Source organism: Henckelia pumila, chromosome 2 (genome assembly GCF_033568475.1).
Source record: "Henckelia pumila isolate YLH828 chromosome 2, ASM3356847v2, whole genome shotgun sequence".
NCBI lineage: Eukaryota > Viridiplantae > Streptophyta > Magnoliopsida > Lamiales > Gesneriaceae > Henckelia > Henckelia pumila.
Genome location: NC_133121.1, coordinates 159,039,765 through 159,111,853, shown reverse-complemented (window position 1 = coordinate 159,111,853; position 72,089 = coordinate 159,039,765). Strand labels below are relative to the sequence as shown.

Here is a 72,089-nt window from a genome sequence, read left to right as displayed (position 1 = left end):
CGAAGAGTTTTGAACATGTAACGACCAGCAGTAACTCTTCCGAATGATCAGGTTAGTACTGAGGCTGAGGTGGTGGATGTCATTGCGACTCCAATGGAGACCTTACTGAAGAGGTTCCAATCTTTTAAGCCGCCAAGCTTGAAGGGTTTTGAGAACGCTATTGACTGCGAGAGTTGGCTGGAGGACATTGATCAGTTGTTCGATTCTCTAGATTATTCTAACGATCGCCGAATCAGGTTAGTGATTCATCAGCTGCAGGGTGTTGCTAAGAGCTGGTGGATTTCGATGAAAAAGGCTATCGAGAATCGAGGTATGGCTGTCACTTGGAGTTTGTTTAAGACTAAATTCTACAAGCGTTTCTTCCCGATGTCTTATAAAAAGGATAAGGGTGCTGAATTTGCCACTCTGAAGCAAGGTAACATGAATATTGAGGAGTATGTGTCTAAATTTGATAGCTTGCTGAAGTTTGCACCGCACTTTGCCAAAAACGAAGAAGCAAAAGCCGACCAATTCATTAATGGCTTGAACCCCGATATCTTTACGTTGGTAAACACGGGTAGGCCTGATAATTTTGCTGATGTTATGAACCAAGCCAGAGGAGCCGAATCAGGGTTGATGAGACAACAAGGAGCTTAGTTTGTGCCTCAGCAACAGAGATAGCATCAGAACCAGACGCCTCAGTTTTAGAATCAGCCACCGAGATCTAAGGGAGGTGGCAGTAGCAACAACAGAAAGGATTACTATCCTCCGAAGGGGAAACAGTTTAAGAAGCCCGAAAGCAGTTCGTCGAGTTCTAGTGGCTCGAATCAGATCAGATCAGGGCAGAGTTCTGGTCAATCAGGTATGTATTGCACCAAATGTGGATGTCGTCATCCCAGCGATCATTGTAGGGGAATTTTTGGGAGTTGTCATATTTGTAACCTAACCGGTCACTATGCCAGAGTTTGTCCCCAACGAGGGTCCGATCAAGCACAGAGTGGAGGCTCTTCAAGATAGTCAGCTCAGCCTGAGAGGCAATCTTCAGCAGTCCACTCTTTCCAGCCTCAGCAGCAGACACGACAAGGAGGTAATCAGAATTCGAATCAGCCTCCTAGACAGCAGGCGAGAGTTTTTGCATTGACTAAGGATCAGACTCAGACAGCATTTGGGGATGTTATAGCAAGTAACTGTTCGATTTTCTGTTATCATGATCATGTTTTGATAGATATGGGTGCTTTTCATTCCTTTATATCTGAGCAATTTGTTCTATTTCATGCTTTATCTACTGAGACTTTGTCTGATGTAGTTTCTGTTACTTCATATTTGGGTGGGGGAATTGTATCTGTGAAATTGGTTCGGAACTGTGAATTGCGGTCTGAAGGGAATTTCATTGAATTAGATTGTATTGTACTTGGGCTATCCAATTTTGACTGTATAGTTGGTATAGATGCTTTAACCAAGTACAGAGCTACAGTCGATTGTTTCCAGAAAGTGGTCAGATTCAGACCAGAGATGGCAGAGGAATGGAAATTATTTGGTAAGGGTTCTCGATCCAGAATCCCTTTAATATATGTATTGTCGATGACTCGTTTATTACAGAAATGAGCAGAGTGATTCTTAATTTATGCTATAGATGTCCTGAAGTCTAGCCCTGAGTTGATTGATATATCAATGGTTAGGGAGTTTGATGATGTTTTTTCGGATGAGATTCTAGGATTGCCGCCTATTCGTGAGGTCGAATTCAGCATTGAGTTGACATCAGGTACGCAACCGATTTTAAAGCTCCTTACCGAATGTCTCCTGTTGAACTGAAGAAACTTAAAGAAAATTTGGAAGATTTGATTGCCAAATGATACATCAGACCTAGTGTATCGCCCTGGGGTGCTCCTGTTCTCTTTGTTTGGAATAAAGATGGATCTATGCAACTCTGCATCAACTACCGCCAATTGAATCAAGCGATGGTAAAGAACCAGTATCTGTTACCTCGAATAGATGACCTTTTCGATCAACTGCAGGGTTCTTGTGTGTACTCAAAGATTGATTTAAGGTCGGGTTATCATCAGCTGAGGGTTCGTGAAGAAGATGTGCCCAAGACTGCTTTCAGAACAAGGTATGGCCATTTTGAGTTTATAGTCATGTCGTTCGGTTTGACTAATGCTCCAGCATTTTTTATGGGTCTGATGAACCGTAACTTTTAGCTTTATTTGGATGAGTTTGTGATTATATTCATTGATGATATCCTTATATATTCGAAGAGCCGCACTGACCATGCAGAGCACTTGAGGATTGTCTTGCAGATTTTGCGAGCTGAACAGTTGTTTGCCAAGCTGTCTAAATGTGAGTTTTGGTTAGAACGAGTCGTCTTTCTCGGTCATATTATTTCTTGATATGGGATTTCTGTTGATCCCAGCAAGATTGAAGCAGTCATGAATTGGCCTAGACCAACATCAGTGCCTGAAATCCGAAGTTTCATGGGTTTAGCGGGTTATTATCATTGATTTATCAAGGGATTTTCATTTATTGAGAAGCCAATTACCCAACTAACTCAGAAATGCGCCTTTTATCTGGAATGAAGAGTGCGAGGCCAGTTTTATTGATCTGAAGAAGAGATTTACCAGTGCCCCGATTCTTTATATTCCGTCAGGTACGGGTGGATTTTCAGTTTATTGCAATGCTTCTCACCGAGGTTTGGGATGTGTTCTTATGCAAAGGAAGCACGTGATAGCGTACGCATAGAGGCAGCTGAAGCCGCGCGAGACTCGATATCTAGTTCATGATCTTGACTGGCAGCGATCGTTTTTTCTTTGAAGATCTGGCGTCACTACCTTTACGGTGAGACTTTCGAAATCTTTACAGATGATAAAAGCTTGAAATATTTGTTTTCGCAGTCCAAATTGAATATGAGACGGAGAAGATGGTTAGATTTGTTGAAGGATTTCGACTGTGAAATCAAGTATTATCTGGGGAAAACAAATGCAGCTGCAGATGCATTAAGCCGAAAGCTTTGTTCTTTATCTCTTTCTACTATCGGTGTTTCTCAACTAATTGACGACTGTTGCACTTCTGGTTTGGAGTTTGAATCGGATAAGATGTCTATCAGAGTTTTTGCTATTAAATCCGAGCCAAAGTTATTTCTAACGATCAAATAAGCACAGAAGTCTGATCCGAGTATTCAAAGTTTGATAGAGAAAGTCAAATCAGGACACCACTCTGAGTTTCAGGTCAGGGATGATGTTATGTTTGTGAATAATCGTATTGTTGTGCCTGATATTTCTGAGTTGAGACAGCGTATTCTTCGAGAGACACATTGAAGTCGATTCAGTATTCATCCAGGTGGCCGCAAAATGTATAACGATTTGAAGAATCAATATTGGTGGAAGCAGATGAAGGGTGATGTCACGAGTTTTGTATCCCGATGTTTGAATTGTCACCAGGTGAAAGTCAAGAGGAAGAGACCGGGTGGTTTACTGCACAGCTTACCTGTTCCTGAATGGAAATGAGATCATATATCGATGGATTTTGTCACGAAACTACCGCGTTCAGTCCGAGGTTATGATGAGATCTGGGTAGTGATTGATCGATTGACAAAATCGACCTATTTTATTCCGTACAGAATGACATATTGTCACGATCAGATGGCTGAGTTATATTTTCAGGGATATTGTTAGATTTCATGGTGTGCCGAGATCGATTGTATCAGACCAAAATCCTCAGTTTACTTCTCACTTCTGGCACAGTCTACAAGAGGCATTGGGTACTCGTTTGCACTTGAGTACAACATATCATTCTCAGACCGACGGTCAGTCAGAGCGGATGATTCAAACTCTTGAGGATATGCTACGAGTCGTAGTTCTTGATTTTGGCACTAGTTGGCAAGATTTGTTGCCTCTTATCGAGTTTTTATACAACAACAGCTTCCAAACGAGTATTGGTATGGCACCTTTCGAAGTGTTGTATGGAAAGAAGTGCAGATCTCCTTTGTACTGGGATGAGATTTCTGAGTCGCCTGATTTGGGACCAGATATGATTCGTGACATGGCTGAGCAGGTGAAGATTATTCGATTGAGAATGAAGACTGCACAGGACATACAGGAAAAATATGCGAATATCAGACGTCGACCTCTGTACTTTGATCAAGGAGACCGAGTATTTCTGAAGATTTCTCCTTTCAAAGGCACTGTTAGATTTGGGTAGAGAGGGAAGTTTTCTCCGAGATTCATCGGTCCGTACGAGATTCTGGAGAAATCAGACGATCTTGCCTACATACTGGCTCTTCATCCATCTTTATCTGGTATTCACGACGTATTTTACGTCTCTATGTTGCGGAAATATCATGCAGATCCTTCTCATATTCTTCATCCTGATGAGGCCGAACTTGATGAAACTCTGAGCTACTTCGAGCGACCGATTCAGATTCTCGACCAAAATGAGAAGCAACTCAGAACCAAATCGATTCTGTTAGTGAAGTTCAGTGGAGTCAACACGGATTCGAAGAAGCGACATGGAAGACAGAGTCGGATATGAGACAACAATTTCCAGAGTTATTCTGATCACGTGAGTTCTTATTTTAGTTCTAGTTCTTTATTTTATCTTATGTGTTTGATTTTATACGATTTCGAGAGCGAAATATATTCTTAGAGAGGGAGAATTGTAATGCCCCAAATTTATCTTAATTTAATTTATTCAAGATATTTGGAGATATAGAATTCGAGGGGCCGAATTGATTTTTGATCAGGGGTCATTTTGAAATTTTCAAAATTTTGGTGACTAAAGTGCAATTTTTGGATTTTTACTTGGTCTTTATATTTAAAGGATGACTAAGCTTATTCTATCTTCTTCCTCCTCCAAGAAAACTAATTCCTCCTCCATTGAAGAACTTCACGCCATCTTCAAGCTTTCAGATTTCCGATTCCCCTCGATCCGTGCGGCAGAATTTTAATCTAAAGTTAGTTTTATGATCCCGACTTCGAGGGCTTCATTCTATTGTAAGTATTTCTCCGATCGGTTATATTTTATTTTTTGGATGTCGTTGGAATTCGATTCTTTTTGGGTATGATATTCTTGAGCTAGCTCTTATCGTTTATTCTCAGTCAGATCATAAATAGAACGTCATTCAGAATTGTTATGAATTTTTGAGTGATTTTCGAAAATATGGGATTTGATATTTGTTGGTTTTGAGTTTATTTTATTGATAATGAATTTGTATTGAGTTGTTTATGATTGATATGTTGAGTTGTGGTTTTTTGGTTGATCGAAATATAGCCGTTATGCCACCGGTTGGAGTTTTGGGATATCGGTTGATTTGAATTGTTTGAGTCGCAGTCCGATCGAGTTTGAATGTCGATATTGATCTATATTGCTTCATTTCAAATTGGTTTGAAGGCCGTTGAGTTGGAGTTGCAGAATTCGGTTCAATATAGAGATTGAAGACGGTATAGATAGATTCCTTATTGACGATTTTTTTGGATTCGAATGAGTTTTGATAAGGGATTATCGTTTTTTATCCAGATTTGGAGCACTTGGAATTATCGAGAAAAGTATAAGACGACATCGACTTGAATGAGACGATTATTTGGATTCGAGTTGATTCGAGTTTCCTAGGGAAATCACATACTTGAATGTTATTTGAATTACTTGAATATGCGATTACTTTTTATATGCATTCATATTGAGCCAAATGAATCATCTTCATTTTGAATTAGACGTTCTGGGGATTATAGTCGAGTGGCATTGGTCGTCGATTTTTACTCCAATGGCCTGATCAGCTCTCTATAGTTGCTCCAGAGTCTAGAGGATTGAAATATACGTCATCAACCTAGGATGGGAGAGTCGGTGTGATCGTGGTAGTATTTTGTCCAATGGATCCCAACCGTTGAATCAAATAACTGAATTAGCTTTTGATTATCCGATTTTGATAATCTCGAATTTAAAGGGCATGCATCTCATTTATAGTTATTCTTGAATTATATGATTGTTATATATATCATGATTGATATATGTTTGATATTGCATGTTCTGTCTCTTTTATTGGGAATATTATTCTCACCGGATTATCCGGCTATTGTCTTGTCTTTGTATGTGTGCTTGGCAACAGGTGGGGCAGGACCGAGTCAAAGATCGCATGGCTAGATGGGGATGTGATGATAGAGTGGGGACTTGGTGTAAAAGTCAAATTATGTATTTGAACTTGTGATGTATTTTGTATTGTAAACTATGAACTGATTGCATGTTCTAAGTTTTGGAACTTTTGTACATCTTTAGAACTATCTTGTACTGTATTATGCGAGTTGTATAAGTTTATGCATGTTGAATTGGTGTTTTTAGAGGTGTTGTTGGAATTTTTTTTTCTGCTGCCTTAGTTATTTTTCAAAAATTTAGCAGGGCACAAACCCCGTGCCTACGTCCGTGTAGGGGTCCGTGTACCCTCGCTTATTTGAGTTTTCAGAATTTGTTCATGCACGGACCCCGGACATGCATCTGTGCATGGGTCCATGTGAACTTGGCTCGAGGCAGTAACTGGATGATTTTGAAAAGTTGGGCACGGACCCGAGCACGGATGGTGCATGGGGTCCGTGCATAAAACAAAGAGTTGAGTTTTTAGTGCAATTGTTTCCCATGGACCTATGCACGGAGGGTGCACGGGGTTCGTGTATTTTTGTAGTCTCTGACCCTTGGCTACAGGTTAAAGCACGGACCCAAGCACGGATGGTGCACGGGGTCCAGGCATGTTCTTTTAAAAAAAATTCTTTACCTTTTTGGTCCGGACTCTCTGTCGATTATTGAATGTTTTATTTCGATTAGATGATTAGAATCAAGGTCCTCACATTATGTTTGCATGTTTTCTGTGGCATTTGTATATGCATTGATATTATGCTTCATGCATGAACACGTTGAGCTTTATGCCTTGATTTACATAGCCGTAGTAGGGGTCGCTCAGCCTCATATTTTCAGTGGATGGATTTCATGGATTTGGGTCCGGATATATCCACAATTTTATGGTATGGGAGCCGCCTCTTGATGCGACGGCCTAGTGTGCTACATACCATGGCACCTTTACTAAGTCTTCTGGATAGAGTACTCGTCATATTTCATGTGCATGCATGTTATATGTATATTCGTACTTCTGTACTGATCTTTTTATTCTCACGTCCATAGTGTTTTGTGTTGGACATCCTATTCTATGGGGCATGGCTCATCATGTTGACTTGTCAAGAAAAATTACTTCCAAGACTTATCCTGACAGCAGAAATTTGAAATCCATATCTCAAAATGCATCTCTAACGTAGTCAGACGATATCTATTCCTTATGAAAGCATTCAACTTGCCAAAATACCCATGTGACTGTTATAGAATTACTAGGCTAAGGTAGCCTCCCTTATAAATTCCCTCCCCCTGAAATACAAAAAGATTTCCAGAGTAATGCCGGCATAGGGTTGCGCTCCTTTTCCATCCAACTAATTCATACAGTCCACAGTGTATGATATAATCTACCTCAAAGGAAACTATCATCTGTAACTCAATAGAATATTCTAGGAAATACATCTAGAACTATTCAGCTGAAAAATGAATAATCTGACCCAATTATACAAATCATTAATCAAATCACTGTAGTTGAATAACTGATAACATTATAATAATCCTAATGATTACAGTACTTGAACCACAAATCCAAGTTCTAAATAATATTTATTACAATCCCAAAACAGAAACACCAAATATAAGTAGATAAATCCAAGTGTTGTTCAATTCTTAATACAATGCAAATCAATTTACATCGAAGGGTGTACAATGATTACATCAAATTTCTAGAATCAAAATACAATGATCCAAATGCTTACAACTGAAATATTGTTTACAATAAATCTTAATACAGTATATAAAACCCAAATATAACGGAAATCTTACAATCTAACTAAATGCAGAAATATTTCATTTCGTCTATTGATCTTGAACATGAGGTTTTTCGTCTGTCACACACAAAAACATCGATACAAGCATGTCAGCAAACTTCCTCCTCGCAAGATCTAAAATATTTTATCCTACTAGAGATGCCCAAAGCTTCATGAGACATTCTCTTGGCAGGATCTTCTAACAATCTCTCCAACTACTAGTGGAGAGTCTTCAGGGGTGGCTTCCTTGGTCGAATCTGAATGGATGACTACATGTCACACATTCCATTCAACCCTGAGAAGTGTTTGGAGTTCATAACTAGATCTTCCAGCTCCATCCTGCTGGGATCCACATAATACGAAACTCTGATGCCAATATTGGCAACGACGATCTTGAAAAAGCCTAAACACCTTGCTATTCCAACTCATGTTATCGTCATTGAATCCAACTTGTAATCTACAAGAATAACCCAAATGTCAATACTGTGTCCCAAAGAATCTTATTGCATGCCACGTTCCAATCGGTCCATATCAGACGTTTCGATCCACATTTTGGACCCTCCGAACTCATGCATGTAGCTATGTGTTCAAGTTTTATTGCCACATGCATGACACTACGTTCGGACGCTCCGATCTCTACTTCGGAGGCTCCAATCGTTTCTTATCTTCCGAACTTTTTCGCTGGCTCCGATCAGTTCGGACCATCCGATCCTCCTAAGGATTGAGTTCGGACCCTCCAAACCACCCGAGCCCAAATAAGACCATTAATCATTTTTCGGACATTTTGGACCCGATTCCTTGGTCCGTTTGATCATATAAAAATCTCTTAATCATGTTTTATTAATTCTAACATGATTAGACAAATTGATCTTGTAAAATGAAATCGGGCTACTACAGAGTATGTGATGTTGAATTTATAATGTTGTTTATGTGTGTGAACTCTATAATGTAACTATTTTCTTGAGCTTTTTAATGTGGTTGTTTGTTTAAAAAATTTGTGTTTAAAAAATGAGTCAAAACAAGACATATTCAATTAAAAAAAATTGAATATTGTTTTGAAAAATCAAAATATAAAGTATATAATTTGAGTAATAATTAAAGTAAATTATGCGGTAGAACAAGTAAATTGCGTATCCGAATTGTTGAGAACATTTTATTACAATGTTCAATTCAAAACTTCAATTTATTGTTTTGTAAAATTAAAGTACAAAAGTATCTAAATTGAGTATTAATTAGAAACATTTGAGCACTAAAACACATAAAATGTATATTCGAATGTACGCAAACATTTGATGTCCAGGTTCTATTCAAGAAATCTAAATATTCTTCATTGGTTTTAAAAAATGGAGCACATGAACACAAAAATTAAGTATTCGAGTGTATAAGGTTAATTATTTGATGTCAATATCCAATTTAAAAAATCTGAGTGTTGAAAAGGTTATTTGATGTCAATGTTAATTATAAGACAATTTCTGAAATTGAATTTTGGAACAAGAACCTCAATGATAGTTGTAGTGACCTGTCTCAAAATCACTAATTAACCAAAACTTAATCATGCAATTAAACTTAAAGGAAATAATCAGAAAATCTAGCGAAAACTTAAATAATTTAACTAAAATTCTCCGAGAGAATACAACAGGTCCAACAACAAAAACTAAAACATTATACAACCTCATCTAAGATAATGCTAAAATCATATAATTAGAAACCTAGTACAGTACAATCCACCTTACTGTAGCTCAACGATCGCTACCACCGGGTCCGTCCAAACTGAGTCATGCCCCGTGGAATGGGGTGTCCAGAACAAAACCTAGGACGTGAGCATAAAAATCTCAATATGAAAGCATTAGTATACAAGTGCTATGAATGCTAATCCAAGTGAAGGGTACCGAGAACCTATATAGAACACTGCTCAGTCAAAGACGTCATGATATGTAGCACGCTGGGCCATCACATCGGAAGGTGGCTACCATACCATAAATCGTAGACATATCCAGATCCAAAACCATGGAATCCATGCACAAATGTAACGGGGTTGAGCGACCCCTCTACTGGTTATAACAATAATAAAGGCTCGACGTGTAATGCATGCAGCATAATATTCGTGACATAATCAATGCACATATACAAGATGCCACATAAAACATGCAAACATATAACACGCATACTCAACCAAGATATCTCGGATAGTACGTCTGTACCTCAAAGTAAGCAACCTAGTGATACAAGTCCTCTAGTCCAAGCCTATAAGCAGAAAATCATTGTATCATTATTTATCATCTAAAAGCCTTGACTAGGCTAATAGATACTCACTTAAACTAATCTGAGTCTAGTAGTATACCTGTGTCCGTCGTTAGTCCACTGATGGCGATGACTCCAAAACTTGGGTACAACTCCGCTACAACCCCGACAGCGCTCCGTCGCCTCCTGGACCTTAAGTAGTACGCCTAAAAGATCCTAAAACCCCTTAGAATCACCTAGGAATGAGGAATAGAGAATTGGAATGATCAAGAAATGAGGGTCTCGGTACCCCTATTTATAGAATAGATCGGATCGTCCGATTCCTTCCAATCAACCCCTACCGAACACGTGTCTTGACAGCTGCCGATACCAGATCAGATAGTCCAATCCTAAATTCGGATCGTCCGATCTCCTGTTCCTATCAAATCAAAGCCCATACTTGTTATCTGAACGCGATCGGATCGTCCGATCTTCTCGGAGCTTCCGAACACCCAATCTAGCTTCCGAACGGTTCTGATGGTCCGATCCCTTAGCATAGCTTAGTTCGGATCGTCCGAACTGTTGAACACTTGGAACTTTCCCAGACCATTTTCGAACATACTGAATCCGATTTTCTACTCCTTAAACTCAAATAGATATTTCTTAATCATGTTTTACCCATTTTTAACATGTTTACATAGTTAATCACTAATTCTGGGAATTGGGTTTACTACAATAGTTATCTCATATCAAATGCACTTTTTCAAAAGTAGAACTTTACAAGCCATTTCATTATTTTACTCAATCATTTAAGTTGATTCTTACTGAAGCATATAATTTTTGTGCATGTGTAAAGAATGAATCTCTCATTCCCAATTGTTTATATTTGTATGCCTAAAATGTCTGATATTGTTCCAAATGTATTTGGATTTATCCCAAATCAAGTATGATTCGAACCTAATTTACTATCACTTGAGTAGGTCAATCATAGTGGTCCAAAATTTTATCCTTTGCAGTAGAACATTATATGCTCAATTAAGCCGCATGTGTACTCTTCTAGCTTATGTTGTGTCATACCCTATGATTACATATGTTCTTTTAATGGTGGAGTTCAAATACATGGGTCATATTACAAATCGGGATAATCGATACCAAAATATCATATTCAATAATTTTTGAAGTTTAGAACTATATTTAATTACACAATTATAAACAATGAGCAATGAATGATATCATCACATGTGATCTCATTGAATAATGAGTCATGCATTCATCTCATACATTTGACAAAGTAGTGCACATGACATAGGATGATCAACACAAATGTAATAGGGTAACAATGCATTGACAATGAAAACTCATCATAAGCATCATAATATGTGTTATGCAGCAAATCATAATATCTTTGTGTGTGTGTAAAAAATAAGCCTCTCATTCTCAATTGTGTATCTTCTCCTGCCACAAATTTTCGAGATTATTCCAAATATATTTGGGATTATTCCAAATTTGGGACAATTCAAGCCTAATTTTTTCTCACTTGGAAACGTAGATATTAGGGTCCCAATTATTTGTCATAAAAAATAGAATAACACATGTTCAATTAGGCTACATGTGTTCTATTATTGTTTATATGTTGTGCCAGATCCCATGATCTCACGTGCTCTTTTAATAGTATATTTCAAATACATGTGCCATCTTATAAATTGAGATAATCGATGAATAAATATCACATTCAATAACTGTTGAAGTTGAGAATTAAAACTAATTATGCAATTCTAAACATTGAGCAATGAATGATATCAACACATGTGGTCTCATTGAATAATGAACAATGCATTCATCTCCTACATTTGACAAAGTAGTACACATGATATTGGATGACCAACACAAATGTAATTGAGCGACAATTCATTGACAATGAAAACTCATCACAAGCATCATAATATATGTTATGCATCAAATCATAACATCTTTGTGCATGTGCAAAGAATGAGTAACTCATTCCCAACTATGTGTCTTCTTTTGCAGCAAATGTCCGAGAATATTCCAAATATATTTCGGATCATTTCATATTCAGGACAACTCGATATAATTTTTTCTCACTTGGCAAGGTAGATCATAGAGGCCCAAAATTTTATTCTGAAAAGTAGAATAACACATGCTCAATTCGGAAAAATTAGTAATTTGGTCATGTATGTTGGTCTGTTTTTGGTTTTGGTCCAGTATATTGTCATATTTTGGAAAATATACAATAACTTGAATATGTTTTTGGTTTTGGTCCTGTATGTTGTCATATTTTGAAAAAAATACAATAACTTTGATATTTTCTTGGATTTCATCCAATGCTACCAGAACTCTCGAGAGCTGTCGAGTTTTGCTTAGTTGACATAAGATTTCACCAACTTGGCACCTATTAATTTTCATGTGGCATAATTTGGATTCAATATGAGCAAAATTAAAATGTAAAAGAAAAATACTTGAATCATTTATCTCAAACAAAATTTCACACAAACAAAATCTAATTAAATGGTCGGCCCCCTTTATCTCAAGAAAAGAGATTTAAATGGATAAATTTTCTATCACATGTCTTGCATATGGATACATTGTCCGCCATTTACCTAGAAGGTAATTTTATTAAAACAAAAACCTAATCAAAATTTATTTTATTTTATTATTTAAGAGGGGTAGAATACGATTTGGACTCGACCGCTTCAATTTAGGTTTTTGTTTGTGTGAAGGTTTTTTTAAGATAAATGATTCACGTATTTTTTATATATATTTTAGGTTTTTTTGTTTTTTTTTAGTTAATTCTGCTTATGTGGAATCCAATTTAAGCCACATAATAATCAATAAGTGTAATGTAGGCAAATATTATGTTAACTAAGCAAAACATGATATCTCTATTGAGTCATGACAACATACATAACCAAAACAAAAAAAAAATATCCAAGTTATTGTACCTTTTTCAAAACATGACAACATATAGGACCAAAACAAAAAAATATACAAGTTACTATACCTTTTCCCAAACATGACAACATACATGATCAAAACCAAAAAAACATCCAAGTTATTGTATCTTTTCTAAAACATGACAACATACAGGACCAAAACCAAAAACAGGCCAACATACAAGACCAAAATGCTAATTTTTCCTGCTCAATTCTGCAGCATGTGTTCTATTGTTGTTCATGTATTGTGTCAGATCCCATGATATCACTTGCTCTTTTAATAGTATATTTCAAATACACGTGTCGTCTTATAAATTAGGATAATCTATGACTAAATATCACATTCAAACAAATGTTGAAGTTGAGAATTAAAACTATGCAACTGTAGACATTAAGCAATGATGATATCAACACATGTGATCTCACTGAATAATAACCAATGTTTTATTTTTCTACATTTGTCAATTAGTGCACATGACATTAGATGAAAAATACTAATGTAATTGGTCGAATACTCTTACGACAATGAAAACGCATAATAATTATCATAATGTGTGTTATGCACCAAACGATAACATCTTGATGTGTGTGCAAAGAATGACTCTCTCATTCAAAATTGCAAATCAGTTTGTACCGTAAATATCAAAGATTGTTCCAAATATATTTGATATTATTCCAAATTGGGGACAATTCGAACCTAAATATATTTTTGTGCCTATATTTTTGAAGACATGACGTTTGTAAATTTCATACACCACATCTTCATACTCGAAAAAAATGTTCAATTTAAAACTTCAAGTTAGTGTTTTGTAAAATTAAGTACAAAAGTATCTAAATTGAGTATTAATTAGAAACATTTGAGTACTGAAGCGTATAAGTTGTGTATTTGAAATGGAAAAATATTTGATGTTTAGGTTCAAATAAGAAAATCTAAATATTCTTTTGTGAAACCAAAATAAAAAAGTATCAAATTCATAATCGATTAGAAAAAATGGTGCACATGAACACATACAATTGGATATTCGAGTATATAAGGTTAATCATTTGATGTTAATGTCCAATTAAAAAAATCTGGGTACTAATAAGATTATTTGATATCAATATTAATTATTAGACAATTTTTGAAATGAATTTTTGGAAAAATAACCTTAATAATATCGATCCCATATCAAATGCACTTTTTTGAAAGTAGAATTTCACAATTTATTCAATAATTTTACTCAATAATTAAGTTGATTTTTACTGAATATTAAGTGCTAAGAAACCTCTCATACATTATTATTTGATGTTCATACCTTGTTGTTTTGCACAATAAGATTAAAAATAGCTCAATTGCAAGGTAAACACTAAAACTTGTCTCCGCTTACTAAATCAAGGTACACATATAATTGTAATAATACATAAATATATAGTAATTCAGCACCATATATATATATATATAAACACAATTTGATGAGTATAAAGATGTGAGTTTATTAGAGAATATACTAGCTACCTCCACCAAATAAGAATAATTCAGTACAATTTACGTGCAAAAATATGAATTAGTGGTATAATTTACATAAAATTTGATATCAAAAAAACATAAACTGGGCATCAATGATGCATGTTGCGTATTTCATGAAACAAAGAAAATGCCGATAATCGGATTCTTGGAGTTACTTATAGGGGTGTATTCAATCCATAGATTTAATGACTATCATTGACTTTTTTTTATGATAGACTTTCGTGGAGTTGATATATTTTTATTGACTTTTAGGAAATCTCACAGAGTTTGTGAAAAGAATTCTATGGAGTTCTATAGACTTTTTTGCCAGACATTTGCAGTGATTTACTGGTTTTTTTTAATAAAAGACTTTCATGGAGTTAATAATATTTTTTATATGTTTATTCGATAAAATTATCTTTTATATATATATATATATATATATATATATATATATATATGTTGTGAATTAATCAGTGTGTGTTGATTTATGTATATATTTTTAAATTTTTAAATATAGTGAAATTATAATTTTAAATTAATTCACAACATATATATATATATATATATATATATATATATAATGTTCAATAAGTACTGAATAAATAAATTAAATTATTAAAATAATTTATTATTACTTTCAACATCTGACAATAAAATCTTATTAAAATTTTATGATTTTTATATGTATAACATGATAATTTTATTAAGGAATTTCATAATTATAATTTGACGCAATAGAATTTCCATATTAGAAGTTATAAATAAATATAATTATATTTAATATATTTTTTAAAAAAATTCTTTCAATTATATAAAAAAATATTAATTTTTATTTTATAAAAAATATCTATAGCAATATTTGTTTTTATTATTATTTTTCATCATTTTGTGGCGTAAAAGTTCTACTGTTTAAAAATTATTTAAATGACTTTGTATAGTTTATTACAATTAATTGTATAAATTATGTATTAAAAAAAACAAATCATCTCCAAAATTTCAACGACCAAAATTTTTTAAAAAATGGATTTTGAAATATTTTACTTTTTGATTTCATATTTGTAAAAAGTTTCATGAAAAAATTGAAGGAGGAAGAAGGAAAAGAAGAGGGAAATGAAATTAGAAATCCATTCAAATCTTTGGGTTCAAGCAAAGATAATTCTAGATATTTTATTATTGTACCTTGAACTTTAAAGTTTGTACTTTAATGACTTTCATGGAGTCATTAAAAGTGTTTTGGAAATTTGAATACCTATGGACTTTTAGGCTACGTTTACTTTGAATGATGAGATTGGACAATGATAGATTAAAGTATGATTATTAATATAATTTGATATGATAGAGAGTGGTTATGAATAAATAATAATATGTTTAGTTGAATGGATTAATTTTGGGATTGAAATTATAATTAAGAACAAATTACGATTTCACCCTTTAGCTATTATAATAATCATATGTTCTTTAAAGAAGGAAAGAAGGTGGAAGATAAAAAGGAATGACATAATTGATTTTTTTTCATTCTCTCACTCCATAATATTTATAATCCCATTAAAAATTTAGGACTAAAAATCATCTCTCAATTCTATCATTAACGGGCCTAAAGATTTATACCATTTTTCAATTTTGCAAGTAAACATAAGATTAGTTGGTAATATCTATGTTATCATTTATTTATCAAGACAAGTAAACGCAGCCTTATAGAGTTTTTAAAAGTCATAGTTGAATACCAAATGACTTTTTAAAACTCCATAGACTTTTATAGGGGTGTATTCAATCCAGAGTTTTAATGACTTTCATTGACTTTTTAAAATGATTGACTTTTGTGGAGTTGATGGATTTTTATTAACTTTTATAGAATTTCACGGATTTACAAACAGATTTGCATGGATTCTTTGTAAACTTTTGAAGGACTTTTATAGAGATTTGTAAACTTTTCATACAATTACATGAATTTGTATCTTTAATATATCTTATTATTTTTCTTTTTTTTTTCCTTTGAAATAATAATTATTTGACATAAATAATAAATTTATTTGAAATATTTTTTTAATTTATTGATGAAAATGAATTTCATTTATTTTAAATGTGTATATATATATATATATATATATATTAACGTAACAAAATTACAAACTAAAAAAATTACGATTGTGTAAAGTTTTTTTTTAAAAAAAAACATATGATAAATTATAAATTATTTTATAAATTATATCATAAAAAATTATTTGTCAATTTTTATTTTTTATCGTGTATGTTATCAACTAATCAAATATTTAAATTAAATCATATTATAATATTTTGAATCATATATTATTATCATTAAATATTATAATTATTGGTATAAATCATAATTTAAAAAGCACAAAATATTTTGAAAATTTCAAATATTTAAATAATATTTTTTATTTTTATTTTAGAAAAAAGAACAAATATATAATTCATTTTGAATATGGGAGATAGTGAGATAGAGAGGAGATTCATTTTGAATATGAGAGAGAGTGAGATAGAGAGGAGTGAGATAGTGAGTGAAGAAATGTGAGAAAGAAAAGGAAATTATGAGTTTTATTATTTTAGAAATCCATCCAAATCTTTGGGTTATACCAAAGACTTTTTTTTACAAAATATAGTTATACCTTAAGTATTAATGTTTGTATGTCCATGATTTTCATGGAGTTATTAAAAGTTAATTGACATTTTGAATAACACTATACTTTTATAGGGTTTTTAAAAGTTCAGGTTGAATACCACTTGACTTTTAAAACTCTATAAAAGTCTATTTTGAATACCACTAGACTTCTATAGAGTATATAAAAGTCATGATTGAATACCTCTAAACTTCTAAAATCCATAAAAGTCAATAATTCTCCGGATGGAATACACCCCCTTATTTTGGATACCACTAGATTTCCATTGAGTTTGTAAAAGTCTAGATTGAATACCTATTGACTTTTAAATTTCACAAGACTCTTTAAATGTCATAATTTCTCCCAATTTGAATACAACGGTGGTGTATTCAATCCAGAATTTTAATGACTTTCAGTGACTTTTTAAAATGATAGACTTTTGTGGAGTTGATGGATTTTTATCAACTTTTATAGAATCTCACGGATTTACAAACAGATTTTCGTGGATTCTTTGTAGACTTTTGCAGGACTTTTATAGAGATTTATAAATTTTTCATACAATTACATGAATTTGTATTTTTAATATATTTTATTATTTTTATTTTTTCTTTGAAATAATAATTATTTGACATAAATAATAAATTTATTTGAAATATTTTTTTAATTTATTGATGAAATGAATTTCATTTATTTTAAATGTATATATATATATATATATATATTAATGTAACAAAATTATAAACTAAAAACTTTGCGATTCTGTAAAGTTATTTTTTTTAAAAAACATATGATAATTTATAAATTATTTTATCAATTATATCATAAAAATTTATTTTTAAATTATTATTTTTTATCATGTTTGTTATTCGCGATTCAAATATTTTAATTAAATCATATATTATTATCATTAAATATTAAAATTATTGGTATAAATCATAAATTAAAAAACACAAAATATTTCAAAAAATTCAAATTTTTTAATAAAATTTTTTATTTTGATTTTAGGAAAAGAACGAATATATATATATATATATTAATTTACTTTGAATACGAGAGAAAGTGAGATAGAGAGGAGTGAGATAGCGAGGAGTGAGGAAATGTGAGAAAAAGATGGAAATTATAAGTTTAGAAATCCATCCAAATCTTTGGGTTAGACTAAAGACTTTTTTTTAAAAAATATAGTTGTACCTTAATCATTAATTTTTGTATATCCATGATTTTCATGGAGTTATTAAAAGTTTATTGACATTTTGAATAACACTAGACTTTTGTAGAGTTTTTAAAAGTCAAAGTTGAATACCACTTTACTTTTAAAACTTTAAAAAAGTCTATTTTGAATACCTCTAGACTCTTATAGAGTATATAAAAGTCATGATTGAATACCACTATACTTCTAAAATCCATAAAAGTCATTAATTTTTCAGATTGAATACACCCCCTAAAAATCTATTGAAAATTTCAAAAAATAAATGGACTTTTCCCACTTATAAACAATTAGCAAAAGAAAGCATAAATCCGACTGTGAGAATAACTAACTGAGAGTTGAGAGAAGTTTTTGAGATTGGACGACAAGAAATTAAGAGAATTGCATAGATTATGGAAATTAATTTATTGAGGAAGATGGAGGTGAATCACGTACATATCATGTGGTCAAGAAAGAGTTATTGAGAAATCTGTGTTTGAGGAGTTAATACTAAGGAATCTTATATATCAAATGAGTGCTAACAAAGATTTCCTGATACTCGGACGGACAACACATTCATGTTTGCAAACCCAATATCAAAATTAATTTATTGAGGAAGATTAATGTGTTTGAGGAGTTAATACTAAGGAATCTTTATATATATAAAGGAGTGGAGTGTTAACAAAGATTTCCTGATACAACACATTAATGTTTGCAAACCCACTATCAAAATTTTCAGTGTGACAAAAAGCCTTCTGGAACATTCTTTTTCCTTTCTATTATTATTATTATTATTATTATTATTATTATTATTACCCAATTTTGATTTCTTTGTTCTGTTTTCTGCACATTACATTACGGATCTCGCTCTATTAGAACAATTTTTTAATTTTTACCGTAGTCCGCTTTCTGAAAAAAATAAAACAAAATAGAATTTAATTGGAACAATCGCTCAGCTCGAAGATTCCCACCGCATCGATCGCAAATCGATTTCCTACTTCGCTATCGGTTCTGGTGACAATTTGGAGGTTATACTCTTGTTATTCAGATAAATTTTGTGTCTATTTAACAAATTGATTCGATTACTGGGGTATGAATGTGTGTGCCTTCGAATCTGAGTATAAGAAATGATAGATTTATTTGATAAAACGCGGATTAATTTTTATGTTGTTTTTTTTCCTTGGTTTTGTTGTCAGGGTTTGATGCTGAGCAGCGTTCATTTATCTGGAGCTCTTTTGCATTACATGAAATAGTTGTATTTTTTTTCTATTGCTTTTTCAACTTTTATTGAGATATTTTTGTGGAGGAGAACGATACCATTGCTTTTGTATCTTTTTACAGATAATGAATGTAATAATTGCAGCTTGTATTATTTATGTGGGCATGATTTTTATTTTTCCTCAAACTTAGAATGCGAAGGCAATCATTCAGAAGTGGTACACAAATTGATGCAAAGAGTACAATGACACTGTTGCTGCCTTTCCTTCGGGTTGCGTGAGAGCATTGTTGCTCTATTGCTTTATCAGACTTAATGTTGTGTGCGCGCATGAGTGTTTTTTGTTCTTTGTATCTACTAGTATTTTGAGCATTGGAAACGATTTGTTGGTATGCTGCCACTCGTTAGTTGCACTCACCCACTTAACTAATGGTGGATGTGTATGCATTTCGATTCATTTCTGTTTATATTTACTTACGGCATGTATTTTTGACTTTCTACCTGGATTTGTGACTGCGAATGTGGGAAATTTTGTAGACTAAGGTTGGATTGGGTGAGTTCGGGTCCTTGATCATCTGGCATTTGCAGGAGGGCGTTTCGGTGTGGCTTAAGTATTTATGGAGAGCTTAGCACAGTTGGAGGTGTTGTGTGAGAGGCTCTACAATTCACAAGATTCAACAGAACGAATTCATGCTGAGAATACGCTGAAATGCTTTTCTACAAATGTTGATTACATTTCACAATGTCAGTATATTCTGGACAATGCTTTGACGCCTTATGCATTGATGCTGGCTAGTTCAAGCTTGTTGAAACAAGTGACTGAGCACAGTCTCTCCTTGCAGCTACGCCTTGATATCCGTAATTCACTATTTATCTCACAGTACTTTTGCACCACCCACAATTCTTGATTGAATCTAATTTGAAGTTCATTAGCATGTTTTCGTGAACAAAATTACGAATCTGTGAGTTTTTTTGGTTTCATTATACTTTGACACCAACAAGTTCAAACTACAACCTTGTTATTATTGAAGTGTTGAGTTGTGTTTGTTGTTTGGTTTTTATAATCTTTGTTGCATCTGAATTCACTGAATTGTACTTCTCTGAAGGAAATTACCTAATAAGCTACCTGGCAAACAGAGGTCCTGAGCTGCAATCCTTTGTGGTCGGATCTTTAGTGCAGCTTTTATGTCGACTCACCAAATTTGGATGGTTTGATGATGATAGATTTAGAGATGTGGCAAAAGAATCAATCAACTTTTTGAGCCAGGTATTTTGTTTCCTCGCATTATGTAGTTATCTTATATTCAACCAAGATTCCTTTTTCTTCATGTCCTGAATTTTTTTATCATCTTGCTATCCATAACTGAATGTGCATATGTACCATCCTAATAGTTAAAGTAAAAACATTCTTTCTTATCTTGTATTATGATACACATAGAAAATGGAGATATGTTGCTTGACTTGTGGAAACATTCTTTCTTATCTTGTATTATGATACACATAGAAAATGGAGATATGTTGCTTGACTTGTGGACTTTGCATATGACAAGTTAATTAGAGAATAGACAAATTGGCATTCCCATTTCCATGTTATACCAATAATAGGTTTAACCGATTAAGGATGAGCTTGGGAATACCCATTCCATTCCCAAATCATCATCACATACCAGTCTAGGGCTTGGTTCCAATTTCCAAACAACTCTTTCCCCCAATTTTTCACAGCTTTTGGCGTACACGTTGCAATAATATTTATATTTTTTGTTTCTAACATAAACAGTTCCGATCCTGTTTGCGGTCCTTAGAGTTTCTTAGATCAGATTTAGTTGCTTGTGGTGAAGTATGTATGTTTAACTTGGGCACATTTTCATTTGTTTATTTCTTAACTATCTAGTTGTTTGAGCATGAATTCTTATGACATTTTCTATTTGCCAGGCAACACCAGATCACTATGCCATTGGTTTAAAGATATTAAATCAGCTTGTTTGTGAGATGAATCAGGTCGGTTTTTACTTACATTTTTTTCATATTCATTCTTATCCTAAGTGACTAGAAACTTTCTATTGTGCTTCCTTAGACATCCTGGTGTCATTGTTTTCCTCTTTTGCTTATATATTAATCAATAACTTGATATTACTTCCTTTTCTCTTTGTTTTGGTTTGTGGAAACTTCAATTATCTCTCTCTCTGTTCCTGTGAAACTTCTTGTTGCCTTACTCTTGTTTTGTGCTTCATGCCATTTTACTTTCAGCCCAACCCAGGAATGCCATCATCACATCATCGGAGGGTGGCCTGTTCCTTCAGAGATCAGAGTCTTTTTCAAATTTTCCAGATATCTCTAACTTCATTACATCAGCTTAAAAATGATGGTATTGTGCTCTATGTTTATACATCTCGGAATGCCATGATACATTTTTTTATTGATCATGTGTAATATGAACAATTGTTATTATTGACACATGCAGCCATCGGTCGCTTGCAAGAATTGGCACTATCATTGTCACTTAAATGTTTATCTTTTGATTTTGTTGGGACATCAATTGACGAAAGCTCTGAGGAATTTGGGACTGTCCAGGTATCTTTTTGGTTTCAGTAAGGGTTCAAATTATATTTTTTCTGGTAGATGAATGTTATGTTTGGTCGAGGATGCTACTCAGCTGATATATATTATGCAGATTCCATCTTCTTGGAAGTCCGTGTTAGAAGATTTTTCCACCATACAAATATTTTTCGACTATTATGCATTCACAAAGCCGCCTATTGCAAAAGAGGTTGGCTCATAACCTCTTATTGTTTTGGGATGTTCCACTAAATAATTCTAGATTTTTTAATTTTCTTGTTTAATATTTCCTTGACCTCTTTGAATTGTATAATGAATGTGAATAGTTCTCTCAAGTTAAAATTAAATTATATTTGATACTTGAATTTCAATTTGGTGTGGGTCAATCACGAGTTTGTTATGGACCCAAATACTATTGGGCCTATATATTGAATAGAAAAGGATCAAGGCCCACATCAGGGCCCATTAGTATAATTCACGTGTAAGTGGAGAAATTGGGAGAATAAAAGAGGAGCATAGGGAGAAGTTAATCATTCAGATATTATTCGAGAGATTTGTCACTAGCATTGCTAGGATCAGGGGAGATTTATCCCTTGTACAGAGTGATTTACTCTGGGTTGTTTTCTTTCAGCAATACATTTATATATATCTTCTTTGTGTTCATCGTGCTTTTGCTTTGTGAAATCCTTATTATTTGGAGATCACAACAGAGTTGATAAAAGAAAATGTGACTGATGTGTAGCTCAAGCTGTTACTTTTGTACTTTTAAAATCTAGTTTACTTTGTGAGAATCACATTTTTGTTATAGTTATAAAAATGTGATTTGATTTTCTGATTCTTTAGTTGGAGTTACTTTCTGCATCAGTTGATATCCCAAGATTCTTACTAAGGCAAGGGTTGTTTCAAATGAATTGGGAAATAAATGTGCCTACTTTGGTGCCATTTGTCTATGTATATAGGTCAAAGCCAAATCACGTGGTTTTTTTATATCCCTTTTTCTCCCTTCACTATTTTATGTGCCATTTCAACATTTTACGCTTTTTATCTCTCTTTTTACTGTTAACAACCTGATTATTAAATTGGTTACCTTGAACAAAAAAATTCTGCCTTTTAAAGTTCTAATATACTCGAGACATTAACTTTTCTCTTTTATTTTTAGTCACTGGAATGCTTGGTGCGATTGGCTTCTGTTAGGCGCTCTCTTTTCACCAATGATGCTGCACGTTCCAAGTTCTTGGACCATCTGATGTCGGGAACCAAAGAAATTTTACGAACAGGGCAAGGTATGTGGGCTATGTCTGCCTTCATCGCTTCTATTTGATATTTTTATTAGTCTTCTGTAATAGTGTTCTTATTTTTGGTGCATTCAGTTGAATATAATGGCTGTAATTATCATTTTTCAATAGCTGTACTGGCTCTGTTGTTTGTTTGGATTGCATCTGCTCCTTTCAAAGTGGACGTCTTTGTTCTGCATTTGTTGTTGGTGATATGTGCCTACAGGAATGCAGATTGATAGTTCCTTGGAGATGTCCATGAGTCCATCCAACTTCTCTTTCCTTTCTTGTTCTCCACGGACCCCTGAGTGGTTGATAGTACTTTGAAACTTATCAGACACAAATTGACGAATTTAATCTACTGATCGACTGTATCTCATTTAAATCTTTTTACCAACTTGATTCTGGATAACTGCTTTATTGTGGAGCTTGTGTTTTCTGTTTCCGCCCCCAAGTCCTATTCGCGTAGGAGTATCTTCAAAGTGGGCACTCTTTATGCAATGCCAGACGTATTGACTGGAGGGTTTCTAATAGAACAGATACGAGCTATTTTTCTAATCCTGCTGCATGCAGTGAGTACCGATTTTCAAATCAAACCAGTTATTTCCCCGTCCTTGTTTCAGACAGGTGGTAGGAAAGGAGAGTATTCTTAAAATTTTTGAACATCAGATTCTCCATGTAGTTAAAGTCTTCGAAATATTATTTAATTTTGTGTTTGTTTGGGTTTAAGTTTGTGCTTTGGCAGGAAAGTATGAGAATATCTTTTGAGATTAGTTGCATGTGTTGACCCTTAGCTCTATGATGGGATAGTCTTTGTTCATTTTTCTTTGTGGGTTACTGTTTCATGGATGGATAATGTACTTGCTGGAATCAGGTCTTGCTGATCATGATAACTACCATGAGTTTTGTCGGCTTCTTGGACGATTCAGAATTAATTATCAGGTAATCAATTTAGAATATATAGATGATGTTTGTCTGTGCCACTTTAAACTAGTTTTATACTTTGCATGTTGTAAACAATTACAAATATTCTCCTACTTATGGTTCACTTTATAGTTTTTTTTTTGTTTTGATGTAAGTTGGATGTTGCTTCTGAATAGCACAAACTTTACAGTTTAACAAGTGAAGATGCAAGTTGAAATTAGTTTCAGATGTAATACTCACTTCTGCTCTTTGATTTACCGATGGTGCACCATGCCATGGCCATAACTTTCTGGGTCCTACCATTAACTTTTCTGCATCACATCCAACCTCCTCTTCTCCCCATTTTTATCTTTTTTCCCAATTCGCTTCAACTTTCCTTGGAGATATCATCAGATGTTAATGATTATGTCAGAAAATCTACTCCTAATCAAGAAAGATTGTGTGCATAATTATAATTATTTAGTCAATGTATATCCCATATTGTGTGGGATTTAGATTAGAGTAAATATTCTCTAGGATTTAATATTTCTAAATTTTAGATCTTAACTATTGTGTATATAAATCATTGTAATCATTATTATCAAGATATAAGAGTTATATTTTTCTCTTTAACTTTTCTACATGGTATCAAAGCTTTAGGTTAAAAATCCAGAATTTTTCTTTAAGCTTCACATCGTCACCATTATATCGTCGATCTCTCCATTCCCCTCAATTCTGTAACCAGTAGGCACACAAATATGTCAGAAGTATCTGATAATAACAGCGCTAAGGTCACTAAAGAGATCCCATCGAATGAAGGCAGCAATTTGACGTCAACCGGGGAGCTGCAAAACATTCACTCAGCATATAGGCTGAATGGGAAGAACTACCTGAAGTGGTCTCAACTGGTTAGAACATTCTTGAAGGGAAAAGACAAATTGAGTCATCTACTTGGTACGGGCCCAAAAGAAGAAGATCCTCGATTTCAAGCATGGGATGAACAAGACTCAATGGTGATGTCTTGGTTCTGGGAGGATTGTTGGGTAGGGCAATTCTCATTTCAGTTTCTGTTTCCTTCACTTTTTCAGATCTCTAGTGCTCATAATAAATCCATTTCTCATTTTCTTTCTAGCGAGTCTCTTTCTTCGTTAAATTCTCTTTCGTGGGATTTGCATCTTCGTCGTAATATTAGGGATGAGGAGCTGGGCGAGTTGTCTAGTTTGTTGGAAGTTTTGGGTAGGGCTAGCTTAGTGGAGGGAGGGGAGGATGTTCGGAGGTGGAAGTGGGTTGATTCAGGAGTCTTCTCTGTTAAATCCTTCTTTGATTCCTTCTTCTCGGATGATTTGTAACCAAAATTCGATCTTTTCCACATAATCTGGAAGGCTCAGATTCCCTCTAAGGTAAAGGTATTCGCATGGACAGCTGCGTTGGGAAGATTGCCGACTTGTGATGTGATTCAAAGGAGGTTTCCGAACGGCTCCTTGAGCCCTTATTGGTGTGTACTGTGCAAACAAGGGGCAGAGAGTCAAGATCATTTGTTGGTTCATTGTACATACACAAGTTCCTCATGGTGGTTGTTGCTGCAGGAAGTGGGTTTGTCATGGGTGGCACCAGGTACCACGAGAGAGTTGTTCGGAGCAGATTTGGGTTGGTCACTGGGAACTATGGGGAAAATTTTGTGGGCTGTTTTAGTGCATTGCGTTTGTTGGATTGTGTGGCTAGAAAGAAACAGAAGGATCTTTGAAGATGAAGAAGACTCGATTGAAGTTAGTTGAGACAAGATTATGTTGAGCGGATCAACTTGGTTACATAATATAAAAGAATTTCAACCTTTTGCTATTTCAGATTTGTATAGGGATTGGAGCTTAGCTTTGAGCTAGATTTACTTGAACCTTTTTTGAGGATTAGTGGATCACTGGTCCACAATTTGTATTTTAATTTTTTTAATTATTAATAATATTTGTGTTTCTGATAAAAAAAAAAAGATTTCATCAACCAAACAAGGAAGTTGGTCAATCACAGAATATTCCAATCTTCTACAAAGTTTGTGGCAAGAGATGGATCACTACCAATGCATACAAATGAAATGCAGTGATGATGCAACACTTCTTAAAATGTTGGTTGAAAAAGATCGAATTTATGACTTCTTGGCTGGATTAAATATTGAATTTGATGCTGTGAGAGTACAAATTCTTGGAAAAGAGGATCTGCCAACACTAAACGAAAAAGTTGCAATTGTTCGAGCTGAAGAAGGAAGAAGATGTGTTATGATCGAACACAATTCAGTGAATAATAGTTCAGCCCTTGCAATCACAAAAGGGAGGAACTTTAGGGCTGAGCAGCCGACAGAGAAGGATAATAAACAGCCTACTTTTTCATCAAAATCAGGCAATAAAAATTCCATGTGGTGCTCTCACTGTCAGAAGGATAACCACACGGAGGACAAATGCTGGAAAATTCATGGCAGGCCACAAAGTTCCAATAAAAATTGGACAGTAAAAGCTGGATATCCAAAAAGACAAGGAGAAAGGCATATGCAGCAGCTAGTGATCAACAGGCTGGAGAAGATAACTCTCAAGGATCACCCATTGAATTCAACAGAGAAGAAATGGAGAAACTAAAGAGTTTCCTGGGATCATTGGAAAAACCCACCACAACAGGTACTTGCGCTTTGGCGTTCTCAGGTATATCTTATTCTTCTCATGCCTTTAATGTCTTGGATACAATCACCACTAGCTCTTGGGTTATTGATTCAGGAGCTACAGATCATATGACCCACTGTCCACAAAAATTTGTCACATATAAGCCTTGCCCAAGCCAAAAAAAGATAACAATGGCTGATGGTTCTGCAACAACAGTAGCAGGACAAGGAGATTGTTATAAACAAAACTCTCACTCTTAAAAATGTCCTTCATGTCCCTAAACTATTTACAAACCTGCTGTCAATCCGAAACTCACAAAAGACTCTAATTGCAATGCTGTTTTCGATGGATCTCATTGTGTTTTTCAGGAACAGGGCACGAGAAGGATGATTGGACATGCTAGAGAAAAGAATGGTCTCTATTATCTTGAAGAATCGAGTGGTCGGGATAGAGTTATGAACCCCTTCCCAGTTTCATTGCTTTCAGAGTCTTCTAAATCCAATAAAAACCAGATTTGGCTCCAACATCTTCGTCTTGGTCACCCATCGTTTAGAGTCCTTAAGATTATGTTTCCTTTATTGTTCAAAGATTTGGATATTGATAATTTTAAGTGTGATGTTTGTGAACTAGCAAAACACAAACGAGTTTCATTCCCAGTAAGCAATAAAAGAACCACAGTTCCATTTAATCTCATTCACAGTGACGTTTGGGGACCGTCCACTATTCCTAACATATCCGGGGCTCGATGGTTTATTTCTTTCATTGATGATTGTACCCGTGTCACTTGGATTTTCCTTATGAAACACAAATCGGAGGTCAACACCATTTTTCCCATCTTTTGTAACATAATCAAGACACAATTTGATAGGGAAATCAAAAGATTGCGATCTGACAATGCTAGGGACTATTTTAATCAAGTTCTTTCACCATATTTCCAAGAAAATGGCATAATACATGAATCTTCTTGCGTTAATACACCCCAACAAAATGGGGTGGCTGAGCGCAAAAATGGCCACATTCTGGCTCTCACTAGAGCCTTCTTGTTTCAAAAAAATGTTCCTAAACAATTTTGGGGGGAGACAATGTTAACATCAGCTCATATCATTAATAGATTACCTACTAAAGTTCTTGATTTTCAAAGTCCCATGCATACCTTGCTGAAATTCTTTCCAGATTTTAATGCTTCTTGCAATCTTGCTCCAAAAATATTTGGTTGTGTTGCTTTTGTCCATATTCACTCTCATAATAGAGGAAAGCTTGATCCTCGGGCTTTTCAATGTGTGTTTCTTGGTTATTCCTCTACTAAAAAAGGGTACAAGTGTTATCATCCTCCCACAAGAAAAGTCTATGTTTTTGCCGATGTCACTTTTAACGAAGACGTTTTTTATTTTTGTAGTCCTTATCTTCAGGGGGAGATCTCACTGACAGAAGATAAGGGAAATGACTTTTTCCCCCTCAATCATGATCCTCCAGCCACTCCCACAGCTCACACACCTACCCAGCTACACACTGAACCTTTAGTGCCTAAATCACCTCAGTATACTGCTCCTCCAGATCTCAGCACTCATCCAGAACCTCCTACAGGTAAAGTCAAGACTCTACTCGACCACTGCAGGTTTATTCAAGAAGGCAGAGACCAATTATCAAACCGGCGCAGGTCCAATCACCCAAATCAGTCCCTGTTCGTGACCCTAATGAGGTAATCCCTGAACCTTGTACTGATAATACTTCGAATGTCCATGATCAAAATAATGATGATGTTCCAATTGCTATTAGAAAAGGAATCCGATCATGCACTAAACACCCCTTAAACCTATTTATGTCTTACAAGAATCTGTCTCCCAATCACCAAGCCTTTCTCACCAGCCTAAACTTAATCCAAATTCCCAATCACCAAGCCTTTCTCACCAATCTAAACTCAATCCAAATTCCCAAAACAGTCCGAGGCATTGAATGATGAGAATTGGAAGAATGCCATGAAGGCTGAAATGAAAGCACTTGAAAAAAATAAGACTTGGGACTTGGTGAAACTGCCAAAGGGAAAGCAAACAGTGGGGTGTAGATGGATATTCACAGTCAAATTTAATTCAGATGGTTCATTGGAAAGATACAAGGCAAGACTTGTCGCCAAAGGTTACACTCAAACGTATGGCAACGATTACCTTGAGACATTTACTCCTGTTGCAAAGATGAACGTGTTGTTGTCTTTGGCTGTTATTCGGGGATGGAAATTACAGCAATTTGATGTCAAAAATGCTTTTTTACATGGAGAAATTGAGGAGGAAGTTTACATGGACGTTCCACCGGGGTTTGACTCAAATACAGGACAGGTATGCAAATGAAGAAAGTCTTTGTATGAATTGAAACAATTACCAAGAGCTTGGTTTGGGAGGTTTACCAAGGCAATGCTCAATGTAGGGTACAAACAGAGCCATGGTGATCATACCCTTTTTGCATACCTGTCCTGTATTTGAGTCAAACCCCGGTGGAACGTCCATGTAAACTTCCTCCTCAATTTCTCCATGTAAAAAAGCATTTTTGACATGTGATCATACCCTTTTTGTTAAACACTCGAGTTCAGGGGGAGCGACTGCATTATTTTTTTTTGATAAGAAACTATAATATTATTGATAATATGAAATTACTTGGAATACAAATAGTGGACCAGTGGTCCTCAAAAGCAAACTAGTTTCCAAAGCAAACAAAGGCAACTATCAATCTAAATCAAAGCCAATTTCTAATTCCTATACAAGTTTAATATCGCCAAAGATTGAAAATTTGAACCCTTGTGAGCCCAAATGGATACTCTCAATTTGATCTTGTCCCAAAGTTCTTTCACCGCTTCTTCACTGCCTTCAAAAATTCTTCTGTTCCTTTCCAGCCATAACGACCAACACACGCAATGAACCACTATTAACCAAAAGACTCTCCCTCTCTCTCCAAGCCGCCCTCCTAAATCAGTAGCATATAAGTCTTTTGTTGAGTTCGGAATTACCCAACATAATCCCAATTCCTTGAGAGCTAGGTTCCACAAGGAACCAGAAAACGTGCAGTGAATATCCATATGATCCTGAGTCTCTCCCCCCCCCTGTTTGCATAACACACACCAGTTCGGGCTATGGGAGATATTCGGGAGCCTCTTTTGAATCAAATCGCAGGTAGGTAATCTTCCCAACGCAGCTGTCCATGAGAAAACCTGAACCTTCGTCGGAATAGGAGCTTTCCAGATTGGGTAAAAAAGAGAGAAGCTAGGGAATCGCTCCTCTGGAAAAAAAGACTCGAAGAAAAACTTTACCGAAAATAAGCCTGAGTTGTCCCACACCCATTTCCTCACATCCTCCGCGCCCTCTACTAAGTTTATCCCCCTCAAAACTTCCAGCAAGTTACTTAGCTGGCCCAATTCATCATCCCTCAGATCGCGTCGAAAATGCAAGTTCCAAGATAGAGAGTTAGAGGAATAAGATGAATCTCGACAAAGGAAAAAAGAAATCTGTCTATTGTGCTCCTTAGAAATCTGAAAAAGATAAGGATTGATCACATCCTTAAAACTAGAATTTCCCACCCAGCAATCTTCCCAAAATCTAAATCTATCCCCCCCTAAAACCACTGCCCTCGCAGAGTGACTGAAAGCCAGATACGTCCTCGATATGAATTTCCACGGACTTCTAAGTGTGTTGTCTAGCCAACCCCGCATCCCAACCGTTATCTTGAACTCCGTATTTGCTCGCTATAAGTCTCTTCCAAAAAGTGTCCCCCCACCGTCGAAAATCGCCACCACCATTTACCTAGCAAAGCCTTGTTCCGAAGGCAAAGATTACCTATTCCCAAGCCTCCTCTATCTTCTGGTCTACAAACTTTATCCCAGTCTACCAGATGACAATGGGTCTCCCCATCCGATCCATCCCACAAAAAGTTCCTCATAATTTTCTCCATGTCCTCTGCAACACCGCGTGGGATCCTAAACATCGACATATAATACAAGAGAAGGGCACTCATGACCGCCGATATCAGCGTGAGTCTGCCTCCTCTCGATAGGAATGCTTTCTTCCAGCTAGGTAGCCTTTTAGACATCTTAAAGATCACTGGTTCCCAAAATGAAACCCTTAGTGGATTCCCTCCCAAGGGTACTCCAAGGTATTGAATGGGCCAAGATTCCACCCCGCAACCGATCTTTTTCACAATTACAGCTCAACAGTGCACTTTTCTCCTTGTTAATCTTTAATCCGGACATATTACAGAAAATGAACTAGATATCCATCAGCAATCTCACATGATTCTCATTTTGCGCAAAAAACAGAGCATCATCAACAAATTGAATGTGAGAGACCTCAATTCTATCCCTCCCTATCTCCCAACCTCTAAAAAGATCTAAAGACTTTGTCTTGTCGATCAGTCTTCCCAAAACATCTGCCACCAAGTTAAACAGGAACGGAGATAAAGGGGTCTCCCTGTCGTAACCCTTTCTCCCCCTTAAATTTACCGGTCGGTCTCCCGTTAACAATTATTGAATAATTTACATTACTGAGACAGCCTTTAATCCAGTTTCTCCATCTATTCCCGAACCCTTTCTTATGAAGAACAAAATCCTGGAATCGCCAATTAACATTGTCATAGGCTTTCTCAAAGTCCGCCTTGAATACCCAACCTCTCTTCTTCTTCAATCTGAATTCTTCCACCGCCTCATTCGCTATCAAGCAACAATCCAAAATTTGACGACCTTCAATGAAAGCGCTCTATGAATGTGCAATGGTGATCGCTAGCACCTTCTTGAGACGCGCCGCTAGCACCTTAGCGATTATCTTGTAAAGACTAGTGACTAGGCTAATCGGTCTAAAGTCCTTAATGCGCAATGAATCTTTCTTTTTTGGTACCAAACAAATATATGTCTCATTCGTTACTCCGTTCACAATACCTCCCTCATAGAATTCCTTAAACACCTTCATAAAATCCTCTTTGATCGTGTGCCAACACTCCTTATATAGACTTCCATTGAGAAACCGTCTGGTCCCGAGGCTTTCGATCCTTCACACTCAAACACTGCTTTTTTAATTTTATCCTCGGAAAAAGGTAGCTCGAGCTGCTTCATAGAATCTCTGTCAATTGCACTCCATTCCACCCCTTTAACACCTCATCCCCCTCTCTCTGGTTCACTGTATAGTTTTGTGAAGAAATCTATAATTGCCGATCTGATAATATCTCTATTGGTGCTTACAGTTCCGTCTTCCAATTCCAGACTCTCTATACATGTCCTGCTTCTCCTTTGGCTAAGTAACGAATGGAAGAATTTTGAATTGCAATCCCATTCCTTTAACCATTTAACCTTCGCCTTCTGAGCTTCCATTTGCAGTTTCCTACATTCCAATTCTTGACCTCCACTTTCGTTCCTTTCAATTTGCTCATAAATTTATAGCCTTCCCAGCCTTGAGGATTTTGACTCGACCACCAGTAGAAGAATTCCTCCTTGAAGTTCTTATGCTTAAGCCATACATTTTCAAATCTAAAAGGTGTAGGCCCCCACTCTTCCTTCGATGTGTTCAAAATCAAAGGAAAATGATTAGAAGTAATTCTCGGTAGCATTGATTGTCTGCAGAACCCGAACGTCACCTTCCATCCTCCCGAGAACAAGAATCTGTCCAACCTGCACTAGATGGGTGAAGACCGCATATTTGACCACGTGAATTTTGCGTTCAACAAAGGAGGGTCATACATCTCTAGCTCATTAATTAAAACATCAAAGCATCTCATGCTGCTGGTTAGAGTGCTGCTATTCAATTTCTCACTCAAAGATCTGACCACATTGAAATCTCCGCCTACACACCATATTGGACCGCAAATCACCTTCAAACCTGCTAATTCATCCCAGAAATTCTGTCGAGCTCTTGGCCCACACGGACCGTAGACTGCCGAAAACCACCCACTGAGTTAGGATCCTTTTCTATTTCAATAGAGACCGAAAACTCCCCAATCAGGTTATCCTTTATTACCACCGTCCGAGAGTTCCACGCCACCAAAATGCCTCCAGATCTGCCCAACGCTGGTAACTCCACCCATTCTATGAATCTAGATTTCCAAAGGCTAGCTATGTACCTCCTATCCACCCGCTACTTTTTAGTTTCCAAAAGGACCACTATATCCGGTTTCTCTCGAAATAAAATCCCTACCTTTTACCAATGTTTCCTTCCCTGCTTCTCGTCCTAGCGTCACTTTTGTTCCGTCCGTCACTACTTGGGCGTATGAGCGCTTTTCATAGTAATCGTAAGCTGCTGGATTGACCGAGACCACTTCAAGTCGCACCATCATAAGGCCTCGAGGTGTCGATATTTGCACAAAACTGTTGATGAATCCTCCTTCTGGCCCTACCACCTTAATTTTAGCGGCAGACAAGTCTCGAAGCAAGATAGTGTCACGGCTAATATCCAGTAAGCCCCCGCACTGCTCCCCCACGCTCCGGAACAGCTCGCTTGACCATAAGTCCCAAGGCAGTCCGAAAATCCTCACCCAGCTATTGCAACAAGCAAACATCTCTACTTCCCTATTGACCTCCGTTCTCCGGCCTTCAAAGAACGTCACCCTTTTTTCGAAATAGCCTTTCTTTAACCCCACAAAATAAGACGCCTCTTCTGCATTGAGAGGCCACCATGCTGCCTTATTGGCCTGAAACGGAAATATCTCTATCCTCCTCTTAACTGCCTTCCTTAAAGCAGAGACCACCGCCTCCCAAGATATGTTGACCCGTGCCTTAGTTATAATGATTGCTTTCTGCCAATCCTTAACTGAACAGGGACGGATATTCTCATTAGCCAATAGATCTCGCTTTTTCATGTTCTCCAAATTCTTGGTACCTCGTTGCTAAGATTTCTCGACCCTCTTTCCATCTCTGACATGAGCCGAAGCATTGACATTTTTTCTTTGTATAAAGAATCGTAGATGATTAACCAGCTTAATCCAGCCACCCTCTGCTCGACCGCTGGGTACGATTATACGCTGCTTGAATCCCCCCTGCGCTAGTTTATAAACTTCCAGAAATAACTTCTGCTCAATTTTGACGTCCTTCGTCGCTCGGGCTGAACTCCGCTCGTAAGGCCCCGACCTGGACAGCCAACTCCCAGCCCACCTCGGCATCCTACTCGAAAGGTCTCGTCGGCTCGAAGCCAAAGTAAAAACTAGGAAAAAGGATAGAAGAAGGATTTTAGAAAGGCAGTCGAGAGAAAGAAGGATCGATCTAGGTTCAGAAAGGGTTAGGGAAGAAAGGAGAGAGAAAAAGAAGTCAAGAAGGAAAGATGAGGTAAAGGCTTAGATCGGTCGGCCCTTATGGCTGGAAATCGGAAGGGAAAAAGGAAAGGAAGGGGCGAGGCGATGGCATCGCGAAGGGAGGGTTTTTTTAGGTTCAAAGTTTTTGGAGTGACAACATTATAAGTCTATGTTGATGACATTATAGTCACAGGTGATGATTGGGAGGAAATGGAGAGTTTGAAGAACTGTTTGATGAAAGAATTTGAAATAAAAGAGCTTGGAAGGCTGAAGTATTTTCTGGGAATTGAGGTAGCGTATTCTCAAGAAGGAATCTTCATATCTCAACAGAAATACACCACTGATTTGTTGATGGAAACTGGTAAGTTGGGTGCCAAACCAGCAGAGACACCCATAGAGTTCAACCACAAGCTTGGTGATAGTGTGGAGGACCCAACCGTGGACAAGAGATCTTATCAGAGACTGGTGGGACGACTCATATATCTATCTCACTTAAGACCTGATATCGCTTATGCGGTTAGTGTGGTTAGTCAATTCATGCACAACCCCAAAGAACCACATCTTAGAGTTGTACATCGGATCCTTCAATACCTTTCTAGGAGGCAATCTCGTGACTTGGAGAAGTAAAAAACAGAACGTTGTGGCAAGATCCAGCGCAGAAGCCGAGTTTAGAGCAATGACTCTTGGTATATGTGAATTATTGTGGCTGAAATTTGTTTTAGAAGACTTGAAGGTTCAATAGAAAGGTCCAATGAAGCTTTATTGTGACAACAAATCAGCTATTAATATTGCTCATAATCCGGTACAACACGATCGTACAAAGCGCGTTGAAGTGGACAGACACTTTATAAAAGAAAAGCTGGAAAGTGGATTGATTTGCATTCCCTTCATTTCTACGAAAGAGCAACTTGCAGACATATTTACCAAAGGATTGGTTGGGGCTGGTTTCCAGAGACTAGTAAGCAAGCTTGGAATGAACGACATTCATTCCCCAGCTTGAGGGGGAGTGTCAGAAAGTCTACTCCTAATCAAGAAAGATTGTGTGCATAATTATAATTATTTAGTCAATGTATATCCCAGATTGTGTGGGATTTAGATTAGAGTAAATATTCTCTAGGATTTAATATTCCTAATTTTGATCTTAACTATTGTGTATATAAATCATTGTAATCATCATTATCAAGATATAACAGTTATATTTTTCTCTTTAACTTTTCTACAGATTATGATATTGATTGTTAGACTCTACCATTTAACTGAAACCCTAATGCGGTGTTTGGCTTCTTTTTCTCTACCTGTTGTTATTTGTATAAAAATCAAAAATAAATTTGGTAATGTCGTTTGTCGATAATCGGCCCTAGCTTTCCCAAAATTCTCGTCTCCTTCCCCAAGGCAGAAAGCTTGTGAACGCATTAAATTGCGTACACGATGTATCTCCCATGAATTCTGTTTGTTCAAATCAGTGTTCTAAATGGCGGTCGCCTAGGCGGCCCTTGACCGCCTCGCCTTGGAATCAAACGGCCTCTTTAAGCGGACCTAAGCTGTCTGGCGAGCGAAGCGGCCAATGGCGGTCAACAATTTTTAAATTCCTGTCATATCTAGTCGAAGTCAACCAATTTAAAAAATTCTAGTTATAAATTATAATAAAAACACAACCCACTTTCTTTTGTTTTCACTTTTGGTTCCAAGTGTTCTCACCATCAACCACTAGGCCCATACGCCTCAAACCGCTAGCCGCCGTCCGCCCCCGCCGGCCGCCGTGGATTGAAACTTTGAATTTTAAACTTAGTTTTGTGGTAAAAGTAATTATATTACTTTGTTAGTATTAATATAATGATGAATCTTTATTAATTATCTAGTTAGTTTGTATTTATATATTTATTTGCACCTTGTCTAGGTGATATTATATTTATTAAGCTTGTTTATGCATAAACATTAATTCATGACACATCTTTCTTACCTAAAAAATTATAACTATTTGTAATTATATTGCATTACTATATATGATTTCCTAAAAAAAATTGCTAAAAAAAATTCAACTGCCTAGGCGCCGCTAATCATATAAAAAATTGCTGAAAAAATGCCTACCACCACTGCCTCCCGCCATTTACAACACTGGTTCAAATTAATTGATGAGAAAAGTATTCATAGTTGTTTCTTGTGAATCAAGTTAAGGATGAGTTGGTATGTGTCTTATATGGAAAAAAGTTGATTCACATCAACCACTATTTTGATTAATTAATAATCATCAAAGTTAAAATGTATAAATGAATTGAAAGATCGAATGATCTGACAACACCATGTGGAAAATCTGAGGGAGGGTGTAATTTTTTTTGCCATACATACACTTACTGTTAGGCTGTCTCAATCTCTCTTCTTAGACATTTGTTTGTCCCGAATTTCAGCAGTTAAATCCTGAGTTTAAGACTAAAAATCTTATCCTTGTAGCCTAGATGTTATTGGTGATAAATTATACACATTGGTTTCTTTTGTGATATCTTCTCCTACTTTCGTAGAAGATATTTCATGAATAATTAATGAAAAAAATCGTATTCACATTTTTTTGCTGGTATCAAAGTCATATTTTTTCAGAGAGAAAATGAAAGCCAAATCTAATCTGCTGTTGCAGCTACTTAATACCACGGCAGAAGCTGATAAAATTGTGCAGCTAAAATTTTTATGTTTCAACAACCAAGCCAACAAACTATTCTTCAACGAAATTTTTTCAATAAAAAATAAATCAGAAAAAAACTGCAATTGAAATATTCTGCTTCAGCCAAACACCGTTTTGGCTATGTCCAGTTTGTGACTTGTGAAAATTCTCCCAAGAAAGGGTAGAAAAATACATTTGCTCTTTCCTTCCAAAGAAAGAAAATTTTATCTTAAAGAAACTAATATTGTTCAATGTGTTGGAGCATTTAGGCTTGCTTGCACCACCATCATATTCCAATAAGAGGTATCTCAGTAGCTCATGTTCTATAGCCATTTTGTCACCTGAATTCACCTTACTGTTTAGCATGAAAGAGCAATTACCAAATGAAAATAGTAGCATGAACATAGTTTTTAACAGCCACATGACAGCATGAGGCACACCAGGTTTTGGTCCGTGTGCTTGTGGATATCTTTGGTGCATTGGCCTTGCATAGGTGTGAGCATAAAGGAATGGGTTTGAACACCTCGTAGCAGGCCTTAGTCCATGCCCATGCATGCCTGGGTCTCGGATTTTTTCCCTTATGGGTGTTATGTTTGCATATAATAAATACAAAAGCCCAACCTACAGCCTTCAACCAAAACCCACTTAGCCATTGGCCAACGGTGGCAGCAATTCCGCCGATCTGTATTTTTTATTTTTGTAGCTTTTTGGGTTGATTTTTGCGCTTATATTTAATATTTTTTATACATTTTACATATATTACATATAACAATAAACACAGCAGCCTAACCAACAGGCTTCAACCCATACCCGCTTTGGTGTCTGTGGCAGCGACTCAACCGATTTCTGTAGTTATTGTTGTAGCACTTTCGGGTGATGTTTGCGCTTCTATTTAATTTTTATACTTTTAAGTAAATCTTTAAAGTTCGGTGTTGACATTGTACTGGCCAGACTTTTGACCACATGAAGGTGGTGCTCGGGAATCTGAATGAATAATGCTTATTTGGGAGTGATTTTATTAGAGAAAAAATTGTCATTTGAATTTTGATCTTTGTCCAAGATTGAGGCATATGATGTTTCAACTTGAGAGGAAGTGTTGAAAAATTAAGTTGATCCGAATTTAGTCAACTAAATCTTGAATTTAAGGACTCAAATCTAGTTGTAGCCTAATATTACTGGTGAGCTAATCTGGAGATTAGTTTCCTTCTTTGTGATATAATCTCGTAATTTATTGGAAGATATATGCCTGTATGTACATGTACAGTAATTTCATAAGCATTTCTTGTATGTATGACATGTAAGGAGTTTGAAAATTTCGAATTAATTTTTCACATCATATCAGCAGCAGGAAGGGTAAAATGCATATTCTTTAAGATTTTGGTGTCCTTTTTTCTCCCATGATTATTGACATGTTTTTCCACTCTGCTTTTTATTTATTTATTTGTTTGACAAATTATTTCTGGTGCTTGTTGCCCTCTCCCTTTCGTTCATGTCTATATTTTTGCCCATTGGTTTGGGCTGTCTACTGCTGGAACAATGATTTTTTTTTTTCCATTTACTAGTATGGTCGATTTCTTGATTTTCATTGTGTGCACATATTTTCCATCAGAGGTTTTCTTAGGAATGACATGTTTTTGTGATTGTCATACTATTTCAGTTGTCTGAACTTGTGACAATGGAAGGATATGGTGATTGGATACGATTGGTTGCTGAGTTCACATCCAAATCTTTGCAGTCCTGGCAGGTGAGTTGTTTCAAAATTGATGTGGCATAAACTATATCTAAATTGGCTTGATATTGTTCTCAGTGAATAATTTCTGCCCTCAAGTAATGGACACAGCGTCATGCTTCTATCGCTAAAATTGTCAATAAAATTAATGGAGTTTGCACCTTCTTGTAGTGGGCCAGTAGCAGCGTGTATTATCTTTTAGGGCTCTGGTCTAGGTTGGTGAGTTCTGTACCCTACCTGAAGGGTGACGCACCTAGCTTGCTCGACGAATTTGTGCCTAAAATCTCTGAAGGATTTATCACTTCAAGATTGGATTCTGCTCAGGTAACAAATTGTTTCTTTTGCATTACATAAAGTTTCTGGTACCAATATATTTGTCATTTCTCCTTGTTTGTAGGGTGGCCTGCCAGATGATGTATCAGAGCATCCTCTGGATAATGTTGACCTTCTTCAAGACCAGCTGGATTGCTTTCCTAACCTCTGCAGATTTCAGGTTACAAACTTGATTAGTTGATTTCGATATCTCTCCATGCACACACACACTCGATTAATTTTCTAATCTCTGTTATTTCTCTCTGCTTGTTTCAGTATGAAAGCAGTAGCTTGTTTATTATCAACATCCTAGAGCCTATTTTACAAATGTACATGGTATGCAGATATTTATTCAAGTTAAACTTTTGTTACGCTGGATTTTCACCTGATCTTCTGACTATACGTGCTTAATATTTTAAAACATTTTGTTCTCTTTGATAGGAAAGAGCGCAGCTTCAGACTGGGGATAATAGTGAACTTTCTGTAGTTGAAGCCAAGCTTGCTTGGATTGTACATATAATTGCTTCTATTTTAAAAATAAAGCAGAGTGTTGGGTGCAGGTGACGTGCATCTTTTTTTAGTCTTAATATCCTACTGTCTTGTTAGTATTTTGGTTCTTTTGGGTGTGATTTTAATATTTTTTGTTTGATTTTTCAAATACAGTGTTGAATCACAAGAGGTACTGGACGCCGAACTTTCAGCTCGTGTTTTGCGACTTGTAAATGTTGCTGATAGTGGATTACACAGCCAGGTAACCCATAAAAAATAGTCATGTTGACTGTTAACTGTTGTATTTCCTTAGACTTTACACTGAAGTAAGTTACATGAAAGTTTCTTGAGTTTATGCTTGATTACACTGACACACTCTTTGGTTTGGAAAATAACAACACACCCCAAGTTGGATAAAAGTTACCCTTACATTCCTGGTGGAACTGTACTAAAAATTCGTGATTGACATCATCAATATTTTTTCCAACTTCCCACTTTTACCTTATTAGTGTTATAATTTGAAATTAAATGTCACTGTAAGTATGTAATGGGCAAGAATTAAGGACAAACTACTGATATCAAGGATGATATGGTGGAAGATTCGAAAATAAGAAATTGATTAGAAGGATTTTATTTAGTTTCCTTATTTAATAATAGTGTGCATGCTAGCCATTAATTGGGGGATTACGTCAGATTTCATGCTACGGAAATTAATTGTCTTCCTTCTATTTAAATGGCTATTGTTGCAAGGAATAAAGACATCCAGAATTCTAAATAATATAGTGAATGTGAGATCACGAGGTTCTCTCAAAACGAGCCTCGAAACCCTATCCAAAATACATTGATCATCCCATTACATGATCCAAACCTGGGACCCTAACAAATTATTTTAAGGGTTAGTTATTTGAAACCTCAAGTTATAATTCTGATACCTCATGTACTGCTTCAGTGATGACCTCTGAGATTAGTCAATGACATAACTTTCTTACAGTTTTAGACTTGAATAAGAACAAGAATTTCCTACGTGTTAAAGCGAGGTTTTCGGTTTAATATTTGCTTTAGTCCACATATTTTGAACTCCTGTGGTGCAATATAATTATTTAAATCTCAATTTTTTTTTGATAAGAAACTAAAATATTATTAATAATGTGAAATGATTTTGAATACAAACATTGAACCAGTGGTCAACAAAAGCGTGCTATTTTGTTCCTGAGTTTTTTAAAACTTCTTGCTTTTGTCTATTGTTGATATGAGTAGGGTCATGACAAGATTTTTTTTGATTGCGGATCACTTGTCCGCCTATTGTACTCAATAGTTTTCCCGTATTTAATATAATATTGTTTCTTATAAATATTTTTTTTAAAACTTCTTTGGGGCATTACCTGGGTGTTATGAAACAAGTACTATCTTTCCTTCTATGCTGAAGAATTCTTGTCATTTTTGCATGTGACAGAGATATGGTGAATTAAGCAAGCAAAGACTCGATCGAGCAATACTTACCTTTTTCCAGAGTTTCAGGAAGTCTTATGTCGGTGACCATGCTATGCATTCATCAAAGGTTACATCACATTTGCACTTAATGAGTATAAGTTTATTTACCCTGGCATCATTTATCAAATGCTTTTTTTCTTGGTGCAGCAGTTGTATGCCCGATTATCTGATCTTATTGGACTTAATGATCATCTTTTGCTGTTGGATTTTTTTATTCGCAAAGTTGCAACGAACCTCAAGTGTTATACGGAGGTGAATGTTTTTTATGTTTGTCTTTCTTGTGATTTTGTTCGATGAACTTTTCTTTGTATCTCAAATTTGTTTTGCTGCAGTGTGAGGAGGTTATTGATCACACATTGAGTTTGTTTTTGGAGCTGGCATCTGGGTTCGATTTTTTCTTTCAATCTATATAAATATTATTGATTTGGTCTTCTTTAGTGTGCTTTTTTAATACCCAGTCCTTGTGTTTTTTCTTTCCTATTTTTGCAGTTATATGACTGGAAAACTACTTCTCAAGTTGGACACTGTCAAGTTCATAGTTGCAAATCACACTGTAAGATATCCCTTATTGATTTTTTGTCTGGTTAAGTGTTGATCTGTTAACTTAAAGTTTGCTGATGTGGACCCCTATCCTTTATAACTGTACTTACTATTTCTCTCTGGATTCCTATATTCAGAGGGAACATTTTCCATTTCTGGAGGAAAATAGATGTTCTCGCAGCCGAACAACGTTCTATTACACTATTGGCTGGTTAATATTCCTGGAGGACAGCGCTCTGGTCTTTAAGTCTTCAATGGATCCTCTGCTGCAGGTATAGTGCTATTCCATTCCCTGCCTCCTCTTCTTCTTCTTTCTGCATTTATCTCTGTAAATTTTTCGGAGACAGTAATATAAATTTTGCTCGTATTTACAACTTAATTTTAAGAGATGAACCTTTTTTCAATAGAAGAGTGTGTCATACTGTATCTGCTGAGTTAGTTTACGCTACTAAATTGAGGATATCAAGTCAGAGAGAAATCTTTAACAAACAAATCCCACTAGTGGGATTTACATGCCTAACCCTCACTTGGTTTTGTGGTTTCTAAATGAATATAAATGAGAAAAGAAAATCGCTGTAGTTTCTACACTCCAAAGAAGAGACTTTATGAAAAGAAGAGAAGGTTTGGTATTTTTGCTCAGTTGTTATTACTCATTGTCATCATCAATTTGATGTGATTCATTTTTCCTTTAATGTTGGAATCAACAAAAGTTTATCGTGTATAATACAGCTTTTCATCAATTTGGAATCAACACCTGACTCTTTGTTTCGAACCGACTCTGTGAAATATGTATTAATTGGGTTGATGAGAGATCTAAGGGGGATTGCAATGGCCACCAACAGGTTAGTGCTAATTGTTATGCATTACGTGGCCTGGTAGCATATTCAATAGCTTGCATCATCTACTACTGTCTTCTTTATTTCCAGTCGCAGAACCTATGGGCTTCTCTTTGATTGGATTTATCCTGCTCACATGCCAATTCTGCTAAGGGGAATCTCACATTGGTCTGATACACCAGAAGTTAGCTCTCTTTCTCAATCGGTTCTTAACTACTACATTATTTAATTTTTATTTTCTTCCTTTTATTACTTTGAAATAAAAAGATCAAAGTGGCTGTATAAGACCTAATTATTTGTTGTTTAAGGTCCAGCATGTCTTGCATAGAATGCTGGATCTTCAGAATTGTAATTGAAAGGACGAAAAATAATGTAACTACTTTTATTCATTCTGCCATAGCAATAACCACTGAAAGGCCATGCATTAGTAGATATTAATTATGAAAAGGTTAACAGCTGTTATCACGGGAAGAAAGATCAGAAAGTCCTGCCACCATAGTGCACTGTTGAAGGTGCAGGTCTATTATGACATAAAGATTTGGGATTTGGTCTCAATTAGGGGTGCAAACGAACCGAATCGAGCCGAATAATAGTAAAAAATTCAGGCTCGAATTCGGCTCGATTTAAGTATATTCGAGTTCGAGCTCGATTCGAAGCTCGAAAATTTCAAATATTTTGGCTCGATCTCGGCTCGAAATATTTGAACCTATTCGTGAACTATTCGAACTATTGCTCGGATATTATGGTTCAAAAAGCTCGAAATGTCCGAAAAAGTTCGAAATGTATATATATTTATTACATACTAATTATATTATATTAATAAAATATTAGGCTTGCGAACTATTCACGAACTATCGAACAAATTAATTTTGGCTCGAGCTCGGCTCGAAAAAAAGTTCGAACATGTTCGGGTTCGGCTCGAGTTCGATAAGTTCGAATACGAATCAAATATGTATCGAGCAGACTCAAAAAGCTCGCGTACTGCCTCGATTCGTTTACACCCCTCAATTCAAAACCATAGATTGGAGTTGCTATTTCCGTATAATTCTGTGGGCATTTGTAGTTTGCTCCGGAAACCAGTTACATCGTAGATGAAAAATGAGGACTAAATCATTTTGCTCTATATATTGGCTTTTTTATGGCCGTTGGCCGGGAGACGCATGTCGCTTCTAGACTTTTGAGAAGAGTTCCTGTATGTGGAACAAACCTCAAGGAAGGTTGATGTATTTCTCGTTTAGATACTGCATTACAACTGTTGCCATTTGCATTATTTTAATCATTTACCGTCTAATACGAGATTATAACATCTCTACTGCTTCACATAGGTGACAACTCCGTTGCTGAAATTCATGGCCGAGTTTGTGTTAAACAAAGCTCAACGTTTGACTTTTGATACTTCATCTCCGAATGGCATACTTCTTTTCAGAGAAGTTAGCAAACTGCTAGTTGCATATGGCTCAAGGGTTTTAACACTTCCAAATGTTACTGACATATATGCCTTCAAATACAAAGGAATATGGATTTGTTTAACCATTCTTTCCAGAGGTAAAGGTCCTTGGCCTCAGGCTTGGAAATAAATTTAGGTTGTTTTTTTGGAGTTTAATATGGTCTTTATTACCGAAATACTGTTTCACTTGATATCCTTCTAACTTCATTAATCGAAATACTGTTTCACTTGATATCCTTCTAACTTCATTAATCGAAATACTGTTTCACTTGATATCCTTCTAACTTCATTAATCGGTCTTCCATATCTTAGATTTCTCGGTTTTAAGCATATATATTATACTTTAGGATATGAGAGTTCGTGCTTTGATAATCTCTATTAAAGTTTTGTTTGTCAATTGTCATGCAGGTGATCAGTTCTCTTTCTTATTTTTAGATTTCTAAGAACATGATCTAATATAGCAGTGTTCACTCTTCCATTTTGTTTTACAATCCAGTATGTACATTGAGGTTATGACATATTAATGTGTAGAGCTCTTATCTAGCTCTTAGGTAGCTCTCTGTGTACCAATTCTATTGATTGGATCTTTAATTTCTCCTCACAGTGCAGTCAGATGTTACCAATATCTTGGAACGGAAGATAGTTCTTGAGTAACATAAACAGAAGAAACACTTAAAAAAGATAGTTCCTAATCAGTGTTCCTCTCCAAATATCTTCGTTTTTTCCAAATTTCTAAATGCATAGAACCAGGATAAGTGGTTGCATTCGTAGCTGGATAGCCAGCTGGACGATCTAACATTTTTTGGGTATCTTGTTTCATTTATTTTTGACTTCTAAAATATCTCTTCTTTTCATGGAATGACAGCACTTGCTGGAAATTATGTGAATTTTGGTGTGTTTGAACTGTACGGAGATAGAGCACTCGCTGATGTACTTGATATTGCCCTTAAGATGACTCTATCAATTCCACTCTCTGACATTTTGGCTTACAGAAAGGTTTGTCCGTGTTTCTGATATTTTTTTGGAAGATTTCATGGTTATTACTCGAAGCACATTACTGCCACTCTGTCTCCACATTGGACTGTGCCTTTGTGACCAACTTACTCAAACTTGTGTTCTTATCTGTTCATGCAATGGCCCAGTAGCTAGACTAGTGGGTTTTCCTTTCAGTTTTGAATCTGGTATGCTGCAGGGAAAACTACTGGAAAATAAGGAAAATTGCTTCCAACTTTATTATTGTATTTTTCATTTCATCGCAGCCATATTTCCGTGTATACTTGAAAAGGTAGCTAGAAATGCAAGTGAATCCAGGAGTCGTAGTTCTTGGAAAGCACATCAGTGACCAAATATTAAGTATAGTTTAAACAAAGTTGTTATTTAAAGTATACCCCTCCGGTTCTGCAGAGTGACAAAAAAAAATCAAAACGTTAAGTATAGGATAATATAGGCACCCATTTCTTTTTCTTTTATGAAGCTGTAATTGCTTGATCAGATTGTTGTCCATGAGGTTTTCTCACAATTTTCTTATTCCCTGCAGTTAACGAAGGCTTACTTTGCCTTTGTGGAGGTTCTGTTTAACAGCCATCTTGTTTTTGTGTTGAGCCTTGATATACACACCTTCACTCATATTGTTGGTTCACTTGAGTCAGGTCTCAAAGGTCTTGATGCTGGTATCTCCTCTCAGGTTTGTTGGATGAATCTATTCCTAACGCACTGTAAATAATTATTTATATCATTACATATGTAACTCCTATTTTAGCTTTTTTCATGAGTCTTCAATCTGTAATGCAGATGAACTTTTCTTCCTCTATTTTTTGCGTCTTTCTGTTTGTTCATGTTCATTTGTGCACGCATGTTAAGTGGACTCAGATACATGCATGGTTGAACAGGAATTCATAAATAGTACTTGCTGTTGGTAGTTTTACCATTTTTATTGATGATGATTTGTGATCACAAAGCTCAAGAAATGGGTTGTATGTCATACTACAACACGGCTCGTAGGCAAAAGGTCCTTTGTTATCAGTTAATGATGATTTGTGATCACAAAGCTCAAGAAATGGATTTGGATGAGAGAGTGTAATTAGTTCACCCGCTCAACTCCAGCAGTGTTGGGTGTGTTTGCTTGGAATTTGGGTACACCTCAAGATGTATTTTAATGAAATTTTCCGAACTCATCACTTTCATTTTTTCCTCCAAAATTTTTTATTCTACAAATCATTTCAGAATTCAAATCAATCATTTAAAACATAATAATTACAAAATGATTATTCTCTCTATCTATCTTTTTCTACCAATCTTTATCTCATGTTACTTTTTCATACAATCATTAATCACTATATTTATTTCTACACATCACCTCAATTTTCAATGTTGGTATAGTGGGTTTGACAAAACCATTTGTCATGGACTCATGGTAAATTAGGGAGAATTAGGGTACATGAGCAAATTCCGACTCTTTCACTTGGGAATATTTCTTTAACTCTTCAAAATTTTGGTGATAAAGAAAGAAAGCTGCCTTTTATTGCTGTCATTTCATTGTGCAAATTAATTTCTTGGCGGAATCACTTTTATTTAGTGCATCTGAAATGCAATCTTAGAAGGGGATCAAATACTTTTACGTTGTTTTTGATACATGCATATATGCTAGGCTGCTTCGTTCAGTTTGCGTGGGATCTTGAAATTCACTCTATTTCTGGTGATTGACTCATTGGGAAGTAGGGATGGCAACGGGCCGGGTTCGGGGTGGGTTTGGGCAAACCCGAGACCCGCCCCGCCAACCCGTGGACCCGCCCCGCCCCGCCTCGTGGGCCCGGCGGGTCCAATCCGGGTTAGACCCGTTGGACCCGTCAAATTAAATATAATTTTAATTTTATTAAATAAAAAATTAAATAAGTTAAAAATTTAACAAATCATCATTAAATTTATTTTTTTAATTTATATTAATAATATTTAGGACAAAAAATATTTCTATAAGTTAAAATATATCATTTTTTATTTAATTAATAATTAATAATAAAAAAAAATCATAATAATATATTTTCATATTAAAAATATCATAATATATTAAAATTATTTAAATTCAAAAATATTATAAACTCAAATTAAGGATAAAATATGGATTATGTAATATAAATAATATAATTATATATTATTAATATATATACATGTATATTTTATATTTATATTTAATATATATATATTTGGCGGGGCGGGTTTGGCCAAACCCGAGACCCGCCCCGGACCCGCATGTGGACCCGCTTGGCCGGGTCTAAACCCGCCCCACCGGGCCGGGTTCAATGCGGGGCCGGGTTTAGACCCGACCCATTGCCATCCCTATTGGGAAGAAGGATGAAGGATTGTACTAATATTTTCTTTATTGTTGCCACCACCAAAATATCTGGCTTTACAGTGACCTGGCTGCATGTGTTTGTGGTGGTTAACTTTCTGCACGATAATCTGCAAATGTTATGATGTGTGAATGAATCATTATCATTTACTGGGATGATTCAGTTTAGACAACATTGATATTTGAATGTGCTATAGTTTAATGCATTCTTTTGAGCAAATTTTTATCTGTCTTTTACTGAATTTTATATTTCCATTTTCTGTGCAGTGTGCATCGGCCATTGATAATTTGGCCGCTTTCTATTTCAACAACATTACCATGGGGGAGGCTTCAACATCACCAGCTGCTATTAATCTTGCGAGGCACATATCAGAATGCCCAGCACTACTACCTGAAGTAAGTTGTGTTTTCTACTTTTAGCTCAATTTTTTTGGATTTGTCTCCATTAATTTGAGCAATTTTGAACCCTGGCAACAAGCTTGAATCTCATTACTATTCGTCTCTCTTTACATCTCTTAAACACTGAGTAGCAGTGCAGTCATAGTTATCCACATTTCTTCTCCCTAGCAGTAATATTTTCAGTCACTATTTAAAATGATGATTCACAACTATTGGAGAGGAAAATATTTTCTCTGGGTTTGTTGCCATTCGTACATAGCACGTAACGGGTATATATTTGATAACACAAATATAGTTTTTTCCCCCTTATATTACATTGTGGGTATTTGCTTTATTTAGTGATAAAACCTAATAAATACTTGGCATGACCTAATATAACTATCAACCAGTTAGAAACATGTCTATATTGAAAAATATGGTTTGAAATCTGTACATTATGAAATCTCTCTGAAAATTAAACTTACCCTACCCCTCCCAAACATCCCCCTAAAATTTGTCTATGTCAACATTCCTCTTCGACACATCCCATGAATGTATCTCATAAAGCGCTGATGTCTTCTCAAGACTCCAGAAAGCAATTCGTTGACTCCTAAATGGCCAGCCTCCACAAGAATGCGCACATTGTCTACTTGTGGTAAAGTACAGAATCTCTATAAGGGAAGAGAATAATTCTTATTGACTGAATTAAGCGTACAAGTTACACCCTAATATATACAAAGAAATAACAGAATATCTAAATATCAAATCCTATGAAACCCTTATTTAAACATTGAATAAATATCTTATCCAATCTATTTAAATCTTCAACACTCCCCCTCAAGCTTGGCGGTAGATGTTTGACATGCCGAGCTTGGATTTCAATTCTTCAAAGTTTGGTCGATGGAGGGCTTTTGTCAAGATATCGGCCAGCTGCATGTGAGAGGGAATATAGTGGAGATCAACTACCTTTTTCTCAATCTTTTCGGTTATGAAATGTCTGTCTATTTCCACATGCTTGGTTCGGTCATGGTGGACTGGATTCTTGGCAATTTTTAATGCCGCTTGGTTGTCATACATCAGATCTATTGGATGACTGCCTCCCATCTTCAGTTCATTGAGCAGCATTTTAAGCCACATGTCTTCACAAATTCCATTGGATAAAGCACGGAATTCAACTTCTGCACTACTTCGAGCGACAGCTGGTTGTTTCTTGCTTCTCCATGTCACTAGATTACCCCATACAAACGAGCAGTATCCAGATGTAGAGCGTCTATCAACAAGACAACCTGCCCAATCAGCATCACTGTAGACTCTATTATTTCTTAATGTAGTCTAGTCGAAGAGCAACCTTTTTCCAGATGTTCCCTTCAGGTATCTCAGTACTCGATATACAGCTTCCATGTGTTCTTCAGTGGGTTTAGTCATGAACTGACTGACAATACTCACAATGTATCTAATGTCAGGTTGGGTGTAATAGATAAATCAATTTACCAACCAATCGTTGGTATCTTCCTTTGTCAACAAGTGTTCTATCTCCATTCATCCCTATTTTCACGTTTGGATCCATTGGGGTATCAACTGGTTTGCAACCTATCATTCCTGTCTCTTTGAGTAGGTCCAGAACATACTTTCTTTGCCAAATTGAGATTCCGTGAGATGATCTAGCCACTTCCATACCCAGAAAATATTTAAGATGTCCCAGATCTTTGATTTCAAACTCGTTTGAAAGGACACCTTTTACACGGGTCATTTCTGCTTTATGATTTCTTGTGAGGACGATGTCATCCACATAGACAATCTGAGGAGTGGTCATTCCCTCAATGTGTTTGACAAATAAGTGTGATCTGACTGACACGGTAGGTATCCTTATTTTTTCAACACATTTGTAAACCGATGAAACCAAGCCCGAGGTGACTATTTAAGGCCGTACAGAGACTTCTTCAACCTGCATACTTTGTTTCTCACGGCTTCTGTCACAAATCCTGAAGGAATTTCCATGTACACCTCTTCCTCCAGCTCCCCATTGAGGAATGCATTTTTAACATCTAGTTGGAATAATGGCCAGTCAAGGTTGACAGCAATTGATAGGAGCACCCTGACTGTGTTGAGTCTTGCAACAGGAGCAGGTATAGAGGGGATCGAGGGGATCGAGGTTTCACACATACAATTTGCTGACAACTCACTATTTTTTGTGAAGGACGAAGGACATTTGAGATTTCTGAAGGACATGCTGCTATCATTTTGTGACATGTCGGGTTTAAAAATAAACTTAGAGAAGAGTGCTTTGTTGAGCATTAACTACGAGGCTGAAGTAGAAATGGAGATGGCAACTGAGTTTGGTTGTGGGTTGGAGTCTTGGCCCATTCAATACCTAGGGGTTCCTTTGGGAGGAAATCCAGTCAGAGTCTCCTTTTGGGAACCAGTAATGTTTAAATTGACAAAAAAACTAGCAAGTTGGAAGAAAGCTTTCCTATCGAGGGGAGGGATACTTACGTTGATATCGGCGGTTATGAATGCCATACCGTTGTATTACTTGTCGCTATTTAGAATCCCAAGAAGGGTAGCTGAGTTCATGGAGAAGCTAATGAGGTATTTTTTGTGGGATGGACCGGACGGAGACAAACACAACCACTTGATAGCATGGGATAAGATTAACATCCCGAAATACAGAGGTGGTTTGGGAATTGGAAACATTCGCTTGAGGAATAAAGCTTTGTTGGGTAAATGGTGGTGGCGTTTTTCAAAGGAAGGGAATACACTGTGGAAGAGAATCGTAGTCAGCAAATACGGGTTGCAAGATAATGGTTGGGACGCGGGGCTGACAAGGAATAACACCTTTCGGAGTCCTTGGAAGTTCATATCTAGGATTTATCCGGCTTTTATCCAATCTTTGAGGTTAGTGGTCAAGGGGGGAGATAGAATTAGATTTTGGGAGGACTGTTGGGTAGGGCATTCTGCTTTTAAATTCCGTTTTCCTTTGCTTTTTCAGATTTCTAGATCTCACAATAAGCCAATATCTCATTTTATTTCTTTAAATCCAGCCTCTCCGTCCAGTTCATTATCTTGGGATCTCCACTTCCGTCGGGATCTTAGGGACGAGGAAATGAGTAACTTAATAGTTTTATTGGATATCTTGGGTAGGGTTATTATTTCAGAGAGGGGAGAGGACGTTAGGCTTTGGAAGTGGGATGCTTCGGGAGAGTTTTCAGTGAAATCTTTTTTTGATTCTTTCTTTCCAGAAGCTCTGTTCCTAAAATTTGATCTGTTTCGAATCATTTGGGTAGGCTGCCGACTTGTGATTTGATCCAAAAGAGGTCTCCGAAATGTCTTTTAAATCCTAATTGGTGTGTGCTGTGTAAGAAAGGGGGAGAGAGTATAGATCATCTACTGGTGAATTGTTCATTCACGAGTACCTTATGGTGGTCAGTGCTAAAGGATCTGGGATTGTTGTGGGTGACTCCAAAGACAACGAAGGATTTGTACGCAGCAGATTTGGGTTGTTCATTGGGCAAAAGAGGGAAAACTCTATGGGAAATTACAATACATTGTGTTTGTTGGAACGTATGGCTGGAAAGAAATCGAAGAATCTTCGAAGACGTAGAAGACTCGATTGAAGAGATTTGAGATAAGATCAAACTGAGAGTAGCTGTGTGGTTACATAGTTTAAATGATTTCCAAGCTTTTGCGATTTCAGATTTGTATAGGGGTTGGAGTCTGGTTTTGAATTAGCATAAATCTTCATATTAAACGCCTAGACTAACTCGTGGACCTCTGGTCCACATTTGTATGTAACTTTTTCCATTTGGAACTGGTATCATAGAAGTATCTTCGACTGGTTGACTTTGTACTGGTTCTTGTTGTCTCTTCATTTGGATGACCTTTCTTTTTGAATAGACTTTGAGTGGTGTATTTGGTGGAGTTGAGTTGGGTTGTGGTACATGATCTGTTTCTGGAGAAACATGGATTGGGTCTACAAATGATGTGAGTTTCCAATTTGGAGATTCACTGGTGTTACTCTCCCCTTGAATGGAAAAATTGGGGTAAAAATGTAACGTCCCAAACTCTTCTGGAACGTTACTGATCATACATTCTTAAAAATAACGTTGCGAAAAAATTTGCCGAAAATAAAAATCTTCTTCATAAATAAAAATATTTAAAAATGCATCCACAAAAACGTGAATAAACTCTTTGCGGTAATGACAACATGGCCATCGAAAGAAAGTATTGAAACTTGTTCCACCTCTCATCAGAACAAAAACATAATTTGTTTGCTCAAAAACTAATCATATAACATTGCACTCATGCATCCCGCGCCGGACCGACCCCCGACTCCTCTTCATGTCTAAGTCATCGATGAAAGCATCAACATTCTCGTTACCTGCAACATTCAAGTTATAGTGAGTCTAAAGACTCTGCAAGAACATGCATAAAAAGATCTTATTTAAACTTCAGATGAGAAAAGAAATAACTTGTAATTCTTCATGCAAAGACATAACATGAACATAACTTAATTTGACCAAAACATGAAACTTTTGGGGGTGATGAAATATGTGTATTGTGGCAACCGTCATAAGAGCACATCATAAGTTTCCGTGATCACAGTAGTTGTACAACAAGCATATGACTTTCGTCCTTAAACTTTCATTCTTTGGATAGCCGCTCCGAAACTCATCCCGAAATGCATACCCCGTGTAACCATCCTGTGAGCCATAGTTTGGATAGCCGCTTCGGAGCTCATACCGAAGTGCATACCCCGTGTAATCACCACAAAAAGCATACTACATCAAAATTTTTTTCATGCATCATATCCTTCATTGTAACATATCATATCATGACATCGTCATACGCCTCGTAACTTCATAAAATCATGCTCTTAAAACTTTTCGTGATATAATCATGCATAAAAATACTTCAAAACATTTCAATATAAAATAGCTTTCGTGAAGAAAAATCACATAAAGATGCATTACGCAACTTAACCGATCCATGTGAGTCGTTCCGTCCTTCCCGAACATTTAAACTTGAAACTTTTTGCATAAAAACTCTTTCAAATACTTAAAATATCTTAATAGACCATAAATATGCATTTAGAACTCAAAATGACACGAGTACAAAATTCTGGACAGCGCAGGGGCGCACCTTCTGCGCGCTCTAGCGAATCCCCGCGCGCTCTTGCGCCCAAAGTGGCCGCTCGAGCGCGTTCAGGCAGTGTCGTGCAGGTGATCGGCGCGCATGTGATCAAATCGATTTCTTTCAGTCCTTTTCGATCCTTTTCGACTCCAATACACCCAAAATTGTTGAACAACTGAAAAATAACAATCTTGGACATGTAAAACCTTCAAAATTCGAAAAGGGTTTGCCCAAAAACGACCAACATCAAATAATTTGAATCAAAACTCCACGTAATCAACACACACTAAAATTCTGATTTTTGAAACATCTAAATCCTTGAATCTCAATAAACTTTAAACAGAGTCATCAGGAACGCATCACGATTATACATCTTACTTCAAACTTTCTTCATAATCATGCATGAAAACAACATTTGCGACTTGGTTTCATATCAAAATAACTATACTCTTGAATGCCGGTTTCAAAACATTAAAAACTTGCCTGAATTCGGTTGGTTGGATTTAACTTGGAACCTTGGAAACGATCTAGCCTCGAGAGAAAATTGAAGAATCCCTGCCTTGCGAAACAGCGTTTGAACGTTAAAAGAGAATTTGGGGGAGAGTAAGCGGCGTTCCAATGAAAGAAAAGAAAAGTGTTGGAACTTTGAACGCTGCTTAAATTGTGACTAATGGGCTCAATAATTGGCCCATTAGTTGCAAATAAAACTTTTAAATTTATCTTATCAAAAAATAAAACTTTTAAATTTAATTCTTCCTTTTTAAAAATACACTACATCAACTTTATATTTTAAGCATAAAATATTTTCTTAACTCTGTTTCGAATGCTAGGCTCGTCTCTTCGGTCTAGAATTAAATTCCAATCCTGAAAACTTTAAAAATAACATAACAACACATAAAATTTCAGGCATTAAAATAAATCACATATTTTGAATATATCAATTAAATATTCATAACTACCATGCATAAAATCATTTAAATCAATTAATTTATCGTGATCAAGCTAGTGGAAAGGAACATGATTTTATGAAGTTACCCAAGATATAATAGTGGTTCATTGCGTGTGCTGGTCGTTATGGCTGGAAAGGAACAAAAGAAGTTTTGAAGGCAGTGAAGAAGCGGTGAAAAACTTTGGGACAAGATCAAATTGAGAGTATCCATTTGGGCTCACAAGGGTTCAAATTTTCAATCTTTGGCGATATTAGACTTGTATAGGGATTGTAAATTGGCTTTGATTTAGATTGATAGCTGCCTTTGTTTGCTTTGGAAACTAGTTTGCTTTTGTGGACCACTGGTCCATTGTTTGTATTCTAAGTAATTTCATATTATCAATTATATTATAGTTTCTTATAAAAAAAAATGTGTGTGTTTGAAAACTTGACAAATATCACATTGAAATAAACTTGGTGATTTATTATTAAAGAGAAATGGAAACAGTTTGGCAAGGTACATAAAGTTCGGATGACTTAATCTATAATGCCATAAAAGAATATCACATTCTTTATTGGAATTGGAATGGAAAACAAAACAGGAATCAGGAAGAGCTGGGCTTGGAATATTCTGGCCCATTCTTAAAGTTAAGGTCCATCTGGATGAGAAACAAACCAGCAGGTAGTTCAGCACTGCCAATCTTCTTCCCTGAATTCAATTCCTGGAAAAAACAAGAATCCACAGAGAATTTAGTTGTGCAATTGAGATCGGTTTTAATTTTGCTAACAGACAGCAAATTGCATTATAGACCAGGAACAAAGAGCACAACTTGTAAAGAAATATCACATGAGATATATACAGAGCCAATACCAAATACCCTTGAACTAGATCCATTAGCAATACGCACAGACCGAGAATCCCTACAAGGATTGTATGAAATAAAAAGTGAAAAATTTCCCGTCATATGTTCAGAGGCGCCCGAGTCAACAATCCACGTAGAGTTCAAATCCTGTTTGGAGAAAAATGCAAGAGAGAAGTCACCTTGAAGGACTGTTGTACCAGTACTAATAAGAAGACATTTGGGCAGAATTCTGGCTGAACAGCCGCTGAATAACATCCAACTGCGCTTGAGTGAAAGGTTGTTGTGTGGCAGTAGAGACAGAATCTGAAGCAGCGGCATTGGCACGTCATTCTCTGGCTGGTTTCCAGTCCATTGGCTTGCCATGAATGCGTCAGCAAGTGTCCAACGTGTGATTGGGTTTCTTGCATTTCTCGCACCAAGGCCTATCATTCCTTCCGCATATGCTAATTTTGAACAGGGGCAGAAATGGGCGAATTGCGAGAACCATGGTCGGAAATGGTCGAGAATGAGGGCCGACTGGAAGCAAGAGCAGAACCTTTTACTGAAGGAGAACGAGAGGAGCCCAACATCAACTTCCGTCGGCTTTCCTCATGGCAGACCTCGGAGAAAGCCACGCGAAGCCCCGACAATGGTTTTATGGCTAGGATGCGGGCACGAACTTCATCAAGGGATGGATGGAGGCCTTGAAGGAATTTAAACACTCGTTTGGTTTCCACAATTTTTCTGAATTGTGATTCATCAGCCGTGCACTTCCATTCATGTGTCTCAAATAAATCCAGCTCCTGCCAAAGTTTGGTGAGGGCATTGAAATATGTCGTTACATTGTCATCACCCTGTCGTATTTCATGAACCAAACTTTCCACAATGAATAATTCAGATGTGTTGTCGCGGGCTGAATATGTATCATGGACGGCATCCCAAATCTCCTTGGCAGAGGGGTATAGTAAGAAATTCTCGCCAATTTCGGGGACCATGGAATTAATTAGCCACGACATAAGCATGTTGTTGTCAACATTCCAAGCCTTGAATTTGCCATCACCAGAAGCTGGACGCTTGGATGAACCAGATAAGAGATCTTCCTTGCCTTTGCCGCATATAAACATCATGACGGACTGAGACCATTGGAGATAATTCTGACCATTGAGTTTGTGGCATGTAATGGAGTGAATTGGTGAAAAATCAGGCGTGCTTAGTGGCTGTTTATCAGATTCAGAGGAGGAAGCACTGTTCCCAAAATTCGATCTGGGATGTTCATTGGGCAAAAGAGGGAAAACTCTATGGAAAATTACAATACATTGTGTTTGTTGGAACATATGGCTGGAACGTATGGCTGCAAAGAAATCGAAGAATCTTCGAAAACGTAGAAGACTCGATTGAAGAGATTTGGGATAAGATCAAACTGAGAGTAGCAATGTGGTTACATAGTTTAAATGATTTCCAAGCTTTTGCGATTTCAGATTTGTATAGGGTTTGGAGTCTGGTTTTGAATTAGCATAATCTTCATATTAGACACCTAGACTAACTCGTGGACCTCTGGTCCACATTTGTATGTAACTTTTAACTTTTTTACCTATTAATAACATGACATTTGTTTCTGATAAAAAAAAAAGATTCAGAGGAGGAAGCCATGTAGCCATAGCCGTATTTGGTCATGGCTAGGGTTTACTCTGAACGTCTGATACCATGTGTTAAAGTATATATAGAATCTCTATGAGGGAAGAGAATAATTCTTATTGACTGAATTAAGCGTACAAGTTACACCCTAATATATACAAGGAAATAACAGAATGTCTAAATATCAAATCCTATCTAATTCTTATTTAAACATTGAATAAATATCTTTTCCAATCTATTTAAATCTTCAACACTACTTGCTACTTCGTGCTGAGTGCAAGCTGAAACAAGTGAGCCACTAACGCATACTCCAGGCTCGCTAATCTTGAAGAGGTGCACTTGTCAAGTCAGACGTGTACATCAAGTGAAGGTCCAGCTCAGGAATGCATTGAACTATTACATCCCTTGGCAGCCCAAAGTCGACTACTAGTCTCCTATCAAAACCATCTTCCAACAACTCTTGCAATTGCAACTATCATCCAGCGAGTCTGAACAGTTTCATTTTTGCATTCCCTTGGCCTTTTTTTGCTGATTTTGCTCTCTTTTGTTATTTTAATATTCCATTGTAAATTTTTAGATTATTGTATGGACCAACATTTGTCAGTCACTCAGTATGCATAATTTTGAAAGATGCACCTCTCATCTCACAGCTCAACCTTGGGCTCCAGGACCCCCGGAACCTTGGTACACCTTGTCGCCTTAATAGCCATGCTTATGACATGGTGAACTTTCCAAAGGAAATATCTAACAAAGAAAATCTCTCATCAATTTTTATGTTTTATTTAACTCACCTCTAGGAATTCTGAAAACTGACATGATGCAAATTGGTAGTGAAAATAGTTGCAATCTAGTCTTGGTAACCCTCTTGTCTCTAATCTTGGTATGCCTCGCGCTTTTAATAGCGATAACTGATTTGTTGAACTTCCCTACCACGAGACTTTAATTGTTTAATTGCACACGATTCAGCTGAGCACCCCAATACGACCATCTTTGGCAGTTGACTACTCAATTCAGATTACGTGATCAAAATCCCTCAAGTTATTGTTCTTGTTCAAGAAGAACGATGTACTGCCAGCAAATTGACGATGTTAATTATTTGCAATTATTCTTCCTGCGTTGATGCACTCCAGCACTCCTATCTTCATTCTTTTGTCAGTTATACAACTCAAAATTCCCTACCTTTCCTTCACTACACTCATCAATTTGGATCATGGTTTTCTGTTAATCATTTATTGAATTAGACACCTATTTTATTCATCATGAAATCCCTTTCCTCCATTTTCACCAAATCCCTTCTTTGAGTTTGGTCTTAAAGGGCTAGTATCAAGGCTTCTCGGTATTTGTGGTAGATCTTGGACGCAACCTTTGCAGGAGGTGTAGATTTTTTTGGACGGTAGGAGTTCATTGTATTTGTTGCTCTGTTTGTTTGGGGAGGAACTTGAGGATTTTTTACAATCTAGAAGAATCACTTGAAGAATGCTGGGACAAGATTAAGTTTCGGGCCCCTAGCTGGATCCGGAAGCATAAGGAGTTTATTGGGTGATGCCCATGCCGCCTAAAAATGTATTTGAGATCAAGTCTAACAGGAATTCCTTTGCAAATGTAAGGTAGGACTGCTTCTGGTGTCATAGAATCTTTTTGAGTGAACTGAAATAGCATGGGTAGTTTGTGACCCATGATTGCTTTACATAAAAATGGGCTATCAAGGTTGTTGTATTTCCTAAGTGTTTGTCATTAGAAACAGTTACTACAAGCGTCAAGCTTTATCAAATATTTGTTGATGAACATGTTAGTCTTCATCTCAGATTGCATACGGAATAATGTAATCATTACTTGTTTGTTGATTTTGCTTTCTTATATCTAACTTCCATGTTTTCTTTTGTTCAGATACTTAAAACCCTCTTTGAGATTGTTTTATTTGAGGACTGCAGCAACCAATGGAGTCTTAGTAGACCAATGTTGAGCTTGATACTGATAAATGAGCAGGTTATTCTTATTGGCCTTCATTCTCTGCTTCTAATTAAAACACATTTGTCAACTTTTTCAGATATTTCTGTTATAGATGTCAAAGTATATTTGATATTCCAGAAAACCTCATATTGATTTGTAATTGTCATGTTTCCTTGGATTCACTAATCTTATTCTCTGAATCTGTGAACAGGCTAGAGAATCAGAAATTTGTGTGGCATGGTTGGGCTGATAAAATGTTGACATTAGTTTTTTTTTTTTTTGAAGAGAAAATGTTGACATTAGTTAATTATGAGTGTTGCATGAAAAAGTTTTCATGTTTGTTGTCAAAGATTGTCTCTACTGTAGATTCTATCTTGCTCTACTTAAATTTAAAACTTTCATGTCACTCAGCTTCTAGTATTGTCATTTTGTGGCTGCTGAATTGAATCTACCTATTTCATGCAGATGTTTACAGACTTGAAAGCTCAAATTTTGGCCTCACAGGTAACCTTTATGCTGCTTTCCACAAGTTCCTACGGAATTATAATTTTTCTATCCGACAAAGTTGGTGGAATGTTTTGTTATTCTTTCTACTCTCATAAATCTTCTATTGCAAAAACTATGGACGATTTTGCTCATGATTTGATGAATCTGTACAGTTAAGTAACTAATACAGCACTTCTAGAATTTATGTTTTTGTTTTAGTAGCTCTGAGTTGTCAGGGAGAATGAACAAGAGGATAGAGCAAGGAGACTGATTATGAGGGCGAAATGGGATAATACTTAAAAGTGCTTAGGCAATGACAATTCAAGGAAATTGACCTTGCCCCTCCACTCTCTTTTCAAATAAATTGGGGGAGGCGGTGTGGAAGTGGGGGAGAGCATCAATGAAAATGAGAGGGTTTCTTTCTGCATATTAGGATATTTTTATATCTATAGGTATACACACCTATCAGCACTTGTGAGAAAGCTGTTATCGTTACGTGCCTGAGTTTGGGATCGAGTTATGGGACGTTGGACCGAGAAATCTCTTAGTTCGGAATAAGATTCCTGCCGATTTGATTTACGACCTTGACGACCTATGATTAGTTGAATATTTGGGGCTCGAGGAAAACAAGAGAACCACCCGATCTTGAGAAACAAACGTTTATATTGATATATTTTCTGAATGAATAATTCTTCCCACCAAGTCCATACATATAATAAAGATGCAATCCAAAAATAAACTGACAGAAAAATCCTACCAAATTTAAGAGATACGCTGAACTAAAAAACAAGGAAATAATTATTCTTATTAACTAAGGAAATAAATTCTTCTTGCTCTTCAATCTTTATACTTGAATTTTCCATGAGTGAAGCGCTCATAAACTTTGGGCTTGTCTGTTCCCTCCTGTAAATCGCGGTCCACAGTCCCTTCTTGGCCCATGTCTTCTTCACGGTTCATGACATTGCGGTCCCCTTGAGATGCAAGTTTGTCCTCGAACTTGAAAGATGGAAATTATGCTGCCAAAACAGAAACAGCTTCCCAAGAAGCCTCAGATGGCGCCAGTCCTTGCCAATGAACTAAAAACTCTTGGTTGCCATTGTGTATGCGTGTATCCAAGATGGCCTGCGGTTGTCGGCTTTCCTCTTCGGTTGGAAACTGTGGAAGCACACGGTCTGCATCATGAGTGCCTTTGAATTTTTTGAGTGCCGAAACATGAAAAACTGGATGGATTTTGGATGTTGAAGTTTGTATGCGACTGACCCAATGCGACTGAGGATCAGAAATGGACCATAATAACGAGGGCCGAGTTTCTGATTTTTGCGCGAAGCTAACGATTTCTTTTTGGCGATAGGGCTGTAGTTTAAGCAACACTTTGTCCCCCACGTTGAACTGGAGTTCACGATGAGCATCATCATAATGTGTTTTCATGGAGTTTTGTGCTTGCAAAAGCCTGTTTCGCAATTCCAGGAGAACTTGATCCCGATTTTGTAACTCTCGATCCACGGAATCAATGCGTGAGAGCCCGGGGCAGTATGACAGTAATCGAGGTGGGGGCCGCCCATAGACTGCTTCAAATGGCGTAGTGCGAAGAGAAGAATGAAAACTGGTGTTGTAGCAATACTCGGACCACAACAGCCAACTGACCCATTTCTTTGGATAGTCCCCTGTGAAGCAACACAAATACATCTCCACAATGCGATTGACAGCCTGTGTTTGACCATCGGATTGCGGGTGATATGCTGAAGTAAAGCATAATTGTGAACCACTTAGCCGGAAAAGTTCCTTCCAAAAAAAGCTTGTAAAGGTAACATCTCGATCAGTAACAATTGTCTCCGGCAGCCCATGCAATTTAAACACGTGATCAAAGAAAACTCGAGCCACATGCACCGCCGTATAAGGGTGCGAGAGTGCTAAAAATTGAGCATATTTAGAGAGGCGATCAACAACCACCAATAGCACATTTTTACCTAGTGACAGCGGAAGCCCTTCAATGAAATCCATGGATATATCAGCCCATACATGTTGTGGAATTGGAAGGGGTTGGAGCAACCCTGCAGGTTTTAAAAGTTCCACCTTATTCCGTTGGCAGACGAGGCACGTGGCCACAAACTCTTGGACTTCACGCTTCATTCCCATCCAAAAGAAATCTCGAGAAATGCGATGCAAAGTTTTCTGGAAGCCCTCATGGTAGGCGTTGTGTGTACTCGAAATGACAGGTGCAATGGAGGGGGAGTTTTGGGTAAATACACACGCTGGCGATACCATATAAGACCATCCTGGAACTCCCAAGGCCCGATAGCCTCTCCTTGCAGGATTTTCTGGATCAACGGTTGAAGATCTGCCGTTTTACTATGTTCTTCGCGGATATCGCTGAAAATGTCGACATGAGGCATGGTAATAGCCTGTAAACTGCCTCCTTCCTCATCACGCTGGGACAGCGCGTCTGCCACCCCGTTGGAGCTGCCCGCTTTGTATTCCACGTGAAAATCAAAACCCAGAAGTTTGCTAATCCAATGCTGTTGTGGGGATGTCGTAATACGCTGCTCCAGTAAAAACTTAAGGCTGTAATGATCGGTGCGAACCACAAAGGTATTTCCCCAAAAATAAGACCTCCAATGGCGCACTGCTTTAGCTAAACCAATTAGCTCTTTTTCATATGCAGGGCTGGCTAAAGAAATCAATGGGGCGGCCATTCTGATGCAAAACCGCGCCAATCCCAATGTCAAACGCGTCACACTCCACCACAAAGTTTGTTGAAAAATCCGGCAAGGCAAGAGCAGGTGTTGATGTCATCATCGTTTTTAATTGGTCAAAAGCTCGAGAAGCTTCGTCGCTCTACTTGAATGAGTTCTTCTTTAATAGCTGGGTAAGTGGCGCGGCAATGATGCCATAATCCTTGACAAATTTACGATAATAACCTGTGAGACCCTAAAACCCTCGCAACCCTTTAACCGTGGTTGGAGCTGGCCATTGTTTGACTGCCTTAATCTTGTCCTCGTCGACTTTAACCCCTGTTTGATTGACCACTTGACCGAGATAGGCCACTTCTGTCCGTGCAAAAATACACTTGGATTGCTTCAAGACAAATCGATGCTGTCGTAATATCGAAAAAACTGTGCGAACATGACCCAAATTGTCTTCCCACGTTGGGCTGTAGATTAAAATATCATCAAAGAAAACCAAAATAAACTGCCGTAGATACTGCCCAAACACCGAATTCATAATTGATTGGAAGGTAGAAGGTGTGTTGGTAAGGCCAAAGGGCATTACTACAAACTCAAAGTGGCCGTGATGAGTGCGGAAGGCCGTCATGTGCACACAACTAGGATCCATAAGAATATGATGGTATCCGGCTCGCAAAGCCAGCTTGGAAAAATATTTTGCACCATGAAGTTCTTCCAACAGCTCGTCGATTACTGGTATCGGGAATTTATCCTTAATGGTTTTCGCATTGAGAGCCCGATAGTCAACACAAAACCGCCAAGTGTCGTCGCTCTTTTTGACTAGAAGTACTGGGTGGAGAATTGAGAGTTAGGTCGAATGAGCCCCTTCTCAAGCATATCTGCGCATTGTCGCTCAATCTCATCTTTTTGGGCACGAGGATAGTGGTATGGACGCACCACGACAGGATTGGCACCGTGTTCCAGTATGATTTTGTGATTGGCTCGGCGCAAAGGTGGAAGTCCAGTGGGTTCCGCAAATATATCAAAAAATTCGGCCAAAAGTTGTGCTAACTGTCCGTGTGTGTCGTCGTCATTGGTAAGCAACGTAGATAATTGGAGGCTGGTTGTAGTGCCTCCTTTTTGAAGACCAGATAATGCAATCGTCGTGCCCCCTTGCACGAATCTCATCGACATATCCTGGAAGTCCCATGTGATTGGACCAAGTGTTTGGAGCCAGTTTACTCCCAAAACGGCGCCGAATTCACCCAGTGATAAGATATAAAAATCCACACAGAAAAGATGTCACTCCAGTTGGATATTTATATGACGGCAAACTCCCATGCAAGGCAATTTCTTTCCACTGGCCACTGTCACCCAAAGGCCCGCTGGTTTCTCTATGGGTAGCTGCAATTTATGAACCAAGTTGGTGTCCAATAAGCAACGTGTGCTACCAGAATCGACAAGCACAAAAACTGGAACACGATTATTAACCCCCCAAATTTTCAGGGTTTGTGCTTGCGAGGACCCGGAAATAGCATGTATTGTCAGCCCCAAATCCTGGGATTCTTCTGATTCACCTTGTTCTTCATCGGTCACTCCCAACCAAAATAATTTTTTGCATCGATGACCGGGGACATACATCTCATCTCAATTAAAACAGAGCCCACGTGATCGTCGCTCTTCCATCTCCCCTCGATTTAATTTCTTACAAATCATGGCGGACTAGGAATAACCCCTGGTTTGCGCGGTGCTGGTGTTTCTTCTTTGCGCTCAAATAATCGAGCAAGGCTCATGGCACTCATTAAATCCTTTGGATGCTGGATTTCCATCTCTATTGCAATCTGCTCCCTGAGCCCACTGATAAATATTTCCACTTCTTGTTCGCTGGTGAGGGCACAAGCATGAGCAGCCAACTGCTCGAACCTGCGTTGATATTCTCCTACGGTTCCCGTTTGACGTAACTTGGATAATTCACCCAATTTATTACTGCGGATTGTCGGGCCAAATCTGAGATTACATTGTGTTTTGAATTCGTCCCATGGTAAGTTCGGTCTATCTCTCTCCAATTTTAGGAACCAAACTTGCGTTTCTTCTTCTAGGTGGAATGATGCTAACTCCACCTTTTCTTCTTCCAGTGTGCGTTGATGTCGAAAAAAATGTTCGCACCTATTAATCCATCCCAACAGGTCTCCTTGACCATTGTATTTAGGGAATTCCAGTTTTGAGTATTTTGGAATATACCTGCAGCTTTCTCCATCTTCGGTGCGCTTATAGTCCTTGTAGCTACTCTCCCCGTTCTGCCCAATTTTATTATCAGAACTATATTTGTCATACTCAATGAAAGCTCCTGTAGTTGTGCGGCCATCTCGCCCTGCCTCTGTTCCGTCGCACGTTTATCCTCCTGGTACATGTTCATGAATGCCTCGAATTTTTGCTCCAGCTTGCTCATGTCCCCCATAATAGCTGTCTCTGATGCCAATATGTTACGTGCCTGAGTTTGGGATCGAGTTATGGGACGCTGGACCGAGAAATCTCTTAGTTAGGAATAAGATTCATACCGATTTGATTTACGACCTTGACGACCTATGATTAGTTGAATATTTGGGGCTCGAGGAAAACAAGAGAACCACCCGATCTTGAGTAACAAACGTTTATATTCATATACTTTCTGAATGAATAATTCTTCCCACCAAGTCCATACATATAACGAAGATGCAATCCAAAAATAACCTGACAGAAAAATCGTACCAAATTTAAGAGATACGCTGAAATAAAAAAAACAAGGAAAGAATTATTCTTATTAACTAAGGAAATAAAATCTTTTTGCTCTTCAACTTTAGACTTGAATTTTCCATGAGTGAAGCGCTCATAAACTTTTGGGCTTGTCTGTTCCCTCCTGTAAATCGCGGTCCACAGTCCCTTCTTGGCCCATGTCTTCTTCACGGTTCATGACAGTTATCTTGTGATATTTTCTACTTCTCGGCCATCACCTTTATGGCAAGGATGTGCTGAAAAATTTGGCCAACCAAGCATTGCATCAGACATGGCTTTCTAAATTGGTCCTGTTCATACTTGAGACATTTTTTAGGCACAAAAGTTATATATATAAGAAATTTTTGAAGTTCAATTGAAGATTGTAAATGATAAATTACACCACAAAATATACATGGGTGACTATTAATCATAAAAACGTGGACAAATGCCCCAAGATCTGAAATTCGTAGTAATTTCTCTCGTGTGTATGTAGAAGGTAACCTTTCAAGGAATGAGTTCACCACGTATTCTTTTAATGTGTTTACAGATTAGATCTGAAATTCGTATTGATCTTTTTGTATTGGTGAAGAAAACATAAACAGGGCGAATAGGGTAATGAAAATGAGTTCAACGTCACGTATCTATCATTCATGGCTTTTCGGCCACTGTATTGTTTGATCAACTCCTTGGTAAGTCGCTCATCTTTCTTCTCCTGAAGTTTCGTTTGATCCCATGGCATCTCAAGGAACCTCGGGCCCATCGTGCTAATGTTTGCCGTGAATTTATGCATCTGTTCCATCTTCACTATGATGTCAGCCTTCAACAGATTCTTGTACCAACTCATCCTTCCCTTCGCTGTTTAGATGTGTTCTCTGAACCAGCTCTCTCGTATCAGACCCATGGTTCTAAATGTCGCTAGGCGCTAGTCGGGCGCCCGACCAGCGCCTAGCGCCTAGGCCGCCTAGGCGGGGACTTGGCGCCGCTAGGCGGATTCCCCAGTATAAACAAAAATAATCATAAATCCCTTCAAAAAAAATTTCTAGCTCAAAATTTTATTACAGATTAATATATATCATTATCTTTCAAGTTAGGGTAGACTTGAGTTTGCTTATTGGACTTTAGTTTAAAACCTTTAAAAATTGGCTTTCATTTTTTTATTGCGCTTTTAACTTTTTTAAGGTAATTGGGCTTTTAACTAAAAGCCCAAAAACAAAACTTAAAAAACAAAACCTAAATAAAACGTCTTCATTCTTCAGCCGCCTCTGCATCTTCTTCTTTCTTCTGCAGCTTTCTTCGCCTTTCTTCTTCTTCCACAGAATTCTGCCGCCTACATCTTCTTCTGCAGCGCCTACGCCGCACAACCCGATTAGGCGGCGCCTAGGGCCGCTTACTGCCGCTTAAGCGGCCAGGACACCTAGGGCGACCGATTACCACTTTTCCGGTGCGGCCGGCGGCCGTCTAGCGCATAGGCGGCGCCTAGGCCGAGTTTTCGAACACTGATCAGACCCAAATAACTCCAGTCTATACTTTTGCTCCTTTTTATTTTTTTCTTCGACCCTCTCGGGGTTTAAGCTTTTGATTACTCCAGAGGCCGTGCCCATGCAGTCTCACCTTGCATTTGCTCTTGGATCAGCGAACTTTCCTTCTCCTCAACAATGAGGACGCCATACTCCTTAATATTTTGCGATTCTTTCTTCTCCTCCACTGGCCGGTCGTTGCTATCCATCGGTGGTTTCTCCAAATCCCTTGTGGTTTACACACCCTACCATTTACACACGCTGCTGCTCCTCGTTCTCTTGATTCCCAGAAACTTCTCCATAGTTTTGTTGAACGGCTCGCCGGTCTCGATTAACTTAAAAACCGCGGAATTCATACTCACCACCAACGAATTCATATTCTCTGCCAAACCCAGCACCTTGTCTTCCAATGCGTCCCTTGTATCCAACAGTGTGGTTGCCATTTCTTCTTCACCTCCGATCGACATCGGCAGTTCAGACCAATTGTTAGCAATCACAATTTAATATTGAAAATTATATTGCAAATTCAATCTTTCCAGAGGCAAGCTCTGTAACCCTAGCAGAAATACTAGTAGCTCCCTAGCCAAAGCTAGTTACAAAATACAACACGATAACCGAATGAAATCAACTCCCCTCCCTCACATTTATATTTATTGCCTTCTTTCTAGACTCTTCCAAGGCTTGTGACTCTTGGGCTCTTTTGATCCAGGCCCACAAATACTAGGTCCTTAACAACATCAGATAAATTCTAACGCCTAAGATTCGACGACTGTTCCCACTTATGACGGGTCATTTTCCCTGGGAAACTTCCCTAGGGGTCACCCATCATATAATTGTCCCAAGTCAAGCACACTCAATTTTGGAGTCAACCACACTCAACTTTGGAGTTATATGATGAGCTCCCGAAAAAAAGATGCACCTTCTTGATACGAGTTGTAGCTATAAAATATTTCAAGCCCTCGTCAACCGTGCAATCCACACCTACACAGCTCTCATTCCGGTATGTAATCGGTTCATTTATGTCTCCCTTCGTCTAGAATCCTGCCAGTAGCCGCTCCTTGTCAGTGCAACCTCTTGGCACCGACGATAACTCCTAGTCTTCTTATGACTTGTCAGGCTCGGGCATCATACGCCCACCAGCTTCCGCGTGGTTCGCCTCCGAACCAACCGTACTAAGAGCAGTTTTGTAAATGGCGGGAGGCGGTGGCGGGGCGGTGGCGGTGGCGGCTAAAGGCTTGCTGGCGGTGGCGGCAGGCCTAGTGATTGATGGTGAGAAGACTTGAAGCAAAAGTGGAAAACAAAAGAAAGTGGGTAGTGTTTTCAAGTAACTAAGGTGTTAAAATTGGTAGACTTTGACTAGGTTTTTAAATTTAGTTGACTCTGACCTTTGACTGAAATTTAAAATTTGTTGACCTCCTTGGCCGCCTCACCCGCCCGAGCGCCAGCCACTGCCGCCTCGCCCGCCGGACAGCTTGGGGCCGCCTGAAGAGGCCGCCTAATGCCAAGGCGGGGCGGTCGAGGGCCGCCTACCGCCTAGGCGGCCGCCTCGACCGCCATTTAGAACACTGACTAAGAGAGGTTGGCTCTGATACCACTAAATGTAGCGCCCTTACCTGAGCTACTAAAACAGACTAATAAAGCGTGCATAATTAAACTTAAGATCATCAATTAAACAACATAAACAACTCAAGTACTTAACAATCCAAACGAAAACAGAACGATAATCTCATTTTTAAACATTAATACAACTATAAAGGAAATCCCAATCCTGTACGAGAATTACAAGAAACCAAATACACTTCAACTGGATCACCAACAAGAACTCAACTGTTCTAGCCACTGCCCTGACCGTCCGAGATGTTTAACATAAGACCTGCCTCGTGGAATGGGGTGTCGGATGAAAACAAGGACGTGAGCGACAATCATCCAATACGAGAATGTATGAGTATACAAACCGATATGATGCATTCAATATGCTCGGATATCACAGATCAAGCCTAGAATCTCATGCTCAGTCTAGAGGCGCCTGAGTGTGTAGTCTCTTATGTGCCCTAGGCATGTTTTGGTTCCCACACTTGTCAACAAGACGTGGACCTACAATGTCCAGGGTCACCAGAGCCCGCGGGTCATCACGGACACTGTAGCTCTCGACACCCGACCGTCCACAATACGGAACAGGGCTGAGCCGCCCCAACAAACGAGGTATATCTCAAAGATATCATGTCAAATGTGATAGATCATGCATAATATGCCAAAACAGTAAATCATGTATAAGGGAACAGATAAGAATGCAACATATAAGTGTGTATACTACGTTTGGATATCTCAATCAGAACATCATGCACCTCACTAAACAATCTGACAAAAGTTTACTCGTTTGAACCTAAATAAAATACCAACATACTGAAATTATGATCAGACCAGATTCAGAACTACTAAACATGCTTCTTAACTCACTACGGAAGGCTTTAGGGTTATATCTGGGTCCGTCGTCAGTCTGCTGACGACGTCTCGATCCCCCCCCCCCCCCCCCCCCCCCCCCCCCCCCCCCCCCCCCCCCCATCTCAAGCCGACACTAGCTTCGAAGCTTCCCAACAACAGTAAACATCCTAGAACTGGTTGTAAAAGAACCTAAGGTGTATGGCTAGAACTCGAGAGAGAAGCGGAGGGAAATCGGTGAAGGAAACCAAATCGGTTTCCATTTATAGGCTGTATCCGGACTAGTTCAGGAGATCCAAACTTTATGTTATCTGCCATGTAGCACAATCTCATTTGTCTAGTGGGATTACTTGGGATAAGATACTGATAATCTGATGTAAATTGGTCGGTGGATCCCCACATGCTGATCCTCAATTTAATCTTCATTAACAATGCTTAACAAACAACTTTTTAATCATGTTTTAAATTGTACTTTATTCAAATAGGGATTTGGTTATTACATAAGTAGTGACTTTTTACCAAAATTTCTCTGTGATTTCTTCGTGTTCTTGTTTATGACATTACATGAACAATGTTCAAGCTAAAAACATCTAGATTAGGGTTTCCTCATAAAGTTCCATGTTAAATTCTGAAAAGCAAGAATAAGAAGACAAATGTGACATAACATAGGACTTGAAAAATTTTGATAGAATGTCACTGTCCACAAGATGAATGTCTCAATGGATAAATCTCTTGTTTATTTTGTTAGTTATTAAGTACACATCCATTACCACCTTTATCGGTTAGAAAATACATTTAAATAATTATCAGTGTAAGTAACTTCAACTAGAATCAGCTACCTTATAAAAAATAAAGAAAAATAAAAAAACAAACAAACAAACTAGGATCAGCTACATGTTTATCTATTCGTAAGAGAAAATTTGTTGGAATATCATCTTTGATTGTCAGCAGTTAGCGTAAATATATTGAAACATAGTTAGATAAGAAGCTGGAAATTTGTTATGCTTGATCTTTTTAAAGGCCAATATCAGCCCAAGCTAAAGTTGGGATTCGTGATATACTCTGCAAATTCACAAACAAGAGTATTCATGAGATGTATTGGGCGCTTTTTCTTCTCTCCTTATCCCGTCTTTTTTTGTTTGATTGCTGGTGGTTGCATATCATTATCTATGCCGCATGACATTGATGTGTAATTTAAGATTCATTTTGGGGGTATGGGTGCTACTTGTTGTGGCGTAGATGCGTAAGAGCGAATGGTATCATCCTTTTAGTGTTATGGGATGGAGTGGTTGCGGGTCTGGAGATGAAGACCATGAGAATATTATTAGCAGAACTAATTAGTTTTCTACTGCAGTTTGATAGATGACAAAGGCTCTAGTTTTGGTGTCTGGATGTTGTATATAGACTTGCGAGGAATAGAATTGTTCTTTCTGTCGACTCGTGAATTTCCTCAAAATGGCAGGATTATTGTCTCATGCTGAAAATCATTGGATGATTCCTAATTTTTTCATGTTAAACAAATGCTTAACTGTTAAGACTTGGGAAGCGCAGAAATTTTTCCCTAGTTTTCTACAGCCCAACATATATTGGGTTCTGTGTTGTAACCAATAGGCCATGAAATGATATATTTAATAGGTTTGAATTTTAAGGTGACAATATTTCACGTGTGTGAAAATTGGTTTATCTCTTCAACTTGAGAAACTTCATGTAGAACGGTCTTCTCAGTATGATCATTGTATTTTATGCCATATTGCAGGCTGTTGATCAGCATCAACGTCTTGCCTCTTGTTTTGACAAATTGATGGCTGATATCACCCGAAGCTTGGATTCAAAGAACAGAGACAAGTTTACCCAAAATCTTACCATATTTAGGCATGATTTTCGTGTCAAGTAGCTCCACCTGATCTTAATAATTGTTGAGATGATTCTCCTGCAGCATTTTGATGGTTTTTGGTAAACAACTCGCTTGAAGGTACACTAAACTCATATACGGGATTGTATGGCGATGTTTATTTTTTGTTATGGGGCTTCAAAGGTATACTTGTGACATAAACTAATGGTTATCTTGATAGAACTTGTGGGGATAAGTAGATTGGTGGCTGTTGTCATTTGGCATGTATAGAGAGGTGTACATTATATCTCAAATTTTTTAGTTCCGTAGGAGAATTAGTTTGAAGTGTATTTTACACTTGTGCATTTCATTCTTTCATTTGTCAATTACAGTGAACATATCGGATAAATTGTACAAAATGTTGCGTTTGGTGCAATAGCTTTACAGATCCCATATTGTGGGGAATAACATTATTTTTGGATTCTTCTAACATTTGGATAAAAACGTTGGTGATGCAACCCAAATCTCAATTTTTTTTTTTTAAATTTGAAAAAAGTAAATAAAATATATTATTACTCGATCAAAGCCAACCCAAATCTCGATCTTCTTGAATGGCAATTTTGCTACCCACCCTTCTGATCAAGATCAGAGGGTGTGGTTTGTAGGTGTCCCAGGAGGATATAGCAAGAGTTTTTTTTAATGGTTTATACTAAGAGTATGCCTTTCGAGAATTATTCTGTCCCGCGGAGGCTTATATTGAGGAAGGATTGTCCGGGTATCGTATTAAATAGAGATGACAATGGATTGAGCTCATTAGACTTTGAGATTCACTATAAATTTTTAGTGGGTTGGGTTTGAACCGGGTAATCGGTCGGATTATCCTCTGGGTACAAAAATTGTTACAAAATTAAATAGTCAACCACAGGAGTTGAACTATACAGCATGGGTTGAGTTGTTTAAAACATAAAAACCATTTTGAATCACCGGATTCATAGGTTTAGTAAATGTCGCCCCGGAAGTTCTATGCTATCCCAAAGGGCACTGTCCTGGGGTGGCGTGGCAACACGTGTGGCCCATTGATTTTAACCAATCATATTCTGCAAAGTCATTTCAAGGGCAGTGCCCTTGGGGTGGCATAAAACTTTCCATGTCGCCCGCAGGGCACTACCTGCGGGTGACGTGTAACCCCACGTGGAACCCACTGATTTTGACCAATCATGAACCGCTACGTCACCCGCAAGGCATTATCCTGCGGGTTGACTTTCGATTGTTAGTACAAGAAGCTCTTGCTACATGCATGATGCATCTTGGGTATCACGATTAGTAGCATCCAAATTTAGTGATTTGAAATAACATATTTGTACCGTCCATATTATGATTATTTTATATATGACGTTTGAGGGTATTGGATCATTTTCGCTATGACTTTATCACTCAATCTTTTCGCCCCAATATTATGTTAGATATGTGAATCCCATTCAACGTACTTGAAGTAAGTTCAGCAACTTTTGGTAAATTGATTTCCATCTTTTTTCAACTTAGTCAAACCATACTGATTTATCTAATTGTATTCATATTTATAGATTTTATGTAAAAATCGTAGCTAAATAAAATATTTGAACATCTTTAATTATTTTGTATGTACAAACTCATGACTAAACTGACTATAATACAAATATGTTATACGTAAACTACATAATATTCATATTTTATATACATGAAATACGTGTACTTATAGTAATACATATTAATAATCGTTTTCTGAAATAAAATTTATTTCGGTTCTGTCGTCGTTAAATGAATATATGTAAACAAAGTAAGGAGAGCATTCGTATCACGCCGACTTGCATTTTTTCTTACAATATTTGGAAATACGTATTTCAACAATTGCTTCAATCTAGTAAAGTCTTACTAAATATGGAAAAGACCGATTCAATAATAAAATAAAATTTTGGTTTCTTGTGAAAAGAAAAAAAAAATTTGTTGCGCACGTAAGATGCAAACCTTATCCGCCAATATATATATGTGTGTACAAAAATATATCAAGTTGAAGTATGGTGTGGTATGGTGCTTTGTACCTAAAGGCTAAAACCAATCAAATATCTCTTCAAGAAATTTCGTCACGACATTTAATTATCAATATCGTGTGTTTCTAACTTTTGCGAAATGATTGAGGTATATACACATATATAATTTAAAATATCATTCACAGTTATTATACGGGAATAAAATCTATGCTAACATATTCGATGCCAGAAGTCAACGTGCAATATAGTCTTGTCTGAGTAGAATATTTTTATAAATAAAATAATAATATTTTATTATTTATTATAATTTGTATTTGTTATAAATATTTTTTATGGTAGATGATTATCTTATTCAGTTAAATTTGAAACATTTATGGTCAAGATAACGATATCAAGATAATATCTGTAAAAAAATTGTATGATATGATCTTCCTTTATGAATAAATCCGTTGAATGAGTTAGTCTATGCTACAATGAGAGTGTTTCTCCCCC

General features: G+C 37.1%; 1 protein-coding gene across 8 annotated transcripts; it reads left to right on the top strand.

The window, feature by feature from the left end:
* The first annotated feature begins 19,171 nt into the window (after window positions 1-19,171).
* On the top strand, window positions 19,172-69,979 carry LOC140879057 (uncharacterized). Of its 8 annotated transcripts, none has more exons than XM_073282693.1 (30): window positions 19,172-19,360; window positions 19,529-19,584; window positions 20,137-20,406; window positions 20,655-20,815; window positions 21,481-21,546; window positions 21,796-21,913; window positions 22,010-22,119; window positions 22,220-22,315; window positions 23,264-23,387; window positions 24,253-24,320; window positions 38,485-38,571; window positions 38,728-38,880; window positions 38,954-39,049; window positions 39,145-39,204; window positions 39,310-39,428; window positions 39,532-39,619; window positions 40,811-40,915; window positions 40,996-41,100; window positions 41,181-41,233; window positions 41,338-41,401; window positions 41,526-41,660; window positions 42,118-42,230; window positions 42,315-42,408; window positions 43,550-43,769; window positions 44,537-44,667; window positions 45,209-45,355; window positions 47,285-47,413; window positions 57,818-57,916; window positions 58,346-58,384; window positions 69,496-69,979. In XM_073282693.1, the coding sequence occupies exons 3-30, from the start codon at window positions 20,166-20,168 to the stop codon at window positions 69,631-69,633; spliced, it is 3,159 nt and encodes a 1,052-aa protein (XP_073138794.1). In that variant the 5' UTR covers window positions 19,172-19,360; window positions 19,529-19,584; window positions 20,137-20,165; the 3' UTR covers window positions 69,634-69,979. The 8 variants fall into 8 exon arrangements, with proteins under 8 accessions (XP_073138794.1, XP_073138797.1, XP_073138795.1 ...); XM_073282696.1 differs by having other exon boundaries at window positions 20,086-20,406; XM_073282694.1 differs by having other exon boundaries at window positions 19,529-19,587.
* Window positions 69,980-72,089: the final 2,110 nt, after the last annotated feature.

What these genes read in the sequence shown, in the direction of transcription:
- LOC140879057 (XM_073282697.1), top strand. Translation starts at nt 20,166, where the DNA reads ATGGAGAGCTTAGCACAGTTGGAGGTGTTGTGTGAGAGGCTCTACAAT. An exon ending in TTGTTTGTGAGATGAATCAG is followed by an intron (nt 21,547 to 21,795) that starts GTCGGTTTTTAC and finishes TTTTACTTTCAG; the next exon opens with CCCAACCCAGGAATGCCATC. An exon ending in TTTAACCATTCTTTCCAGAG is followed by an intron (nt 43,770 to 44,536) that starts GTAAAGGTCCTT and finishes ATGGAATGACAG; the next exon opens with CACTTGCTGGAAATTATGTG.